This window comes from Cricetulus griseus, chromosome 3 (genome assembly GCF_003668045.3).
Source record: "Cricetulus griseus strain 17A/GY chromosome 3, alternate assembly CriGri-PICRH-1.0, whole genome shotgun sequence".
Classification (NCBI taxonomy): Eukaryota; Metazoa; Chordata; class Mammalia; order Rodentia; family Cricetidae; genus Cricetulus; species Cricetulus griseus.
Window position 1 is genome coordinate 195,956,635 of NC_048596.1, and position 70,805 is coordinate 196,027,439.

General features: G+C 46.2%; 2 protein-coding genes across 2 annotated transcripts in view; both read left to right on the forward strand.

Annotated features, from left to right (window-relative positions):
• Window positions 1–12,395: 12,395 nt before the first annotated feature.
• Hsbp1 (heat shock factor binding protein 1) lies at window positions 12,396–16,322 on the forward strand. Its single transcript, XM_027410772.2, has 4 exons — window positions 12,396–12,555; window positions 12,843–12,909; window positions 13,548–13,668; window positions 15,430–16,322. The coding sequence occupies exons 1-3, from the start codon at window positions 12,511–12,513 to the stop codon at window positions 13,664–13,666; spliced, it is 231 nt and encodes a 76-aa protein (XP_027266573.1). The 5' UTR covers window positions 12,396–12,510; the 3' UTR covers window positions 13,667–13,668; window positions 15,430–16,322.
• A 49,532-nt stretch (window positions 16,323–65,854) lies between these two features.
• The window catches only part of Mlycd (malonyl-CoA decarboxylase), a 15,008-nt gene continuing 10,057 nt past the window's right edge, over window positions 65,855–70,805 (forward strand). The window contains exon 1 of the mRNA XM_027410771.1: window positions 65,855–66,379. Within this exon, the coding sequence (XP_027266572.1) occupies window positions 65,855–66,379 (525 nt within the window). The remainder of the gene's footprint in view (window positions 66,380–70,805) is intronic.

Sequence of the window (70,805 nt, forward strand, 5' to 3'; positions counted from 1 at the left end):
CTGTTGCTTACAAAAGGTTTTAACCCCACACACACCTGCGCACACATGCTTTCTTATGCAATCTATGTTGGCCCTGAGCTCTTTGAGTTCACCTTCTGCCGGCAATAGAGTCATATGTTGTCTTTGTTGTAGTGAGATTAAGCGAATAGAGGTCCACATACTGCTCTTTGTTGCCATAGTCAATCTTTTTGGACCATATAGAATGCAGAGATTTTTTTTCATTAAAATAAATGGGTATCAGTGGTTAAAACTGCTGGGCAGTAACTCTCATCTGATTTCTATGTTGTGTCTAGTATGTCTGATGATTCTGGATTCACATTTTGGACCACTTGGGATCCCCTGACTATCTGTTAGGGTCTAGAAAGCTGGAAGAGGGCAGCTAAAGAGATGGCTCAGTGGTTAAAAGTGTTTGCTCCTCAACATGAGGACTTGTGTTCAGATCCCAGCAGCATGCCCAAACCAAGCATCCCCACAAAAGCCCCAGCTGTAGGTGGGGGAGGGAGGTGGATAGAGACAGGAAGATCACCAGGGCTTACTGGGTTCCAGCCTAGCCAAGACAGCCCCATGTTCAAGGAGAGACCCTGCCTCAAAGGAACATGTGGAGAATGACAGAGAACACCTGATGCTCTCTGCTATACTCCACTTGTGTGCCTACACACACACACACACACACACACACACACACACACACACACACACACACACAAACACGAAAGCCAAAAACTCCAGCATACACATTGTGCAACAGGCATGCCATGTCTAGCAACTTCACAGTTGACTGAAGACTTCCAGACCCGACCTCCACCCTTGACTGGATGAACACATGAAGCATAGTCATTCTATCTCCATAGATCTCCATAGTTCCTGGGCTTGGAGATCCTTGAATGTGACATAAAGGTTCTCCATGGGCACATGGCCTGGTACATGATGGTGGGGGGGGGGGATCTGAGCCTGCGAATTCACACTTTACAAGATGGCCTTCTTCTGAGCCTACCTAGTGTACCCCAATGCTCTGCCCTCCTCCTGCAAGGTGGGGGAAGGGGGAATGTTCACCCTTGAACATAGAACAAGAGAAGTCAAGTCCAGGGGCTGGTGGAATGGCTCAGCTGATAAAGCACTTGCCTCAAAAAGATAAGTTCTTGCATTCAGATCCTCAGAGGCCATATAGAAAGCCAAGCATGATAGTACATGCCTATAATTCCAGCAAAGGTGAGATGGGAGACAGAGACAAGTGGAGCCCTAGAAGCACACTAGCTAGGCTACTTTGTGAGGCAAAGGAGAGACCCTGTCTCAAACAAAAGGAGGAAGGGCACCTGATTTTCATGGTTGATACCAGAAAAGACTTTGACTCTTAGAAGAGAGTGGAATCTGATGATCCGGGAAGACTCAAACTATCATTTCAAACAGTCAGATAAATGGAGATAGGACAATTTTTAAACAAAATAAATGCATCACGTCTTACTCTGAAGAACAGGAAGAACATTGTGAGGGTCCTTCCTACTTTTTTTTATTTTGAGATAGGATCTCATATAGCCCAGCTGGCCTCATACTCTCTATGTAGCCAAGGATGACCTTGAACTTCTCCTTCTCCTGCCTCCACCTCTTGAGTGCTGGAATTCAAATGTGTGCCATCATTCCCAGTTTATGAAGTACTGGGGATGGAACCCAAGGCTTCATACATGCTAGGCAAGCATTCTCCCAACAGAGCTATGGTTCCTGCCTTCTCATCGAGTTTGTATAGTGTGTTTCAACACGAGGCAGCTCCCAAGTCAAGAGAAAGAAAGCTTAAAGGAGCCACAGCTCAGGTAAGTGACTGCTAGGACCATTCCCATTCTCCCCACTGCAACACAGCATTACAGCTCTCAACTTGGCAGCAACAGCAACCCAAAGTGGAGTGCCTATCCATCGACACCAATACTATGGTGTGGATATAAAATGTCCCTACATACTCATGTGTTGAATGCTTGGTCCCTGGTCGTTTAGTTTTTGTTGTTGTTGTTGTTGTTATTTGTTTGTTTGTTTTGTGGGGAGTGGCATTGTCCTGAAACATTAGAAAGTGTCTAAAATGGAGAAAGTAGGCCACTGAGGCCAAATATTTAGCAGGATCTTGTGCCTAGACACTTCCTATACCGTCTCTACTTCCTGCCATGCTATGAAATACTTAACTCTGCTCCACCACATCCTTCTCCTGCAGACAGATGCCTCAGCAACCACGAGCCAAGATAAATCCATCTTCAGGTTGTCTTTGTGGGATACTTTAATAGCTGTGTAGCAGTCACTAATACAAGCAACTTACGCTGAGGTGACAGTGTCCTGAACTGCAAGTTACCTTCCCCTATTCACCACCTCTTTCTGGCAGTACCATCTGCTACTAAGTTCCCAAGAAAGATTCTGCAAAGGAGTGTTAATGCTATGCTAAATTAATACTGGAACTTAGAAATTTCTCCCATACAAAACATTGTCCTTTCTTAAGTATCCCCAACCCTTTCTGGAATAAGCCATGGCTCATTAACACATACATAAGGGCTTCTACCAGGTGTTTTTAAGAGATTTATTTTGTCGTTGTTGTTTATATATATATTGTATGCCATGCATATGCAAGTGCTTGCAGAGGTCAGAAGAGGGTGGCAGATCCCCTGAAGCTAGAGTTACAGGCAGTCCTGTGCAAGCATCAGTCACTGAGCTATATTTCAAACCTCGGCTAGATTAATTCATTATATTAATTATCCAAAAGTCAATCCATATAGTCCTCCCAGATACCCATTCACTCCCAAACCAAGAGAGATAATGTGATGAGGGAAAAGGTACTGTGAGGTTCCCCAGAGCTTGGCCTGTGCCTGGCTACAATCCCAAGTCAAATAGGCCACATCTACAGGATCTCTGACCAGTCTCTTTAGGTACAGTTGCCGTATTCGTGGATGGGTCAATCACACCAAAAAGAAAGGCTGCCCTTTTGGTTGACTCCTAAGCCACCATCGACATCATCATCGAGAGATCTGGCTGTGCCTTTCAGAGATGGATCTTGTCTTATCCTCCCCCATTGGTAGATACTGTTATAATTTGAATGTAAAGTTCCCCCCACTAGCTCACATGTTTTAGCACTTGATCCATAACTAGTAGTGCTATTTGGGAAAGTTGTAGAGTCTGTAGCAAGCAGGTCACTGGAGGACATGGGTCACTAAGGGCATACCTTGAGGCCTTATAGCCCTGTTACGATAAATCTATCCACCAAAAGCTGCCTGAGCCCCACCGCCACGTGTGAGCTTTACGCCAGCCGCCCACCCGAGTTAGGCCCAAATGAATACACAGAAACTTGTATTAGGTTCAAAGCTGTTTGGCCAATGACTAGGATTCCTCATCTGTTAGCTCAGTCTTAATTATCATAAATCTATATATTTTAAAAGACTTATCGGACACCTTATTGGCATCCCTCCTTGCCGGTGGATCACATTGTGCTGCTGGAGGAGCAAGGGGAAAAAGAGGGACACTTCCTGTTTCTCCTTCTTTAAATATGAGTCTCCTTGCTATGTCACTTCCTGCCTAGATCACCACTTCTCTACTACATTTCCCAGAATCCTCTTTGACTCCTAGTCCCGTCTAATTTGCTGTCTCATTGTCCAAACAGTATTTTATTTAACAATCAATAAGATAAACATACACAGAAGTACTTCCCCCATCATAGCCCCAACCTACTTCCTGTTCACTATCTCCTCCCTGAGATAGTGCAACGTGGTCAGTTTCCTGCTCCTGCTACCATGCCATCCCTGACATAATGGACTGTGTCCCACAGGAATTGTGACTGTCCATGTGTCCCAGCATCATCTGAAAATCCAATGCCCTCTCAGAAATAAAGCCTTTTCTCCCTTAATCTGCTTTTGTTAGGGTGGGTAGATAGATAGATGATAGGTAGATAGATAGATAGATAGATAGATAGATAGATATAGACAGAGCATGGATATATAGATGATATATAGACAATAGCAAGAGTACTTCAGAGACATCCTTAGTGGGGGGAAAGAGACTAGGGTAATATTTTATAAGTGCCTCTGTGGCACTTATAAAGTGCCACACTTTTTAAAGATTTTTTTTTATTTTTTGAGTATGGGTGTTTTGCCTGCATGTATATCTGTGCACTATGTGAGTGCCTGGTATCCCCAGAGGACAGAAGAGGGCAACTAATTCCCTGGAGTTGGAGTTACAGACAGTTGTGAGCTGCCATGTGTGTGCTGGGAATTAAAACCTGGTCCTCTGGAAGAGCAGCCAGTGCGCTTAACCAATGAGTCCTCTCCCCACCTCCAACATTACATACATATCTTTGTATGGATATATGGATGACATTTCTAATTACATATGAAACCTATATAATATGTAATTATCATTGTAGCCTACACAACTCATGGGTTATTAAAGGCAGTATTATTCTATTACACAGATGAAGCCACTGAGACGCACAAGCCATCTCTAACTAGGTCATTTTTTTCCTTTTATTGAAAAAAGACTCTTTTCTCATACACTATATCCTGGTTACAGTTTCCCTTCCCTCTACTCCTCAAGTTCCTCTTCACCTTCCCTTCCTCCCCTCCAGATCCACTCCCTTTCTGTCTCTCATTAGAAAAGAACAGGTTTCTAAGATATAACAACAAAACATGATAAAATACAATACAATAAGATGAAACAAAGACTGTCATATCAAAGTTGGACATGGCAACCCAACAGAAGGAAAAGAGTCCCAGGAGCAGGCACAAGAGTCAGAGACCCACTCATTCTCAGTCAGGAGTCCCATAAAATACTTAGCTAATAGCTATGATAATACACAGAGGACCTAGTGAAGACCTATGTGGGCCCTGTGCTTGCTGCTTCCGTCTCTGTGAGCTCATATGCACCTTGCTTAGTTGATTCAGAAGACCTTGTTCTCCTGGTGTCCTCCATCCCCTCTGACTCTTACAGTCTTTCTGCCTCAACTGTGGGAGTCCCTGAGCTTGAGGGGAGGGATTTGATGGAGACCTCCAATTTAAATTCTCTTTCCGTGTAATGTCTTGCTGTGGGACTCTGCATCTGTTCCCATCTGCTGCCAGAGGAAGCTTCTCTGATGATGACTGGACAAGGCACTGATCTATGAGTATAGCAGAATATCATTAATAGTCATTTCATTGGAGTTTTTTTTTTTTTAGACCAGTAGTATTTGGTTTCACCCTGGTCTCTGGGATATCTAGTCTCTGGTTCTTAGTTATCCAAGCAGTGTCAGTTTCTTCTCAAATCAGACAATGGTTGGCCACTCCCACAAATTCTGTGCCACCATTGCCCTAGCACATCTTGCAGGCAGGACAGATTGTAGGCTGAGAGTTCTGTGGCTGGGTTGGTGTCCATATTTCTCTTTCTGTGGCCTGCAGAGTGCCTTCCCACACCAAAGAGACTAGAATGTAGGGGTGAAGGCTCCATGTGGCACCAGCTGGACTTCTCAATGTTCAGTGAGTCATGTGGATGTTGTCCTCAGCAATGGGGTTCTGCTATCATTTTGCAGAGAGTAACCCTTTGTCTTAGCGACCACCTGGGTTGTTTGGAGATTTCCATGGGACCCATGGGAAAGCAACCTAGTCCCTCTGTTGGAAGCATCTCCTGGCGATAAGAGACAGCCTGTTGAGACTCCATATCCCCATTACTAGGAACCCTCATCAGGATCACTTTCACATATTTCAGGAAGTTTCCACTGTGCTAGGTTTCTACCCCATCCTCCAAATGTCCTCAGACATCTCTCTCTCTCCACCCCATCTCCCCCATAGCTTCTTGCCTCTGACTCCTTCAGCAAATCCTACTGGTGTGCACTACCACAACTGGCTCCCTAACTGGGTCTTAGACCTGTTAAATGTGCTGTCCAAGTCCACCAAGGTACTTTTCTGCTAAACTTGAAGACACCTCCAGAAATGAGTTAGCATCTCCACAGGGCATATGAAGGCCATCATCCCTGCAATGACAGTGGCAGAGGAAGCTGCACTAAAGGAACCCAAACTTGCAAGTCTGGGGCTGCAGGAACTGTTTGCTGCCTCCTAGACAGTCTGTCTCCAGGAAACTGCTGGTTTGGGTAAATAAGAAGGAAGCTGATTTTCTTGCAGCCAGTCACTGAAATGTTAATTTGGAGAATTGCCTCAAATAAATGTAAGAAGCATAATCTAACACTTCAAACCAAAAGCAAAGAAATTTGAGCCAAACAGGACACTGCTGATCTTGCCTTCCTTCCTCAGAAAAGCAATTTTCTGCTCTTTTGCAAACAGCCACAAATCTGTGACCTCCTCCTGCCTCCAGGCCAGTCAAGATACCCAGTGCACAGGGCATGCTGCAAAGTCCAGAAAGTCTTGGCCTAGATAGGAACCTCCCAACCAAGAAGATAGGGTGATGCTTTCTAAATTAAATCTGCCACAGCTGGACAGTTTGTTCTCTAACCAGCTGGCCTCTGCTCCTCGGTGAGGCCTGTGCTGGGTGGGTGCATATGCCCTGCCCTAACCTCTTCTCTGCCAGCAAAGCAGCCTCCAGGGGCAAGATCATTCCCTGAAGATCAAACATCTGGTACCTTCAGGAATTCTACACTGTTTCTCTGAGCTTGTCCCCAAGAGGAAGCAAGCAGATGTTCTGGATCCAGCAACTGCCTGTGCTGTCCCTCTGCAGATTGCAAAAGCACTGCTATTCCAAAGGGTGTCCAGTCAAACCCCTAGGCTCCCTGTTTTTCTTAAAGTTAATGCCTATAGAGCTTCAAGATTCAGTCACTCTCTGCACACCTCTCACCACCTCACTCTGCATTACTGAGCAGCCAGCTGTAGTATCAGTTCCAAAGTCATTCAAACTATCATTTTAAGTGTTTCTGGGGGAAAGGTACTTGCCACCAAACCCAATCACCAGAACCCACCGGGTGGAACAAACTCCCCCAAGTTTTCCTCTGACCTCTACCCTCAAACTGTGGCTTGTGTATACACGTACATACGAATACACACACACACACACACACACACACACACACACACACACACACACACACGTAAATGTAATAAAGTAAAAATAAATTTATAATTTTAATTATATTCATTTTAAAAGACAACTACCACAAGAAAAACCAGTATCACTTAGGAGAGAAGTCAAAATAAATACAATGGAAGGCAAAACAGTAACAAACCAAAAAAGCAGGAAGATGGGACAGTTGACTTTAGTTGTGTACCAAGAAGTAAAGCCAGTGGGGAGATGCATGCCTATGATCTCAGCACTCAGAAAGCTGAGACAGGAGGGGCAGCTGAGTTTGCTATTGTTTTTGGTGTGGTGGTGGTGGTGGTGTTTTGTTCTGAGTTTGTCTCTTGTTTCAGCTAGATGGTTGGTTGACTGGTTGGCTGGCTGGCTGGCTGGCTAGCTGGCTGGCTGGTTGGCTGGTTGGTTGGTTGGTTGGCTGGTTGGATGGTTGGATGGTTGAATGGTTGGCTGATTGGCTGGCTGGTGACAGGATCACACTATAGCCCAGACTGGCTTTAACTTGCAATTCTCCTATAGCAGCCTCCCCATGCTGAGATAAGAGAAGTTCAACATCACATGCAGCTTGGATTTTCTGTTTGTCTGTCACTTTTGTTTGTTGAGATGAAGGTTAAGTGGAAAGGAGGGACAGAGGAAGCAAGTTTCTGGAGTAAGTGGCAGACACAGGGTGAAAGTCTCTACCCAAACTGTGCACGGCCTTGCATTCATACTTAGGAGCTGGTGATGGCAAAGAGGATGGGGCAGGGTTGTGATTGGGAGCCTTTATCGTCCACAGGTGATTTTTCTCCTTAGAACATAAGGTCATCCTCTGGGAGTAACAGGGGTGAAATAGCAGGTTGGGAAAGCCTGGGAAGGTTTGGAATGGCCAATGAAATAGAAAGAGCCACCCTAGGTATTAGGAAAATGAGCCTTCATGTCCTGTGTGTTGGTTACCTTTATCATTGCTATGACAAACTACCCAACAAAAGAAACTTAGGTGGAGGGGGGTTCTTTGGGCTTGCAGTTTGAGGGTACAGTCCAACATGGTGGGGAATGCATGGCAGCAAGAACAGGAGGCAGGCGGTCACGTGACATCCACAGTCAGGAAGCAGAAAGAGGTGAACACTAGTGTTTACTTCACTTTCTCCTTTTCACTTTTTTCTCCTAGTCCATGGGATGGGGCTGCCCAAGTCCAGAGAGGGTCTTTCTTTTTATTAAACCTCTCTGGAATGCCCTCAGAGATACATCAGAGGGCTAGCAAAACAGCTCAGCAGTTAAGAGAGCAAGTGCTCCTGCTGAAGAGCTGAGTTCAGTTCCCAACACTCACATCAGATACCTCGTAACCACCTGTACCTCCAGCTTCCCAGAGATCCAGCACCTCTGGCCTCCTTGGGCACCTACAGAAAGACAAGCACATACAGTTGAGGATTTGACACCATCTACTGGACTCCATAGGCATACACAAGGTGCCACAGATACACATTCATACAAATACTCATACCCATAAAATAAAATAAAAACTTAAACAAACATAATTTTTAAAAAGGGATTGGGAATATAACTCAGTGATACAGCACTTACTTGTTATATTCAGTGCTCTAGATTCAATCCCCATTACTGAAGGGGAAAAAAGCCATTTTGCACAGTAGGGTCCTCTTCTGTCTTTTGTGTAGATCCAAGAAAGGAGTGTCATGAATGGCCTAGCATGAACCAAAAGCCATCATAAAAGTGTTATAGCAAGCTCTTGTAAAACCCAAGTTATTCTGGACATGGAGAAGGGAATTACAACTTAAAATTAATCTAGGAAAAGCTTTAAAAATGCTAAAAGGAGGTAAGCCAACTTCAGCATGAACCGAAAGGTTAAAAATGAGATTGATCCAAACTTTGATGCCTTCAAAGCAAGGTCAGTTCCTGGCACCTTGCATATATGTGCAGCAGCTTCATTAACTGAACAAAATTCATCTGAGCTACGTGTCAGCCCCTACAAAGAGGGCATCAGCTCCGAGTGTAGAGAGGTTTGTGTGAGAAGCAGCTGCTTAACACACCAGAAAGTGCATCCGTCTTTCTCTGTAAATGTAAGAAAGAAAATTAAGCCATCACTCAGAGAGTCACATTTGCTGTTTAGATGAAGAAAACTTCAATGTGGGGGGAAGAAAAAACAAAAAACAGAAACCAACAACCACAGGTCTCCTACCAGAAAAAGGAAGGAAGGAAGAAAGGAGGAGGCAGGGGCTGGAGAGATGACCCTTCAGTTAAGAGCACCTCTGCTCTTGCAGAGGACCTCAGTCTGACTCCCAGCACCCATATGGGCTGTTCACAATTGCCTGTAACTCTAGCTCCAGGGGATCTGACACCCTCTTCTGGATTCTGAGAGCACCTGTGTTTGAGTGTGCAAGCATGCACATGCACACACAAGTGCACACACACTTGTTAATTTATTAATTAAAATAAAATAAACTTTAAAAAAAAAGAAGCAAACAGCTATCATCTTCCAGTCTGAGAACTAGTTCATAGATGACTTGAGCTTGCTCATGGTCAGAAGCTAGACCTCACTAGAAACCCCAGTGCAGACTTCTACACTGAACAGTTGGGTCTGAAGTCAGTAGCCAGAGGATGCAGTTGCCCTTGGCCACTGATGCCAGAGGTCAGAGGTTCGTAAGAACTCTTTATACAAGAACACAGTACAAACTAAAGTGATGGTCCACTACTAGTTATTGAGGGAGGATGGTATCCCCAGGCAACATTCATTGAAATCCTAACCCTCACCAGCTCAGAATGTGACATCATTTTGAAATAGAGTAGTTACAAATACAATAGTTAAGGATCTGTGAGTTTGAGGCCAGCCTGGTCTACAGAGTTCCAAGACAGCCAGTGTTACACAGAGCAATCCTGCCTTGAAAGACCAAAAAAGTTTTTTTAAAGGGAGGGGGTCCTTAATCTAAAATGACTGGTAGCTCCCAACATGGGCCTCTAGCCTCCACACTGTCTCACAGATGCATGTTACACCTTGTCACACATATATCCACATGTATACATACACACATGGATGTACACACACACACACACACACACACACACACACACACACACACACGTTTTGCATGCTTAACATGGGAAGGAAGTTCTGTGTGAATTGAGTAAGAGCATGAGGGAACTGATAAGGATGTAGTTAGATGCTAGCTGGGGAAGAAAATTGAGACACATATCTCCCTGGCCAAGCCTGATCCATCTTAGTTACCAATGTTAACAGGATGTACAGTCTTCCTCCAGCTAAACTCAAAATGGATTGACCTCACCCCCACTCCAAAATAAAGTCCTCTGAGAGCAGGCAAGTGAGTTGCTGGAATTGCTTAGCCCATTGTTGAAACACAGCCCCAGGGCCATCTACAGGTCTAACTCAACAGAAAGCAGAATTCTGGAAACTTTCTTAGATACTGATTCCTTTAGAGAACGGACTGCAGAAAAACACACAGTGAGTACACAACCTATGGAAGGTCACAGACTTGGTCCCTTTAGGAGCTGGACCTCAGCCAGGATCTAGTGGGACTTTGGAGTCCTCTGTTTCTCTTTAGTAAACTGTCTCCTGGCCCGTGACCATCCATATGTCTGTACAATTCAGGAACATGCAGAACTCTGGCTCCTCGTGATGGCTCTGCAGAAAGGATCAGCCACATCTCCTGTCCTGTCTAGTACCTTCCCTGTGAGGCTAAGCTCCCTATAACAGCCCCAAGGTAGGACCTTATATTCCAGTGAGTACCTTCACGGAATTTGCTAGACTCAGAGGCACCTGCAACACCACCTCTGACCCACACCCACCCTGGTCCATAAATGCAAAGAATCCCTTTGTTCTGTTCATTGTATCTCCTATCCCTGCTTCCTCCACTGAGTGGCTTGTATCACTAACAAAGATTTCACCTGAGAGCCATCTCAGCACATCTCTCTATGGAACCTGGGAAGTAGTATTTGAACCAGGGCCCTCCCAACTCAGAGCTGCCTGAGACACAAACGTCCCGGTTCACCCCTGACACTGCCCCCTCTTGTACACAAATGGAGACCTGCACCACTTAGCATTAGGCAGCCATATGGTTGAAAGAAGCCGGGTTAGTTTCCATCACAGTGTTAGACCCCCGGAAAACTCAGGTATCCGGGGTCCCAGGCCACGACCACGATCACCCCAATCACCAGGCGGATTCGAGAGCTTGCTGCAAACTGCATGAGGCTTTATTGTTTTAACGAGCTAACCCCGTGTTAGCTCCAGTCTTTCACCCACCCGCCATGGCGGATGGCTAGCAAAGACAGCTCCTAGGGGCTCCCGAGAGATCTTGTAAGGCAGCGTAAGGGGAGTGTCTAGGGGTACGCACAGGCTCAGGATTGGTGTGCCCTCCAGGCTTGGAGGGCTTGCCCTGTGTTGATTGGCCAACTGGTTGTTATGGCCCATAGGCCCTCCCAGGATGGTTGCTATGCTTTGTACGTCATTGCTGTGTGCTTGCCCGTAAAGTACACCCAGGGTCGTAAAGCACAGCACCACCAGCTAACTTCTGATTGGTTCCTTGTCACAAGGCAGGCGTCTGACCTCTAGTGACTAAGACAAGGTCATAGCGAGCACATATTACTGTCATGGCTGCCCAAATGGGGGGGGGGGGGGCGGTCCCTTCAACAGTAATACCTGGCAAACTGGGTATACTGTGTTATGTGCCAATCCAGGATGGGGGTGGTAGCCTGAGCTTTCTTGTTTTGTTTTGTTTCTACAGTGCTGGTCTCTTTGTGCTAGGCAAGTGTTTTGCCACTGAATACATTCCATTCCACCCTCTTTCTGCTTGTTAGGTCTTTGCTTTGTTTTGTTTTGTTTCTGAGACAGAGTCTCAGTAAGTTTTCTCAGTCACACCTTGAACTCAGGATCCCTCCCAAGTAAGTAGGATATCGGGCCTCACATACTTGTTGGCCCATGTCTTCAAGAATAGGTCTTGGTGAAGAGCAGACATCCAGTTAGTGCACTCTTACCAACTCTAAGGGATTTTTTAAAATTACATTTATTTATTTTGTAAATTATATGTATATGTGTATGTCACAGGACATGTGTGCTGGGCAGAGGTCAATTTGTGAAAGCTGGGGCTCTTCTTCCAACATGCAAGATCGAACTCCAGAATCAGATTTGGTGGCAAGCGCCTTCACCCGCAAGGCCTGACTACATCCACAGGGAAAAAAAAAAAAAAAAACGTTAATCCCCGTTAACCTTTGCCCACTTCCGGTTTTCTCTCCGCTTCCGCTCCCTGCCGCATTCAGGGTAGAGCTGGGGCGGGGATGGAGGCAGAGCTAAAACCGGGGAGGCGGAGCCTGTCCTCAGGACGCTCTGAAGTTTCCCAGGTCCTTCCGGTACGTGACGGGAACTACAACGCCCACAATGCCTCGCGGTCCCGTGACTGTGTTGTCGCGAGAACTGGTGGCTTGGGGGGCGTCTGCGCCAAGAAACCGAAGTGTAGGTGACGGTTCCGAGACATCGCCGCCAAGCTGGGCACCGGGGAGATGGCCGAGACGGACCCCAAGACCATGCAGGACATCACCTTGGTGGTAAGCGTCAGGCTCACCTGGGTTCCGACACTCCGCGGCCGCTCTCGGCCCTGGCGTGGGGTGTGGCCAGCGGCCTCGGCCCGCGCACCTGCGGGGCTCGCCCTCCTGCGGCCCCGGCACGGACCCTCACGACCTGACCCGCGGGAATACCAAACCCGACCTGGCAGGGCCTCGCTAAAGGTCTCGCCCACCTGCCGGGACTCCCCTACCCCCTGGCCTCCCCTTCCTCCCAGGAAAATGGTCTCGGAATAAGCTGGAATCGGCGGACTTGTTCTGGTTTCTCGTAGGTGGAGACGCTCTTGCAGCAGATGCAAGACAAGTTTCAGATCATGTCGGATCAGATCATTGGAAGGAATATCCTTTTGCTTCGGAGGCAGCTTCTTAATGGTGGGGATAAGCGGGAGGTTTGCAAACCGACTTCAGGTAGTCATTATTTTTAATTATGTATATTATGGGTGCGCGTGAGTGAGTGAAGAGACTAAAGGCATTGGATCCCCTGTAGCTGGAGTTACAGGTGGTTGTGAGCTGCCGGGTGTGGGTACTGGGAACCACACTCAGGCCCTCTGCAAGAGCCTCAAATGCTCATAACCCTGAGCTATCTCTCCAGCCGCACTTGGAAATTTCTTCACTGATCTTGGCTATACTGTGTTCCTGAGGACTGCGCCAAGAGCCAGAGACGTGGCCAAGCTACCCAAGTTCCCTGTTGGGGGTCCTCCAGAACACCAGTAAAGGAGCTAGGCTATGTCGGCTGGGAGTGCTCACTGAGCACTCTTCCTCTCTTTACCCATGGGATAGAGTCCTCTGGGATTAATGAATGAGGAAACCGGGGTTTAGGAAAGTAACTTACCTGGGTCCCCTGTACCTCTCAGACCGCCAGGCGGTCACTGTAGCCAGAAGAAAGGGAAAGCAGCTGCTGCTTAAGCCAGGTTTCAGGGGCCTGGAGGATGGGGACAGAGTGGGGTATTGGTGTGTGGGCTCCTTAACTGTGCCACTCGATGACATGAGCAGTCGCATTGACGATCTGGAGAAAAATATCGCTGACCTCATGACCCAGGCTGGTGTGGAAGAACTGGAAGGGGAAAACAAGATTGCTACTGCACAGAAAAGTTGAAGGTAAGGGAGGGCACCAGTTTGCTGACGCAAAGCACACAAAGTGGCCATCAGTGTAAGGTTGATGTCGTTGATAGATTTCACCTGTGTCTTTTCCCAGCCAGTATCTCTGCACCCCACCTAGAAAGTCCATGTTTTGAAACTGCTCATGCCAAACTAATTCCTTAGGTAGAATTTACATTTCCAAGTTTCATTACTTAAAACTGAATCACTGCTGGGCATGTCCAGGCTATACACATAATAATGTTCACACTTAAAGAAGAGTGAAATTGCTGATAAAAGACAGAAGTCATTTAAATATTTATATATGAGTGTTTTGCTTGCATATTCACCTCATGCAAACCTAATGCTATGGGAGACCAAAAGAAAGCATCATATCCCTTGGGACTGGAGTTACAGACAAGACCTGCCACCTTGCGGGTACTCGGAATCAAACCTAGGTCCTTTCCGAGAAGAAAAAGTGCTCTTAACCGCTGAGCCATCTATAGTCCTTTGATGTTTTAATTGTAAGTTATGACGGTCCTCACTCATATCCTGGGCCCTGCATAGGACACACCTGGAACTTGGACATGTCTCTGGCTGGTGAGCTGGCAACTGAAGACCACCAGGTGATGTCATTTCTGGGCATGTGTTTTGGTGCCCTACCCTGGCCACTGGAAGATTATTTCATTGTTTTCTTTTACAAACAGCAGAGAATTCAGGTCACTTACATAAATATCTATTATAAATTCTAGAGACGTTTGTGACTTTTATCATGGACTCGACTCCTTTACTCTAGACTGAGTTAAATTTCCACTGAATCATTTCAGATATCAGATGACAAGCACAAAACCATTTAATGTAGTGAATTTCTTTGTAGCTTCACTTGTGTTTGTGGAGGAAGGGCCCTCAGTTTTTATTTTTTTTATTTTGACATGCTATGAAACCCTGGCTGCCTGGCCTGGAACTTACTGTATAGACCAGGATGGCCTCAGGTTCATAGAGACCCACCTGCTTCTGCCTCTGCCTCCTAGATTCTGGGATTAAAGGTTATTTCTGGGCTTGGCCTTGAACCAGCTTTTCAGTGACTGAAATAGGTTGTTCTGAATTCCAGGAGACTAGATGGGGGTTGGGAGGGTCAAGATACATAAACAATACATTGGGTTGTTTAACTATGAGATGCGCATCAGTGCTTGGTATGTGCTGTGTCGTCTTCAGTCCTATTTAGAGAAGAGCTGCAAAGTGTCGAGTGGATCTTGGAAGCTCTAGGGGATTGTGCTATGTTGTGACAGAAAACCCCCATGAGTCAAGAACTGAAAGATTGTATGATTGAAGATGTTCAACTGACAGGGAAACACAAAGACAGGAATGAAAATAGGAAGTGGATTCAAAGAATTTTGAATAAAGATGTCCAAATAAGGGTCTGGAGAGATGGCTCAGGTGTTAAAAGCAACGTATGCCCTGTGGAAGACCCAAGTTCAGTTCCCAGCAGTCACATGAGACCTCACTCACCACTGTCTGCAATTCCACCTCCAGAGGATCCAACACCCTCTTCTGGCCTCCACAAGGACCTGCACTCACCTGTACATACCCACACACAGGGACACACATACACATAAGTTAACTTTTTATTTACAAAGGCACTTTAAAATTTATAAATTGCATTTTCTAGAATAGTATTCATGGAGAATTTAACAGATGACTAATTGGAAAATGTTCTTGGCTGTTCTGGGAGGGGCCTTGCCAAGCCTTCCTTGCTGCTGTTGATGGTTTTTTCTTTCACAGGTGCTGACATTCACACCGAGTCCAGAACATCTTTTTCCCAAGCCAAGAGAAAACCAACTGGCTTTCTGCAACTAACTACTATGTGTTGACAGGTTTATGAAGCGTGTATTCTTATCACAACAGCCTACATAGTCCATAGAGTGTCCCTCCCCTGCATCCCCAGTTTCTCAAACTTGGTATATTCACATCTTGGTCAGTTGTCTTAATTATTAAACACTAAAACTTTGGCGGTTTCTGCATAAAATTGTCAAACTTTTTAGTGATTTTTGAAGTCCTTTCCTGCTGTTCTTCTTGTGGTAGTTACTGTTTGATGACATGACAGAGTACTTCCCAGTTAGGTGACTAGTGACTCCTCCCCTTGGCAGAAGCCGTGATGTGAGATGTGTACGTTTAGGGTTCTTTCTTTCAGCACAAAGTGACTGTTGAACTGACACTAGAGTGTCAGAAATACTTTTCCAAATGCCGAGAACATTTAACAAGTGTCTGTCACAGAGTTTTGCATGAGATTCTAGTAGCATTGGTTGGGCCTACAGTGCTCATCTGGCAGGATGTCAGAACCCAGTGACCCTGGCCTCCCTTCGAGCTACTGTCTAAAAGGGAAGAGACCAAAAGACCCAAGTAAGTTCACTGCAGGTCACATGGCTGAGAAATGCCCAGTGGCTGGTAGGAGGCACTGGTTTTTAAGAAATACTATTTTACTTGAACTATTTCTTGCCTAAATTCTTGCACAGTGAGTTCTATTATTGATTAAAGACAGATAAACTCTACATTTGGAATTCCAGTGTCTGTAGGCTTAGCCTCCAGGCCACTTTTAATGACCTGGAAGGCAATCCATGTCACTGTCCCAACAAAGTGATTTCATACAATAAAAAACATGAATAATTGGAAAAGTTGAGAAATGGCGTGGTCTTTCCTAGAGGAAACCCTGATTGAGTAGGGCATTCTGTTTTCTCATTTGTGTTGCAGATGGCTAAGAACAACTTTGTCGTATTTCTGAATTCTGGGGCGGGATGGGACAACAAAGGCTCCTGAAAGTGTGTTGCCGAGCTTGCTCTCAAGCAGGAGTTCCTGTCATCAGACCAGTGAGTGGCACTACAGGTTGAGTCCCTCAAGATGCCACTCTGTTAGGCTGAGACAGACCAGCTGCAACTGCATGCAGGACTTTCTTGATCCTTAGAAATGGGAACTCCAGGTCTGCTTGTCATCAGGAGACAGTGGGATGGGATGGGTCAGGAAGGAGTTTGTGACCTAGGAATCGGCTTCTGAGACAGATCCCTGAACCAGAAATACCTCTTGTGATAAAAGTGCCAGGACCCCTGTTGCTAGGATGTCCTTGTGACTAGTATGTTTCTTATCTCAGTTTTCAGCTAAAAAAGGGGATCCCATGTTATGTTATCAACTGAAGCCTCTGAAAACCCAAGCACAGAAAGGAAGGGGTGGGTGTGGCATCCGTTAAATGAAAACATACATTCATAAACAATATTTGGAAATGTGGGTGTTGTTCTTTCCACACTGCATCCTGCTGGAATACCATGGGGATCCTAGGAAATCCCAGAAATCCTGACTGTACTGGTCTGTGACTGCATCGTCCCAGGTGTCTTCAATGTTGGATCACCTGGCCATTGCTTCAGGGGGTCTTCATCAAACCATGTTAGTCTGAAAGGAATCCACAGAGATTTTTCATTTTTTGTGGAAACAAAAGCAGAAATTATTTTCCCAAGTAAACTGTCCTTATATTTAAATTTAGAAGTCAAAGCAATTTTAAAACATATAAGTTGATTTAATCTAGCAGCATTTATAATCAAATATCTGTAAGCAGCTTTTGCTCTTTCCTTAGCATTGAACAACTCAAAGACAGCACAATAGCATACAGCATCCAGACTCTATTTTTTAACTTTCCGTTTTCTCTTTAAAACTTTTCATTTTCTTTTTTAAAACTGTATATTTTTTACTTTTATTTTCTTTTTAAAACTTTGCTTTTCGCTGGGCGTTGGTGGCACACACCTTTAATCCCAGCACTCGGGAGGCAGAGGCAGGCAGATCTCTGAGTTCGAGGCCAGCCTGGTCTCCAGAGCAAGTGCCAGGAGCCTTCCAAAGCTACACAGAGAAACCAAAAAAAAAAAAGCTTTGCTTTTCATTTTCTATTTTTCTATTACTTTTACTTTCCATAACAATTCCACTAACTGCAGTTTTCTTTTTAAGACAGTGCTTCTCTGTTTCCCGTCCAACTCTCTCAGGAGTTGACGCACCAATCCACCCTCATAAACCTTACTTGCTGGTGGCAGCCTTTTGAGGGTTATCCCTCAGGCTCCCCTTTCTTTTCTGATCTCGGTGGAATCTCCACTTGCGTCGTCCATGCCAAGACTAAGTCCGAGTATCAGAAGAAAGCCTGGAGATTTAGTTAACACAGAGATGTCCGGCGGCTTGTGCTGTGTGTCTTTCCATCTTCTACATCCCAGGGGGAGAGCAGCCTTATATACACTTACAGCACAATGGAAAAACCCCAGGTGTAAGAGCTCATGGAAGAAGAGCTCATGTTTTCCCAGGTGTAGTGGGGCAAGGCCAGGACTAGAAAACAGGATGCACCTGTGGTTATTGGCTCACAAGCAACTCACAGAGACCCCGTGAGGGCTGGGGCCCAACAGGTGAGTACTTGAGAAGGTGACCTGGGAAGACTTCCACAGAGGTGCTTGTCACTGGAGGATGCCCAGGAAGAAAGGTTATGGTCCTGTTGGGTTTCACACTAGGTTAGAGTCCTGTCTATTCACAGTGCAAACCAATCAGAACCTCCGAAAGCCCTGGACAGGGAAGTCAGACCTGATCCTCCCCTGCCTCCCATCTCACTGAACTATCCGCAGGTAAGTAGGCACAGGAAGACACCTGTATTAAGCTCAGTCTACAGGTGCCATAGGCTCCCTATGTAAATACAAAGCTGTTTCTCTAAGCTCGAAAGCAAAGCCTTGACCTTACATAAAACAGGCTTTGCAGCCTGTCCAGCCTTCACGTGAGACTGCACCTGCACGGAGAACAACAGTTAGGCATGTGACTGACCTCCACTGCAGCCCTCCTAGTCAGCCAGACTTCTGCCTTCCTGGCACCACCTGGCTCAACTGGAGAAACTCCTGCACTGGGGCTCCCTGTTCTCCAAGAAGCTGCCTCCAAATGTTGCAGGCAACCTCACTTTCTCAGCCTTGCTCATCAAACTCTTGTCAGTCAGCCCCAGTCCCTCACCCAGCCAGCCAGCATTCAGAAGGAGAGTTAACCCTTTGCTCCTGGGTCATTCACAGACCAATAGGCTACCAAGAAACAGCCCAGAGTCCCCTCAGCCTCATTTGGCCCCTAGTGTATGCACCCTGCTTTCCTTTTCCTTTTAACTAAATCATTTCCCAGTTTTGTTTTTCTATTTGGTCACATTAGGTCAGGTCAGTTTTCAGGGTCCTGGGGAACTAAAGATTGGATGGCCTCTGAGAGCCCTTTGAATTCCAGCCTTACCTAGGGTACTGAGCAATGGCATCCTCCAAGGCAGGCCGTCCCTTGGAAATGAATTTGATAGACATGTTTGCAAGTTACAGGCTGCCCACAAAGATAATTGTGTTCCACTCTTACTTTGTGCTTATGTATTTTTAATTGGACCAAACAAGCTAGAAGAATGTGTGTAGTATGTTGGTATATAGCCCCTAAAGTGACTTGGAAACAGCACTGATTATTATCCCTTGTCCAAAAAGTACTTGTGGGCAGGATTACTGTTTTGTATCTCGTGGGGGGAGGGGGCAGTGAAGGTGCTGTTGTGGGTGCAGAGGCATCAAACTCAGGTCTCTGGGCCTCTCTGGCAGGGACGTTTACCCACTGACCACCTGACCAACCTTCAAGGGCTTATTTAGGGATGCTTTGCTGTGCCTAGGGCTTCCTATGCACTGTTTGCTTTAATCCACATGATGACATTAGTTTTTTTTATGTGACCCATCTCCTTTGAAAAAACTAATCCAAGGGTCTGAGTTATATGAGGTCAATGCAATGTGTCACAACAGCTATCTGATCATACAGCATCCTCTCTGCTGTCCCTTGCCTCTGTGAGCTGAGATGTCAGTCTGTCCTCCAGAGCATCCCAGTCAGAACCCAGTCAGCCCCACAGCCAGAGTAGCTCTTGAAATTTAGATTCAAAAGGTCAGTTCTGCATTTTTTCAATTGAGCATGGTCTAAAATTAAGTAACAAACACACCAGACTTAAGTTGTGTAATTACTTAGGGGTCAAGCACTGACTGTACAGCACCCACCCACATCTGTCTTTTTTAGATTTTTTTTTTTTTACCATTTTGTGCATGTATGCAATGTATCGAGGTTATAGCACGCACATGCCCATATGCACTCGGGGGTTGGGGCACAAACACACACACACACACACACACACACACACACACACACACACACACACACACACTTTCCCCTCCTACTCTTTCCTAGCCCTCCAACATATCCTTCTTCACATCTTCTTTGTATAATGCATTAGCTCCAGCTACATAGGCATGGACAACCTACCAGTCCCCTACCAGCCACATCCCCAAAGAATGACTCCCCTTCCCCCAGCAGTCATCAGTGGCCAGTAACTGCTCAGTTCATGATGTGGAGCCACACGAACGCCATTCCCAGTATGCTAGATCTTATGCAGCTCACCATAGCTGCTGTGAGCCTATGAGTGCAAAGTCCTGTCAACGTCGGGAGGAGCATCCTACAGCACTAACACCCACCCTCTGACTCTTGAACCGTCTCTCCCCTTTCCTTGATGTTCTCATTGGTCGGTCTACTCAAGTGTGGTGGGGCAGCTTGCGCACCATTCTTGTCTCAACTTCCTAACCAGGGTGGCAGTGATGTCAGTTGTCTAGGGAGGTCAGGGGAATTTAAACTTTACTTGACCCTGCTTCTAAAATGGAATCTAGAAACAAGATGGCGGTACTTAGACCAAGTGCCTTTTGCTTGTTCCCAAGATTTGAACTCAGGGCCTCATGTTTGCATGGCAAGAGCCATCACCCCAGTGAAAGGTTCAGGCATTATGCTGGCCTGCCCCTGTTACCTGGTGGAACAGGCAGTACCCTGGTCAGCCCAAGGTTCCATGGGAACTAAGTCTGCACGCAAGTGCAGAGGACCCCTTTAAAAGACAGATCCCTGCCCACTTACTCTCTCTCTGTTTCCTCTCTGCTTCCTCACTGCTTCCTCTCTCCTCTCTCTCTCACCTATGTGCTCTCTCTGTGGCAACCAGCCATGGCAGTCAGCCATTATCCCTATTCCTTTCCTCTTCTTAGTCTCCCTACTCTTCCGGGCCTTATAATAAACTTATAGTCAACATGACTCATGTCTCAGCATTTCTCTTTTCTTCTTTTTAAACAAAAGAATAATACCCAGCCCAAGTATCCATATTGGACATCCACAAAGTCCCCCGGTTTACTATTTTTTTTATTAGTTCTAGTTAGGGAACAAGCTTGTTTCACATGTAAGTCCCTTCTCCCTCTCCCTCCTCTCACCCCCATCCCTCCTCCCCCACCCCCAGCCTACCCCCCACCCCATCCACCCACCACTCCCCAGGCAGGATAGGGCCCTCAACGGGGGCTCTGCAAAGTCCACCAAATCTTCCTGTGCTGGTCCTGGTCTTCCCCATGTGTCCAGGGCCAGAGTGTAACCGTTCATCCCACCCGTGGGATGGGCTCTCAAAGTCCCTTCTTGCACCAGGGAAAAAAAATAATCCACCTCAAGACACTCCCTGGAGTGCAGAAGCCTCCTTATTGACATCCATGTTCAGGGGTCTGGATCAGTCTTGTACTGGCCTCCCCGACAGCATCTGGGGTCGATGTGTTCTCCCTTGTTCAGGCCAATTGTTCCTGTGGGTTTCTCCAACCTGGTACAGACACCTTCACTCTTCATTCCTCCCTCTCTTCAACTAAATTCCCTATTTCAGCTCAGTGTATATCTGTGGATGTCTGTCTCTGCTTCCATCAGCCACTGGATGAAGGCTCTAGGATGGCATAAAGAGAAGTCATCAATCTCATTTTCCACCTTTGCCTGGATTGTCAGATCATGTCATCCTTGTAGGTCTCTGGAGATCTCCCTGGTTCCAGATCTCTTCTCGGACCTATAGTGGCTCCCTCTGATATGGTATCTCTCATCCTGCTCTCTCTCCTCTATTCTTCCCCCAACTCAATATTTCTGCCCCTCCATTTCCTCTCCTCTACTCCTCTTCTCTTGCTCTTATTGTAGCTCTGAGATACCACCTCACACCTGTCAGAATGGCTAAAATCAAAAATACCAAAGACAATGTATGCTGGAGAGAATGTGGAGAAAAAGGAACACTCCTCCATTGCTGGTGGGAGTGCGATCTTGTAAGACCACTCTGGAAATCAGTATGGCGGTGGCTCAGAAAAATGGGAATCAGTCTACCTCAAGATCCAGCCATTCCTCTCTTGGGTATATACCCAAATAGTGCATGTTCATACAACAAGGACATATGTTCAACCATGTTCATAGCAGCATTGTTTGTAATAGCCAGAACCTGGAAGCAACCTAGATGCCCCTCAACTGAAGAATGGATTGAGAAAATGTGGTACATTTATACAATGGAGTACTACTCAGCAGAAAAAAGCAATGGAATCTTGAAATTCGCAGGCAAATGGATGGAACTAGAAGAAACCATCCTGAGTGAGGTAACCCAGTTACAAAAAGACAAACATGGTATGTACTCACTCGTATATGAATTTTAGACATAGAGCAAAGGATTACCAGCCTATAATCCTCTTCACCATAGAAACTAGGAAACATGAAGGACTCTAAGGGATTGATGGTCCCCAGGAATGGAAGGGGCATGAACTCCTGAACTAATTGGGAGCATGAGGGTAGGGGGAGGGAGCTGCTACAGTTTACTATTTTTAATGTTATTTCCTCATCATAGAAGGGACAGTTCTCCCCACACCCACTCATGTTAATCACTCTGGCCCACAGTAGTCTGAGGTTATTGAAAAGAAACTGATTCTTAATTACCAGGAACAGCAGAACCCTGGGCTTGACCTCACTAGCCCTCTGAACCCAGAGTTTGTCCCAGCCCAAGGAGCTGAGGGCCAAGAAGCCTCACCCTGCTAAGATGAGAGTCACACCAATTCAATCTACCTCTTTATTAAAACACTCCACTAAAATACTTAAAAATAAAGCTGGGTGGTGGTTGCACACACCTTTAATCTGAACGCTCAGGAGACAAAGGCAGGTGGATCTCTGAGTACAAGGTCAGCCTGATCTACAGAGTAAGTTCCAAGACATCCAGGACTACACAGAAAAAACCATGTCTCCAAAACACACACACACACACACACACACACACACACACACACACACACACACACACATATTTTAACCCTTAAGCCACAAAAAAGACACCCAATCACATGAGGCTTCCTGAGTGTCAGTTGACTGAAAGGGTCTTTGAAGGGGAATGTCCTTCTGTATATATGTTTCTTTTATTGGTTGATGAATAAAACACTGGCCAATAGAGGCAGAAAGATAGGTGGGGCTAGGAGATGAGGAGAATTCTGGGAAAGGTAGGCAGAAAGGGCGCTAAGGGACACCAGGTAGAGTCTGGGAAAATAGGACATGCCAGGCATTCTCTGGTAAGATAAGGCCATGTAGAAATACATAGATTGGTAGTTATGTTTTAATAATTAAGAGAAAGCTAGCCAGTAAGAAGCCCTAGCCATCAGCCAACAGTTTTATAATTAATATAGCTTCTGTTTGCTTATTTGGGGCTGAGAAGGGTGGCAGGACCTGGCAGGACAAGAAAAACTCTAGCAACAGGTCTTAAAGAGTATGGGAAATATTTTACCAGAAAGATGAGTTATTGGTGAGATTAGTTGTTCAAAGCTAGCTGTTTGTCTGTTCATTGTCTTTATTGTCCTGGAAGTTTGTTCTTTTAATCCATGAATGCCTTTTTCCAGCTCAGCTACAACGATAGCTCTGTAACAAATAAATGTGTCTAAATGGGATTTCACTTGTGAAAGTAAAATTTCAATAGTAACAAATCTGTGGCAGTACCTCTTAAAAGAAATTATAGCAGGTTTAAGCTGTTCACCAGCCTTACAAGGCAGTAATGCTGCCAGTTTAGAAAGACAGAACAAGGTACAGGCACATCTCTGTTCACTGATCATGGGAGAACTAACCCTGTGGACCTCCTCTGGGAGAGCCTTCAGGGCTTCCACCCCAAATCAAGACGTTGGTTCTTGATTTGTAGTTTGGCTTGTTCTTTTTCTTTTTTTTTATTACAGTGAAAAATTAGAACCCTGTCAGCCACCAGTGGTGACAAAAAGTGGCTTAAACAGTGAGAATGTGTGGTGTGGTAGCCTTGGGAGTCTGGAGGTAGGTAATTCTGAGTGTTTGCTGGGTTAGTCCTGGCTGGCAGCCCATGCTGGTCTTGGTGTCTCCTCATGGTAACCCAGTGTCTCCAAGCACATCGGGGTTAACCCAAGCACCTTTCCCAAACCCCACCTTCCAGTCTACCTCAGGCACAGATGGAATTATGTGCATCATGGGCATCATACTGGTGCCCATGAGTGTGACCTTATGTAGAAACTTAATCCATGCAGACATTGCCACTTCCAAGTGAGCTCCTGTTAGAGGAGGCTCAGGACAGAGCTCAGGGAAGATCGTGTGACAGACAGCAGAGGCAGACAAGGAGTGCTGGCTACAAATCAAGGCTCACCAGCATCTGGGAAAGGCTGGAAGCAAGCTCTCCCTTAGATCATCCAAGAGGAACTGGACTAATTAATGGGCCCTTGACCTGAGGGACTACATCCCTGCAGTCTGAAGCCACCCAGATTGTGCTCAGGGGTTACCACAGCCAAGGACACAGAAACAGAAGTTAGAACTCTTCGCAGGTGCTCTCCCTACTCCCTACAGTTAGATGGGGCCACTGAGAGCACCAGCCATGAGGAATTACGCTGGTCTGTGAGCAGCTCAGGGACACCCAAGCTTGGCCCCAAGGACAGGTGTGTCAGGTATGTTTTCCTCCTTCAGTGTTGCTTGAATACAGCTCCCCTGTCCGGAAGGTGACAAGTGGGAGCTTGCAGATGGAAAGATACAGGCACCAAGCCTGTGGCCATATCTGCTCAGCAATCCAGCTGAATCCAAGTCAGTTCAGTGGTTGCTTCCCTTCGAGAAGTAGAAACACAGAAATAAAGGGGTCTGGGTCTTGCCACCAAGTTCATGGCAGCATTGCCACATCCCAAGGTTTCATACACACACACACACACACACACACACACACACACACACACACACACACACACACACCCGGCTTCCACCATCACTGAGTCCTAGCACGGTACCATTCCCTCTCTGTCCCTGAGCAACAGGACAGAATGGTCTTGCCTCCAGGCCCTGAAACCAGAAGTCAGAAGCCAGAAGCCAAGGTGTCCCTCTGAGGATCCTGGCAGCCATTCTGGGCCATTGTTGGCTTTACAGTCAGCTGCCTTTACAGTCAGGTGCATGCTTATCAGATGACCGGCCTTTTCATGTGGTTGTCTCTAGGGGATGTTCTCCTACATCTGCGTCTACATCAACCTCTTTGGGAAAGCAGGTGTTAGATTCAGTCCACCCAGGCCCCATGACCTCGACGAAGCTAATCATGTCTACAGAGACGTTATTTCAGTTCATTTTCATAGATACTAGGACTAAATGAGTAAGATTATCTTGGGGAGGGGGAGACTTCGACCTCAGCAATGTGCCTCTGTTTCCCCAACTCCCATGCCTGGTATTAGGCACAGAGAGAGGACCCCATAGGTCCTTCATTGTGAGTTTCTTCCTGGGTCCAGGAGACTGGTGGAAAGCTCCTGAGGAGGAGTGATAGGTTGACCACCTGTGATGTCCACGAAGACATCCGTCTGTCCCTGAGGTCTAAGAGGCATCAATAAAACCTCTGCAGGCCACCTATCTGTGGCCCAGAGCTGTGTCTACCCCCCTTTCTGCAAGGCCTTCCTTACAGATGGTCTCATCTTGGAAAATGCATTCATAGTCATTTCTTCATCTGCTCTGCCTTGGGACACATGCCATGACCCAGTCACAAACCAGGCCTCCCATTTGCTGGTGCAGCTAGCCCGCCTGCATGCACACCACCTGCTGACTCACCGACTCTGTCCCCAGGACACTGGCTTGGCATTTGACAGCCTGCTATTTAAAAAAGTTGTATCCCCAGTATATTAAGGGTTGATTTGGTTTGCAGAAATTAAGTTTTTTTTTTTCCTAAGCGAGAAAATGGAGAATTAAATTAGGTCTAAAATTCTGCAAGGCTTCTGACAACTTGTTTGCAGAAAGTAATTGCTCTGGAGCTGGCAACTTTAGTAATCAAAGAGAAGCTTAAGAAATATGGAAAATTGCAAGAGAAGGAAGGAAATAAAAATGTGAATTAAGAGTTCTTTTAAACACCCCCTCCCAACAGTTTATCATGAACGTTTTCAAACACAGCAACACTGGAAGATTTTTTTAATTTTATTTATTTTGGTTTTTGGGGTTTTTTGTTTTGTTTTGTTTTGTTTGTTTTGGTTTTTTTTTTTTTAAGACAGTCTCACTATGTAGCCCTGGCTGGCCTGGAACTCACAGAGATTCCCCTACCTCTGTTTCCTAAGTATTGGGTCTAAAGGCAGGCTACAACATGCCCTATGTGAAAGAATTTGGATTTTGCTTTTTTGTTCTGTTGTGTTGTTTTTGTTTGCAGTGAACAACTGTATACCCACATCCTGAATCCAGCAAACAATACCACTGTGTTAGCTCCATTATGTTTCATTTCCCTGCCATCTGAGTGAGCTGTTCTCATTCCATGACAATCAGATGTCAGGGTTCTTACAGAAAGCACAGAGCAGACTCGGTTTACAATCCAGGAGCAGAGCCCTTCACCTTCACCCAAGCCCAAATTTATATCTTGAACCTCTCACAGAGCCTTAAGAATGCTGTTCCTGGGGGCTGGAGAGATGGCTCAGTGGTTAAGAGCAGTGGCTGCTCTTCAAGAGGACCCGGGTTCTATTCCCAGCACCCACATGGCAGCTCACACCTGTCTGTAACTCCAGTTCCAGGGGATCTGGCATCCTTACACCAATGCACAAGAATGCTGTTCCTGGACCCTGGACTGTCCTTAACACCTCAGCTGACTATAACCTGAACCTTCCAGAATGAACTATCCCTTCTCAGCCATAAAAGAGCAGTAACCACCTCCTCTTGGGGTCCCTAGGTGTGGTATGGACTTTTCCTAGGAGGACAAATATCTCCAGACAAAAGCCCCAGATAGAGAATCGATGACAGACCAAAGAAATTCCATCCAAGTCCACCTTGGTTCAGTGAGTAGGACAGTGGCATCTGGGACAGTGATGCAGAGTGATAGGGAGGTGTTTGCTTTCTAAAGAGGGAAGAGGTCACATATGTGCGCGTGCGTGTGCGCGTGCGTGTGCCTGTGTGCATGTGCGTGTGCGTGTGCTCACGTGCACACACGTGGGTGGGGATGCATTGCACATGGATGAGAGACCGATGTCCCACCTTTATTTTTTTTTTGAGACAGGGACTCCTGCTTGAACCTGAAGCTCATCCCTTGACTAGGCTGTCTGGCTTACAGCCTAGATGGCATCCTGAACAGCTTGTCTCTCCTGTCACTGAAACTGCACACCTTCAGTAGTGCCACTCTGGGGTGGTTGTCTGACCATAGCTTTCTATCTATATATGTAGACACCAGAACATCACATGTTTGTGATATGAGTTCTGTGTCGCAGGCCACCTGCGTCTGAGATCCTTTGCCCCATGAATGTGCCTTCTCTCACTCTGGACTCCATATTTAACTCCTACAAATCCCTGTGAGGTGGGTCAGGAGCCAAGGGAGAGGGAATTTAGTTCAGGATGGTCACAGCCCTTGTCACCAGTCTGCTTTCAGCTGCCAGTTACAAGAACCCTACTTGGGCTCCATGAAGCAAAGAAGATGGTATGTGGCAGCTGAAGAGAGAGCTGGGGCAAGGGCAGGGGTCAAACTCAACAGGAACTGGCCATGGGCTCACCTGGCCTAAGTGTGATAACACCAGGCTTCCTCAGACAGGCTCCTGCAGAGCTCATAAAATCATCCTGAGGGTGCACACCATTGGCTGGTCTGGCACGGGGCACTTATCCATCTCTGAGCCAGTTGAAGTAGCCAGGAGGGATGGGGCACTCTGATTGATAGCCCCTAACCAGCCAGTGCTACTTCCAAACAGACCTCTAGCCAGAGGCTCACTGTGTACCAAAAGCTCAGTAAGGAGGGTTGGTCTAGTTGCCTGGTCCTTCTGGCTCTCTCCAGTCCTGCTCCCACTGATCACCCAGCCCTCTGTCCCTCCCAGCCGACTCTTAGACTACTGGTTATTGCCTGATTGTCTGAGCAGTTGTTCTGACCCAAACATGGAACCTGGAGAGGAATCCTGCTGCCAGCTTCGTGCCCTTCTTAGCCTGAGACTTCCAGCCAAATGCATGGCTCTGAAAAGTGGGAAACATTTATTGAACGCCCTCTGAATAGTGGGAACTGCATCAGGCTCTACATCAGTCCTGCTATGTTCTGCTTACTCACTGGAGCCACCTGGGAAACTCTTCCCCTCACTGATGCTTGAAGGCCCATAGCAGAAATCCTGTTTCTGGACCAGAGAGTCAGTATATTTCAGATGTCCTCTAGGGCAAGTGATGAACCAGCCTGCCTCCATCTTAGGTTTGAAAGCCATCTTATAGTAAAGACAAACTAGGCTCATTTTCTGTTTATGACTAAACCTGTTTCTCAAAGATTGAGTTATGCCCCACCTGTAACCTTAACTACTAATGGGTTCTGCAGTGCCTGCTCCAGGAATGGTAATCATGTCTTTGTTTCAAAAGTTATGACCATCTTGCAACCCTACCTTTGTTTCAAAGGGTTATTATAACCTGTTGTTATGGCTAACTTGTTATGACCAGTGTTATGTTCTACTTCTGTAACCTCACCTATTTGCCTGTCAAATCCCCCACTTGGGACCCCCCTACTCCTGAGCTATGAAAGCTCTTATCTTCCCCATGTCCAAGGCTGATTTCTTGAACCCCATCTCTAGTGGGAAAAGCCAATGTACAATAGTTTAAAAAGCTTGCTTTAATTAATTGTTTGCTTGCTTTCATTAATCTGACCATGATGATTTGATCAATGGTCTTTCTCCTCGAATCTCTGGGATTAACACAAGTCCAGGAAGCAAACAAGATACGGTATCCCATTGTTACAGAGCATCTTGTGGAGGCATAAATGAGGAGGTAGGAGGAGAAACAGCTCTAGAGCTACCAATGGGAACTCTCCACAATCCAGAGAGCCATAAAGTGCTAGGGGCAAAGGAGCTCTGGTGTGAACACCTAGTTCTGGAATTGTCAGCACTTGGAGGACTAGAGCAAAATGAAAATCGAGGATCTTTGTTTAAAAACAACTAAGAATTTCAAGATGGCAACAGCAGAGATTCAAACCCACCACTACCCTACAGGAGCCATCTCGACAGGGTTCTGTGCGCCTACCACCCTACTAGCCTGTTGCCAGGTTTTATTGCACATTTTACCACTCTAAGGCTCCAGACTCATTGTTGCAGTAGGCATGGAGCTGACTGATTGTGCAGTGTTCAGAGTAATGCTTGATTTCCCCGCTAAAGGGGGGAGAGGGACTGGAATGTCGTTGAATGACCATTGCCTGTGAGCAGACACCCCTCCCTTCTCCACCCACAATTTGGTGGCTGGGATGAAAATTGCCCCCAACATTTCAAGGAATCCCGTCTGCTTTGACGCGGCCCCTGACCTCCAACTGTGGCCAGCAGAGGGCAGCATTACACAGCTAAGGCAAAGTCCAAGACCCAGAACTGCTTTTCAAGAGGCACAGTAGGGAAGCTAGAATGGACAACTAATTCCCAAGCTGCAGTAAAGGAAGCCCCAAAGGATACTTTAAAGGCACGTATGTGACCTGCCTGTGGTTAACTAGACAGTATGAAGTGACCCCTTTCCCAAAGTCTGTAAAATGTCTTTCTTTTTCCAGGGTGGAGAAACTTCAAAGTAGTAAGTAGCTTTCCCAAGATGGAAAGAAACAAACAGTTGGCAGGTCCTTTCCCGTGAAGCATTTCATTTGATATTTGTGTCATCTTAGAGAGGTAAACATTTTTATAAATCCCTCTATATATAACTAGAAAAATATGGGCTGGGGAGATGACTCGGCGGTTAAGAGCCCTGGCTGCTCTTCCAGAGGACCAAGGTTCAATTCCCAGCACCCACATGACAGCTCACAACTGTCTGTTAATTCCAGCTCCAGGGGACTTGACACCTTCATACATGCATACATGCAAACAAAACATCAGTGCACATAAAATAATAAATCATTTTTTCAAAATAGAAGAATAAATAATGTCCGGAGATTAACTGGGCTTCCTTCCCCCCTCCCCCGAGGGGGTCTTCTGCCTGATACCCTATCCTTCAGCACCGCTATGCACTTGACTGATGTCTCTGCCTGGCTCTGACACAACAACACCAGGAGAGCTGTTCAGATCCCACAGACCTGCTTTCCTGTCCGTGAGCTCTCGCCTCTCAGATTCCTGAGGCTACATGTCTGTGACCATGATTGACAGATTTCTCCCTCACTTTTTTCAAACATTTGTTTCTGTGTTACCTTTGTGTAGATGTACATGCCACAGCATGCATGGGGAGGTCATGCATGCAGAAATGCAGAAATCCATTTTCTCCTTCCACCAGTCCTGGGCATCAAACTCATGTTTTCAGTCTTGACGGCAAGTGCTTTTACCCACTGAGCCATCTTGCCGGTCCTTCTCCCCTAGTATTTTCCATGCACTAAGGAGGTAACGTTTTGTTTCTGCTCCCTGAAGAGTCTTTGCTTATACAAGTTTGCCAGAGGTGGCAAAGCTGCTGAGGGGCCCAGGAGCACCCCTGCCAGCCACTCTGACCCCTCGGTCACTCCTACTCCTATTTCTGATGCCAGGTATGAGAATGTCAGCTACAAAGAAGTTTAAAAAAAAAAACTGATATTTTCCTCCTGGCGATTAAGCTTGATGATGCTGTGAGGTTTCTGAACCCATACCAAAAAAAAAAAAAAATCACCGGCCTGGCCTGCAGAGATGAGACCCTGACTCTCCTCATCTCTGTCTTTGAGAGCATTAATAAATAAAAATAATCTAAGACATAGATGCCACTAATTCTTTTTGAAAGTATCCAGTGAGGAGAAGCAGGTTGCAGGAGCTGTGGTCCCAAAGTCACAAAGGCCTTTCCAGAGGTCAACTACTTCCCCACTGTGATTTGAACTGGAGAATGCAAGCACACAGAGAGGTTAAGTGAGAAGCCACAAACCACACAGCTGCACCAAGCTCCTGGAGCCAAGGTTGTGGAGGAATTCTTACTCTGGCTTGTCCAATCACACCTCCTGGCTGGGCCACTCCTCCTGCTGGACCCCTCCTTCTGGTTGAGCCCCTCCTCCCTTCCTGACACGGGTGGTGTCTTTTAGCCTCTTGTTTTGTTTCATGAAGATCCACCTGCCTCTGCCTCTGGAGCTCTGGAAATAAAAGCAGGCACCACTCCGTCCGGTCTCTGAGCCTAACTTTTTACATTGGTTCTACATATGCAACTCATGAATGCACAGCAAGAACGTTTACCCTGAAGCATCTCTCCTACTCCAATAAGAGGGGCTTGAACCCAAGCCATATGATTCTAGAATTTATATCCTTGGACAACACATGGTACTGCTGTTTCTGGCTACCAGGCTGGGGCAAACGCTGCTTCTCCTGGGGATGGGCACAGAGAAGATGCAGAAATGTCCTGAGGCCATGACCAGGGCACTCTGTACCCTTGTCCCCTCTCATTCTCCCTCCTTCTCTTCCTGCTTTGTCTTTCAGCCTCCTCCCCATGAAGAAGCCCTTGCTAGAAGCCACAAACATTCAGATTTGCTTCTCTGTGCCCCTGTCACCATACTGCCCTTGACTGTCACTAACTCACTTCTGACTCTTTGACTCACAAAACAATGACTTTTGCAATGTCAGCCATAAATAGATTATGAGAAGAAAATCTTTTGTTTAAACAGAAATCCTAATTTCCTAGAGGTGGTGAATAAACACTGCTGGAGATCAGCAGCTGTGTTTGCATAGAGGGGGGCTTCAGTTCTTTCCAGAAGTCACAAAAGGCCACTCTAGTGTCCTTGTGAGGATCTCTTTATGCCAGAGACTCAGTCTCCCCAAACCAGTGTGTTTTCATGGGCAGGTCAGCCCCCGAAATCCCAGTCAGGTGGGGGACACCAAACTGAATCAAGTGACCTAAGACTTGCTGCGGAGATCCAGCGCAGCCGCGTCCTCCCGCCACCCTCCCAGTCTACTGCAAAGAGATGTGGCTTCCGGTAAAAGATGGGAAGAGGGTCAAGAGTCACTTTGCAGTAGAGAAAGGTGACCCCAAGCAGATGATCAAGGTCAACATTAGTGGGTGACAAGTCTCCTGCGCAGGTCATGATGTGTGTTAGGAAGGGACAACTGTCCAGCACCATTGAAGTCCCAGGTTCAATCTCCCGTAGTGAAAAACAGAAGAGTTGGCTGGGGTATCACATTGTCAGGACTCTAGCACAGCAGAACCAATAGAGTGAATGTATACAGAACAGTTTGTTAAATTAGCTGATACTGTATGGGCTGATTAGTCTAATAATGTCCATCTGCATCCTACAGAGGTTGAGAACTTGGTAGTTTGTCAGTCAATGAGGCTGGGTGCAGGAAGCAGGGTAGCAGGGATGAGATGCAGGACGCCTGCTGAGAGGGACTGTGGCCAGGACACAGCTGACCACTAAAGAAGTAGGGAGGGATGGCAGTAACACGTCCAGGTGGTATCACAAGGGATCGTGGCTTCTAGAATCCACATGGGAGAAGAATCCCAGGACTGGAGCCCAGAAGGAGGTGGAAGCCTGAGAAGCATGGACACTTCTCAGAGGGCAAGTGACAGGGTATGACCACCTTCTGAGAGAGTTTGGGCACTACTGAGGTTCAGAGCTGAGAAGGAAGATTTTCTCTACTATGGGCCCTAGACCAACACTCTTGAATTTTATGGACTCTAATTTCAACCCACCCCCAGTTTATTGTCCTCATCCTTGGGCTAGTGACAGCTGAGGACCACCTTCCAGGCATCACATGTAGGTTTCAGGAATGAGGGGACTGTACTTGGAGTTCCCCAGAGGACTTGTGTGCATACCCCAAGCCAATCTCTACATGGCACACAAGGCCACTCTAGTAGCGCACACTTCCCCAAGACATCGGTGGGTTGGTGAAAGAACACTTTCCCTTGCTTCCCAACGTTTCCACAGTGTCTGACATCCAGAGCCTGGCAGGACTGGAGGCCAGCCTTTGCTGGCTCCTGCAGCTGAGGGCCCTGCAGGGTCCAGGCTTAGCCATGTACATGCCTTGGGCTGTGGGGAAACATTGAGAGACCTGGATGAATTGGATGCATATTCAATAAGGAGAACTAATTGGACTTCAGGGTGGATTAGCAAACTTGTGTGGACATTAGTTCTTCATATGGGGAAGTGTTACATGGTTGTTCTCCCACAGCCATCTTCCAATGAGCATACCCCAAATCTGCCACAGAAGACACTATTCTCCTAGAAGTGTGGGCCTTAAAAGAGGGAGCCCAACATTCCCTATCAAGAGTATAATAAGAAATCACAGAAGATTAAGGACCAGACTGGGAAGATGGCTCAGTGGGTAAAGTGCTTGCCATGCTAGTATGAGAGTTCAAATCCCCAGCAGCCAAATAAAAAGCCAGGTGATAACGAATACACCTGTAACCCCCCTTACTTTGAAAACATGAAGGACCACACTAGAAATCAAGGAGAGGCCCAGGATCCCTGAGATTCACTGGTCAGACAGCCTAGCCAAATTAGGGAGTTCTGGGTTAGGTGAGAGGCCCTGTCCCAAAACAATAAGCTGGGGAACAACAGAAGGAGACACTTGACAGTAGGCCCTGACCACAAATGCATGAACATACATGGGTATACATACATCTGTGCATACACGAATGCGCATACACACACACACACACACACACACACACACACACACACACACACACACACACACACAAAGACCTAATTTATCAGGATCTAGTTTGTTTTTGAGACAGTCCCATTATGCAGCCCCAAACACACAATCCTCCTGCCTCAGCCTCCTGAGAGTTACTATTACAGATGTGAGTCATCACACCCAGTTTCCCAGAAACATTTGCTCTCCTTGCTATAAATTTAATAACCAGCATTCCAATCCTAAGAATTTAGAATCAATTCAGCCCAATTTGGCTGAATTTTTCTTTTTAAAGCAAAAGAAAACAAACACTGTTTACAATCAATCTCATCTTTAATAAAATTATGCCTCTTAGGATTTTGATATGATGAGAATTAAAATACCAACATCTAGGAAGACATAAAAGGGGCCTTTATTAAACCAACTCCCATCAAAAGCCTACTTCTGACTTCCTGGGGCTTTCTGTTTGCATTCCCTGTGGAGTGGCTGCTGTCAGGAACAGCTCTGAGATAATAAAGCTGGCCATTCTCAACATAGATGCCACCATTCTGTCCTGTCAAGATGTCACTACGTTTACTCTGCTCAGAAAGGAAGTTAGCTTTCCAGTGTGTGTGATTACCTGAAAAGGAAGCCTATGAGAGACAAACCATGGAGTCACTGCTCATCCAGGCTCTCTGAGAGTGGCCAGAGAGAGTTACATTTCTCATTGAACCTTTCACTTCATTTGAATGCAACTTAGCACTCAATCTATACAAACTATTGAAGAGCACAAAGACGTTTTTCCAATGCAAATCACTCTGCAGCTGCGATGTGTCCTCTAAGGTGACCACTTTGAACATATGAAGGACCACCCTAGAAATCAAAGACATTCAAGTTCACACTGACTCAAATCTAATAGATTTGGAGGTTCTGATATTGTGTTTGCCCTTCAGATTGTTTTAAAAAAAATTCATTAATTGATAATATGAGGTCTTAGACAAGGGGTGGATACTGATAATCTATTAATGAGATGCAGATTAGGTCAGCCTTATTGGTTGACCTCCTGTCAGGAGCTGTTGACATCTTTAGAATATACACACTCTTTGTCACAACTATTTCATATCTGGAGATTAAACTACAAGAAGACTTAGCTCATACCAAGAGATGGTAACAAACATTGGTTACGAGTGGAGAAAACCAAAAACAACCCAGAGCCTATCAAGATTTAAACAAACATGGCTGGTGCTGAAGAGATGAGACAATGGTTAAGAGTGCTTGCTCTTCTTGCAGAGAACCTGAGTTGAGTTCCCAGAACCCATGCTGAGCAGCTCACAACTGCCTGTAACTCCAGGTCTAGGGGATCTGATGCCCTCTTCTAGACTCCTTGAGTACCTGTACTCATGTGCACATATGCATAATTACAAATAAATCTTTTAAAGAATTAAATAAATAGAGTTGGGAGATACCTAAGTGGGTAAAGCACTTACCACACAGTTTGAGGACCTGAGTTCAAATCCCCAGAACCCATGTAAAAGCCAGATGTAGAATGTGAGTATTTATAATCTCAGCAGTCCTACAGGGAGATGGGTGGTGGAGACAGGAGAATTCCCAGGAGCTTATGGACCAGCTGCCCTGGCATATTCAGCAGGAAAACAACAAAGGACCCCGTCTCAAACAGAGTGAAAAGTGAGGACTGACACCCAAGACTGTCCTCCAGTATTTACATGTGCACTGTGGCATGCTCATGGAAGCAAGAGTTTATACACACACATACACACAGACACACAGACACACAGAGAGAGAGAGAGAGAGAGAGAGAGAGAGAGATTTAAATAAACAGAAGGGCTTGTATGTTCCTGAAACATGAACAAGGTCTCCCAAAGTGGTGGTGATTACCAGGACAGGGTTAAGGGAATGAGAGTAGTAAGAAAGGGATTTCAGTTCCTGATGGATGGGCCTGTAGCCAGTGTTCTGTATGTGTGTTCATGAAAGTAAGAGTCCAGAGACGAACTGGAGGTGTGGAATCTATTCAATGCTTGCTCAACAGCTGAATTAAATGACTGAATTGATGCATACTGTTAACATCTTATCCTTTTGGTATCTACTGTTCTATTTCATGTATGGAATTTTGAAATTTTCATTTATCTATTTGTATGTGAGAGGAGGGCATGTGCGTGCCGTGGTGCGCAAAGGACAACTTGTGGGAGTCAGTTCTTTCCTTCCATTAAGTGGGTGTGGATCAAACCAAAGTAGTTGGACTTGGTGGCAAGCACCTTTATCTGCTGAGCCATCTTGATAGCCATGAATAGTGTGGTTATTTGAATAGGAATGGCCCCCATAGACTCATGTGTGTGAATGCTTGGCTCAAAGGGATTGGCACTATTAGGAAGTGTGGCCTTGTTGAAGTGGGTGTGGCCTTGTTGAAGTGGGTGTGGCCTTATTGGAGGAAATGAGCCACTGTAGGGGCCAGCTTTGAGGTCTCATATGAGGTCTCAAACTATCCTCAGTATGATACACAGTGTAGTACACAAAATGTAGAACTCTCAGCTCCTTCTGCAGTGCCATGTCTGCCTGCATGCTGCCATGCTTCTCACCAGGATGACAGTGGACTAAACTTCTGAACTGTAAGCCAGCCCAATTAAAAATTTTACTTTATAAGAGTTGCCATGGTCATGATGTCTCTTCACAGAATCAGAACCCTAACTAAAACAAATGGTTTTAAGCAATAACACTTGTTTTCAAAGTCTGTGAGTGACCACCCCACAACAGGGAGATAGCCATCGTTACAAAGCCACATCTTCTCTTTTCTGCTTGAGTTGCCAAAAAAGCAAAAGCAAAACCAAACCAGGGTCTCATGCAGCCCAGGCTAGGCTTGAATCTGCTGCCTAGCCAAGGATGACTTTGAACTTCTGATCACTTTGTCTCCTAAGTACTGAGATTGCAGGCAGGCACCACCACCCCTAGTTTATACAGTGCTAGAGGTGGAGTCCAGGGCTGTGTGTATACTAGAGAAGCACTCTACAACTGAACTGCATCCCCAGTACTCTTCATGTGTGTGTGTGTGTGTGTGTGTGTGTGTGTGTGTGTGTGTGTGTGTGTGTCTTTCTCTGTCTCTCTCTCTGTCTGTGTGTCTTTCTGTGTGTGTGTCTGTCTGTCTGTCTCTCTGTGTATCTGTCTGTCTGTGTGTCTCTGTGTATGTGTTCCCATGTATGCTCAGATGCATGTACACATGTACATGTGGAAGCCAGAGGTCAACATCAGACATTGTTCCCCAGGCATCATCCCAGGCATCATCCACATTGTTTTTTTGAGTCAGAGTCTCTCACTGTCCTGGAATTTACCTGAAAGACCCCCGGAGACTCAGGCCCCCAGGATCTCAGCCCAGGACCGCGGCCACCCCAATCACCATGCAGAGGCGGAAACTTGATACAAACAGCAAGAGACTTTATTGTAGTTGTTTAAAGAGCTAACCCCATGTTAGCTCGGGTCTTTCATCCACTCACCATGGCAGATGGCTAGCAAAGACACCTCGAACTGCCTGCCGAGCAATCTTGTAGGGCAGCGTAAGGGGAGTGCCTAGGGGTACGCACAGGCTCAGGATTGATGTGCCTCCAGGCTTGGAGGGTTTGCCCTGTGTTGATTGGTCAACTGGTTGTTATGGCCCATAGGCCCTCCCAGGGTGGTTGCTATGCTCTGCATGTCATTGCTGTGCACTTGTCTGTAAAGCACACCCAGAGCCCTAAAGCATAGCACCACCAGCTAACTTCTGATTGGTTCCTTGCCACGAGGCAGGCATCTGACCTCCTAGTGACCAAGACAAGGTCAGGCAAGTACATGTTCGGCTGTTAAGGCTGCCGAAATGACGAGCTGGTCCCATCATACCAACTACACTAGACTGGCTTCCCATTGAACTCCAGGGTCCTCCTGTCTTTCCTCCCCAAACCTCTGGCTCTTCAGGGATAGATCAATGCCACAGAGTAGGACACTTCACTTACAACAACCATGAACTTTTCATCTCTAATTTCATAGATTGTTAGAGGTTAGGCAACTCTGTATCCAGTATTAGCTACTTTTCTTATTGCTATAAACCAAATATCAGACAAGGAGCAGCTTCATGGAAGAATTTGTTTCAGCTGACAGTTTGAGAGTACAGCCGGTGTGGTGTGGCCCGCATGATGGTAAAATGAACTGCTGAGAGTCTTTATCTCACCTATTGAGGGAACAGGAAACAGGTGGGACTGGCAGAACTAGACTACAAACCTCCAGGCCCACACTCAATGACTCACTTCCTGTGACTGGGCTCCTCCTCCAAAAGATTCCACATCCTCCCAAAACAAGGCCACCAGCTGGTGGTTTTGAATGGGGACGGGGAGGGGTTCAAGTGGACAGGGAGATGAATGACTAGGGGACAAAGAGTTTATTAGAAGAGTGATTAATTTTATGGACAGACTAGCAGAGGGGCAACAGCATGGAGTGACTGCAAGGAGAGTTCAGGCTCCAGCACCAGGTCTCTGAAGAAAATCAGAGCTCATGTGGATGGGGGAGGGGGAAAGCCCCTTCTTACAGTTAGTTCTCTGAGGGTGAGGAAGGTATCCCAACAAAAGCCTGCAGCCAGGCTGTCTGATTCCTAAGCCAGGGGTAGGGAAGTGAGTGGGGAGCAGAATGTGTAGCCCCAGTACCCCCCTTTGATGAAAATTCACTTCTCGGGTGAAAGATACTGATATTGGTTTGTCTATTAGCTAAAGACTCACACTAAAGTGGCTCGATGGGTACCTGTCCTGGTCAGTGTCCTTCAAATGCTGCAGCCTGAGCAGAAGCTGGATCCTGGCATCATACTCACACACATTAGCCTATGGATGACATTCTACATTCAAAACATAAACTGTCTTTTCCATGGCTAGCAAGAGAACAGCCAAGTTTCAGATACAGGTCCCCAGACTGCTGTAAGAACTAAAACACCCATTACTACATTTTGGGAAATTACACCCAAACTCGCAATATTACTTATTGCTAAGGTTGGTAGTTCCTCCCTCCTGGACAGTGGATAATCATGGATTCAGAACCCTCCAGATAATTTGAACTCTGTGAAATTCTTTTCATTTATCTTTATCGTGTCTGGCAGAAATCTTAATTTTCCAGTTGTGTTAAGCTCATCTCATTCCTGAGGCAAAAAAAAAAAAAAAAGGAAAATCTTCAAAGCCATTGACTGGTATGCCCGTCTTCTCCGATTGCAGCTTAACATGGAGCTTAGAAGAGAAAGCAGGTTAATTAACTCACATGTCACAACTGTGGTCGTCTCATTTGTTTTACTCCTCCAGACTTTCAGTCTTGTAAATCCAGCCAATAGTTAAACTGGTGGATTTATATATACAGCACAAACTGTTTGTTAATCAGCCTCTGTAAAGTGAAAGGTTTTTGGATTTTAGTGATTTCCTGAGGCAGGAAGGGAAGAAAAAAAAAATAGAAAGTAAAACTAAGTGGTCAGTTTTCTCACATTTCAAACCAGAGGTCAAAATGTACAATCCAGAGGAAAAATACAGTTTAATAAGAAAAGTTGGTGGTTTCCATTTTGATGGTTTTCAATCATCTTTTTTTCTTAATTCTAAATGGACAGAGAACTTATTTCTGACCCATGGGTGTGTTTGCATTTGTCTTGGGTATTTGTCTCTGAGTGTGTGTGTGTGTGTGTGTGTGTGTGTGTGTGTGCATGGATGCAGGCACAGGTGCAAGTGTCACGATACTCATGTGGACACAGAGAACAACTTATTCAGTTAGTTCTCTTCATCCACCATGTGGTCCCAGGGATTGAACTCAGATAGTCAGGCTTGGTGGCAAGCTCCTTTTTCAACCAAGCCTTCTTTCGGGTCTATGACTCAAAAGGTCAGCAATTCTGTTAGCTCAACTTGTTAAGCCCAAACTCTTGAGACTGAGGATCTCTGAATCTAAAGAACTTGTGGACAGGTGCCAGACAGGTGCCAGCCGGACAAGGGACCTGGTCCTGGCTTAAGTTCCAAAATCTTCCAGTAGAGCTAGACAGCAGCTGGGAAGTAACCCCCTGCGGAGTGCTGTCTGACCTTGCCTATGGGTGGAGCCTTCACCTGCCTGGACTTTTGAGAACAAGATGACACAGCAGACTCCTCAAGTACATCAGCAAGCACCCTGCAGAGAGCACTTCTGAGACCCAAGAGGCTGGCTTGCCAGTTTCCTAGAGGGGCTGGATCAATATGAGATAGGAAATAGATAGATAGATAGATAGATAGATAGATAGATAGATAGATAGATAGATAGATGATAGATAGTAGATAGACAGAAAGACAGATAGATTTGTACAAGGGAAACTACTAGATTATCTTAAACAATGGACCCTCGGTAATCTTACAGTTGCCATATATAGACTAGAGATCCAGTCTGGTAGCTTCTCTGTCCTATCTGGTAGCCTCAGAACAAGAAGGATGGATGATGCCACCCCACTTCAGCCTGAAAATCTTTGGTAACTTCCTGCCAAGTCATGAGAGTGATTCTGGGTTAAAAGACAAAAAAACTGGAGTCCTAAGCACAAATGATAGTTGCCAACAGCAGAGGCTTCCCATACTAGCTGGCTTTCCCTTCCATTTATCCTCCACCTAGAACCCCAGATTATTGGACAGAACCACTGCACAACTCCAGGGCAGGTCTTCCCCACTCTGCTCTCTCCACATGTCGGTCATCTCTGGAAGTACTAACACAAATGTACCAAAAGTGTGCTTTGTCAATCTCCCAGGTATCTTCCAATCCAGTCAAGGTGACAGTTGAGATCAACATCCCTGGCAAAGCCAGGTATAACTTCCCCATCCCAGTTCATGGAACATGGCATGCTGCGTCTCTTCCTGACCTGCAGCACAGCATGTAAGATCAAAAGCAAATAGAACCACAAGTTGGTGCTTGAGAATCTTGTCTAGTGCTGGCTTCCGGAAAGTGTATCTAAGAATAACATGAAACTTGGACAGCATGAAAGAAAAAGCTGATGCCTTTGACGAGAAAATTAAGCTGCCCTGACTGGAAGTGGGCACTATAAACAAATCAAATGACATGACAAACTGGCAAGCACTATGTATCTCCAAAGGGATGATTGATTTCTTTAATATCAGAAGAGCTTCTATGAATTGATAGGGCTCAGGACATGAAACCCAAAAATAAGATCATAGAAGTCCAGGCCCACTGGAATCAGCCTCTCCCAGGATGGCCTCCAACCTAGTGTTAAACCCAAAGGTGGAATATGAAAGACCACTGGCCCAAATCATCAAAGCCAAATTAATTCAAGCAAGCTTTTTTTTTTATTGTTTTCATGGCCTGCTTCCCCCTAAGGTGGGGTTTGAGAGGTTAGCATTGGATATGAGGAAGACAAGGTTTTTATAGCTAAGGGGTTTCCAAATGGGGAATTTTGCAGGCAAAATAGGGAGGGTTACAGGAGCAATACATAAGGATAACAAGTTAGTCATAACAGCCTCCTGAAGCATAGACATGATTGCAAGGTGGTTATAACAACGGGTCATCATAACAACCCTTTTGAAACAAAGATAAGGTTGTAACATGGTTATAACCTTTTTGAAACAAAGGCATGGTTGCTGTTTCCTGGAGTAGGCAGTCCAGAACCAACTGTAGTTAAGATTACAGGTGGGGCATAGCCCACTCCTTTGTAGACGGAGGTTTAATCATAAACAGAAACAAACCTGGTTTGTCTGCGATATAAGATAGCTTTTAAGCATTAGATGGAAGCAAGCAGTTTCTTCACTAGTTATGCTGAGGAACTGCAAACACAGAAACTGCAAAGTTACCCATTTTAGGTAACTAAAAAAAAAAAATGTACCTCTGTAGAGGAATCTGCATTTGGACCCTGTACATGCTCTGTTAAAAGACATTGCAGCTGACTCTTGTCCTATGAGCTTCCGTCTCAGGAGGCCTTCTCCACACTCCTCTCTCATTATTTCAGATGTTAGTGACATTCAAGGCTAAGACAGGAACTGTGTCTTGGATGACTCATTTCTCTGTGTCATCACCCATGGATGTGGGAGGGATATGGTCACCTGACAGCAGGAGATACAATTTGACATCTCTCTGGCTGTGTGGGTGGAGGCATTTTCCTCAGAGATTCCCACTCAGGTGGAGCCAGGTTGTTGTCTTCCACTGCAAAAAAGAATCCCAGGGCTGGCCCAGAGGAAGCAAAGTGAGCATTTATTTAAAAAAAAAAAAAAAAGCGCACATGGTGAGAGAGTCACGTGTATGCGTCAGGGGGAGCACTCACTAGTCACTCTTCTTGTTGCTGTGACAAAAACAGCATTTGTCTCCAAAGACAGAGTGAGGCTGGCTAGCACCCTGGAGCAGCACCCGGCACAGAGGTCCATTGCAAATAGCTGTTGGACTCGAACCTCAACTGTGATGTGTCATTGTGTTAATGAAACTGTTCAACCCATTTTCCAGTGTTTCATGAAATGGAAAGAGAATCATTTTTTAACTTTTCCTTCTTCAATTATTAAAGTTTTTCAGCAATTTTTCTCATTTGGTGACAAATGACCACAAAACAAATCCTTTGACTTGTCACCTTTTGTCTAATGAGTTGTTCTACAATGGCTGGCAAAATGTCCCCATAGACACCTGCATCTGTCATCACCAGTTGTATTGATCTGTAGCATTTTTTCAGAAATATTTTTTCATGACTCTAAAATATTATTTTGTAAGACAAAATGGTAATATTTAAGGGTTGAGTATTAGAAAGCAGTTTGCTTTAATAGTCTCCCCACCTCTCTCTCTCTTTCTCTCTCTCTCTCTCTCTCTCTCTCTCTCTCTCTCTCTCTCACACACACACACACACACACACACACACACACACACTCTCACACACACTCACACAGGTAAAGACATACACTACAGACAGGCATACACACATGGGGTATTCCCACCTTCTGCATCTGATTGTCACTTTCTCCTTTCCTGTGGGCCCTGTCTGGCCTTCTCAGAGCCCATCTGAGGAGTGGTTGCATGAGTTAGCTTTGGTCCTGGCTAGCTGAAGCAACTGACACTCAGCCATGGTCCCCTCCTTCCATTTCTGCCTGCCAACCCCTCTTAGAGATCAGGTCAAGAGTGGAGGTGAATCTCTATGGTAGCTAGCAGCCAAAGGAAATCGCCCCTCTGCCATGAAGATGGGGAGTCCCACTGGCCATCACCCTGTAAAATGCCACCAGGGTAACTTCAGAGGGCTCATTTAGGACCCTGGAGGTCCTATAACTGACTGGGCTTCCCCTGAACCCTCTTACACCCTGAAAGTGCCTCTGTGTGCCTAACTGCCCCAGATGGTCCATGACCAGTTAGTTAGCTTAGGCATTTCCAGCAGCCCTCTCTACCTGGGAATAAGGATTCAGCAAGGCTTAATCAGTGTGCTGGAGGACCATCTGCCTCTAGAACCCTCCCCTCCTCTGCCCACCCTGGACCCAGCGTTGCTGGGGAACTTTGCCTCTGGCTGCAATGGACTTGTCAAGTGAGCAGTACCTATCAAGGTCAAAGGGAGGGAAGTTAGTGACTGGAGTGTTACCCTACACCTGCCAGGTCCTCCCCAGTGTCCCAGCTGCTAGCCTGCTGCCCTCTCTTGCAAGTCCAGCAGGCTGAGGACTCCTGGCTCTGTTGGAGTATGTTCTTCCTAAGTTTTATATGCCCTGCTCTTATGTCTCAGGCTCCTGATAGAGCATCCATGTTTCCTGCCAGGAGTCTGCACAGGTTTCGTGACTTCTTGGTGTCACCACAGCTCCCCCTGGTGTGGCCAAGGCAGCAAACCCCACCCTCGGATTCCCTCCTATTTCCCGGAGGAGACCCTCCCATAAAAGACCCAGAAGGACCCTCTGGGACAGCCCCTCCCAACTGTTCCATGCCTCTCCCCATCAAGTTCTGAAGTCAGCAGAGACCCTCTCCAGAGAGCACTTGGCTGGACAGCATCTGGCTACAACATACAGTAATGTGCCTCTCCCTCAGATACATCACTCTAACCTGACAGAAAATTGCTATAATATACTTATTTTGAATCAGAAAACTGTCAGAATAAATCTACATTGTCTGCTAGGAATGACAGCCACCTCTTAGGCAGGACCTTTGTGAAGTACACAGCCTGAACTCCAGTGCTTTCCCAGATAAATCATTTGTGTGTTCTTCCCTTCTCTACACTCACAACTAAACCCTAAGCGTTTGGGGACACACCTAGGGAGGAACTCTGGGGTCAAACGGCTAAAGCCAGTGTCTGGTTAGAAAGACAGAGTACCCACTCTCTCCACTTCCAGCGTGACACATACCTGGTTTAGCTTAGGAGTCAAGCTGCCTCAAGGAAGACGTTCTAAAGGGGAACGGACAAGTTTACCTAGATAGCCTCGAATGTGTTCTCACCTTCACACAGGTGGACCAGTTCATTACCACAGACCCCAGAGGCCTGAGAACTCATTCTTTCCCCTGTATTTTAAAAGACAGGATCTAAGATAGCCAAAGTTGTCCTCAAACTCATTATTTAGCCAGGGGTTTGACCTTGAGCTTCTGCTCTTCCTGTCTCCACTTCCCAAGCGATGAGATAGATGATAGGTGTGCACCACCACATCTGGCTTATGCAGTGCTGGGGGTGCAACCAGGGCCTTATGTATGCTAGGTGAGCCACACCCCAAGCCCTTTCCACATTTGATGGTATAGAAACTGAGCTGCCTCCTGGCTCAGGAGCCCCTTCTAGTGAAACCCTGTATTGTGAGGCTCTTCCCACCTTCAACAGCTCACAGGCAAGAGTCTAGGAGCTTTGGAGACTGGAGACCTATTTTACAGCATCTCCTTCACCCTAATTAAAAAAAAAAAGCTGCTGTGACAGGCACTTTGGTCACCTGGGTCCTCAGGTTCTGAGCTTGGACATCAGTTGTCACTTGGAGACATTTTTTTACATTGCGGTTTATAGCTAAGGCTGGATCCAAGATGCTTTTGTCAGAACCTCATCAGCTTCTGCAGTGAGCATTAACAAGAAACACCAATGGCAGTGAGCACATGCAGCAAAGGTTAACAGCCTTCTCAGCCCAGGGGATCCGGCTCCATCTCCCTCCGGCTCCTCCTCCGAGGGTGCCCGAGCTAATGGTTGGCTTTTTTCTTTTTTTTTTTCTTTTTGCTAATCAGAAGAAAAATTGATTACCAAAATTATAATTAAGAGCTGGGAAAATATGCAACAATTCAGCTGCTTCGTTTAACACGTATTTCAGGTTAATTGCGTGATTTCGCTAATGAAGATATTTGCATGAGTATTTTCGGTGGCTATATTCAACTCATTGTGTTGTGAAGACTCAGTGAGGCATCTGACTTCACTGGTGTTGGATTTAGAACAGGAAAAAAAAAAGAGGGGGCCAGAAAAGGATGCTGGTGAGACACCTGAGAGGCTGCCTCAAGAAGGCTGCTGTGTAGCCGAGGGTGACCTTGAACTCCTAAAGTTTCATTACAGGCCCACTCTGAGATTATAAGAGTGCATTGCCACTCCCATGTCAGACAGTGCTAGGATTAAACCCAGGGCCTCCCACCTAACACATACTCTGCCAACTGAGCTACAGGCTCTGCCTTGTTTACTGGTTGTTCTTGAGACGGGGTCTCAATGTAGCCCAGGCTTGCTTGAATGTGAGATTCTCCTGCTTCAGCCTTTGAGTTAAGCATGGAGGTTAGCAATGGATGTTGAACAAGCAGCCCCACTGCAGAAGTGGGCAGGTTAGGGGTGATGACCTTCAGAAGAAGTGTAAGAAAGCCCAGAGTGTCCAGAAGATATGGCCAGACTGTGACCAGTTTTTTGTTTGTTTATTTGTTTGTTTGTTTGGTTGGTTGGTTGGTTTGATTTTCAAGACAGGGTTTCTCTGTGTGACCCAGGCTGTCCTGGAACTCACTCTGTAGACCAGGTTGGCCTTGAACTCAGAGATCTACCTACCTCTACCTCCCAAGAGCTGGGATTAAAGGCCACCCCCAAGGCTGGAGTTTTAATTCCATGGTTACATATGGCCTCCAGCCAGGGAGCTCATTAAGAGAAGGTAAGAGAACAGCATTTGGGCAGAGAAAGGAGGACATTCCTGGAACACTGCTGTGGGTTCCTGACCTGAGCTGCCTGTCCAGTTTCTTCCTCCTGTTATCATCACTTCTGTCCCCCAGTGAGGACTCCACCTTTATGCGTAGGCTCTTATACTTTTTTTATAAAGATTTTATTTATTTATTATGTATACAGTCTTCTGCCTGCACGCCAGCAGAGGGCACCAGATCTCATAACGGATGGTTGTGAGCCACCATGTGGTTGCCGGAAATTGAACTCAGGACCTCTGGAAGAACAATCAGTGCTCTTAACCCCTGAGCCATCTCGCCAGCCCGGCTCTTACACTTTTAATACATGCTCCTGCATCTGTAAACAAGTGGAAGGGCTTCTCCTTTCTATAATACTGTCATTAAGAATGCATGGGTCCACAGCTTGCTTTTCTGGCTCCATGTTGCTTAGGAAATGCACCCAACAGCCTAGACTTGGTTCTGACCTATTCAGTTTACTACACACGGCACACTCTACTGGATCTTAGTAGGCTGGTACATTAACTCTTCTCCCACAGGTGGACATGTATGCCAGTCATGCTACACCCACAGCCAAGAAGTAGAGAGCAGTAAATGCATACTGCTTTCAACTCATGGTCTCCATTTGCACAGTCCAGGACCCCAGCCAGGGAATGTTACCACCCCCAGTGGGTGGGTCTTCCCACCTCAATACAGTACTGAAGATAATCCCTCATGGGCCTGCTCAAAGGCTAGCTCATCAAGCTGGCAATGGATTAAGCATCACAGCACAGCTGTTCTTCTGGTTATCCCATCCAACACAGGCTCTCTTTTAAGTAAAAGTTGGTAGGATATTCTGGGGAATATCCCCATGGGGATGCCCAGTATAATCCCTCTGGAATTATAATTTAGAATGTAGCAATGTATTTCTAAGAAGCCTATTGGTCAGCCAGGCAGTAGTGATGCACACCTTTAATCCCAGCACTGGGGAAGCAGAGGCAAGTAGATCTCCGTGAGTTCAAGGCCAGCCTGGACACAGAGAAACCCTGTCTCGGGGGAAAAAAAAAAAAAAAAACAGCATCCCACTAGTCCCAAGCATGGAGGAAGGAAAGGAAGCACCTGCAATGGAATCCCCCTTTAAAATAGGGGACTGTTTTTCACTTCTTGGGCAAGAACTCCACCATCAGTAATCAAAGACAAGATCTAGTCCTTTGCTATGCCAGAGAATTAGAACACAAGATAGAGAACTTCTTACCATTTGCAAATTCCACCCTGTGTATAGTGATCCAGAAGAAGAGCTAATGGCTGGGGATCTAAGACACAAAGAAGATGCAAGTTATCAATGCCACCCCCAGGTCAGGAAGCCCCTGCTCCACCCAGAGAGCTATGACAATATGTGTCATAGATGCAAGGCCCCTCCCACCAACCTACCAACATAATTAATGACCATAATAATTAATGCTGGTAGAAAGCCAGCACGAGCCTGGGACTATAGTCTGTTAAATTAGAGAGTCCTGTGGTGGTTTGGATAGGAATGGCCCCCACAGACTCATGTGTTTGAATGCTTGGTCCATAAGAAGTGGCGATACTAGGGGGTGTGGCCTTGTTGGAGTAGGTGTGGATTTGTTGGAGGAAGTAAGTATGTCACTGTGAGGGCTGACTTTGAGGACTTAGATGCTCAAGCTAGGCCCAGTGTCACTTTCACTTCTGCTGCCTGCAGATCAAGATGCAAAACTATCAGCTCCTTCTCTAGCACCATGTCTGCCTGGATGTCACCATGTTTCCCTGACATGACAATAATGAACTAAACCTCTAAAGCTATAAGCCAGACCCAATTAAATGTTTTCCTTTATAAGAGTTGCCATGGTCACTGTGTCTCTTCACAGCAACTGAATCCCTAAGACAAGACCCAATTCCCAATTTCCACCTTCTTTGTTTTTAAGGGAAGGGAGGAGGATGCAATTCTAGGAAATTACTGGGAAGGCAGAGCCAGGATCTCCACAGCAAGCTGGCTATCGAGACTGGCCGTATTGGTGAGTTCTCCTTTGACTGAGAGACTCTGCTTCAATGAGTATGGTGGAAGAGCAATGGAGGAGGACTCAACATCAACCTTGGGTCTCCACCTGCACATATAGAAGCGTGTGTGCACGCACACGAGCACACACACACACACACACACACACACACACACACACAGAGTTATCTGGTTGGGGAGGTCACTTTCTTGCTATTCTATTTTATTCCAGATCCTCTTAAAGCCTCCTTGTTTTCATGGCATTGAGATGCTTGCAGAATTGGAATACCAATAATGGGGAAAATGGGACGTCGGTAACAGTGTGGTTTGTAAGTGAAATGTACAATAGGTCTCTCTGGTAGGCCTGTCCCCTCCCTGCTTCTGGACCCTGTACCTTACTTCATATAACCAGTGGATGAAGTCACTTTACCACTTCTAAGTCCCTCTGGAAAGACTATATCTCCCACACATACTGTTCACATGAACTTTTCTTAAGCTAGGTCTCGTGGAAGAGGGAGATGAGGCACAATGAAGACCAAGCTGCCCTATTCTGTGTGCCCTGTAACCCCAACAGCCATCTGTGAAGGTGGAACACTCCCCACGTAATCCAAGGCATCTTCAGAGGCTTCCCAAACACAGAACATGCTCACCCACATCCTCAGGCGGGCGAGTGTAGAGGTGATCAGTGAAAATGTCAAAGCATTCACGGGGTGGCAGGCACTATGTAGTGAGACAACAAGAAAGGAGGCTGGGAAGTGGAGAGGAGAGGCCTCAGAAAGGTGTTAGCAGAGTCAGGTGGGAAGGCAGAGTGAAGTAGGCAGGGAAGACAGCATTGCAAGGTCTGGGCAAGCAGGATCGGCAGACATTCTGTCATAACTTGCTGGTTAATTTATTCTCATGTCTTATCTTCATGTTGGACTGAACCCTTTCTGAGAGTCAAGGGTATATCTTAGTTCATCTCTCTAGGCTTCCAGCACCTAGAAACCCAACACACTTGAAAATCCTTAGTGCTAGTTGGTCAGGAATGACTAGAAAAACCTGCCACACACTAGGAGCTCTTGGGAGCCCTGCTCCACACAACACTGCTTCTCATTTATCATCTATCAATCTATCTATCTATTTATTATTTGTTATGTGTGAGAGTGTTTGTGTGTGTGTGTGTGTGTGTGTGTGTGTGTGTGTGTGTGTGTGTGTGTAACTGTGTGCATGTGGAAACTGTAAGACAATTCCTAAAAGTCAGTTCTCTGAGTTCGAAGGTCTGCCTACTGCTTCTCCATGTTAATGACTCCTTCCCTTTTGTTCGAACTCTGGGTCCCCTTTTGTAAAACACAAGAAGCCATTTCTGAACACTTCATTAGAACTTCAGGGCCCAGCAGTGCAGGAAGTACCCCAAAGCCTGTGTGCTCAGGGCTTAGCATGTGGACAATCTCCATGTCTCTCTGCTGCTGCTGGGAATCGAACCCAGAACCTTGAGCATGCTAAGCACATGCTCTACCATTGAGCTCCACCCCAACCCAAAAAAATCCATAATGACTCTAATACACATCAGCACACTCAACAGACCCAGTTCCACTTTGAAACTGACCCAACAAAGTGACATGGAGGGAAGAAGAGGGTGACAACAGGTAGCCAAGACAAGTCTGCTCAGTTGGGCCTTCACCTTCTGTGTCTTGCTTTCCATAAGTGAAGCAACTGGTTAAATGGGGTGCAGGAAGAACTACTGAAGGTGGGGGAAAGTGTCCTGGGGTTCTCTGTGCACCCCCACATTGCAATGTTCACTGTCACAGGCCTCTTGCCACCCGCATCTGTGACTATCATTGCAGATGTGGTATCTGCATTTACGTGACAGCACCCAGGTTTAGCTGCTTTGGAGTCAACTAACAAATTTGTAGCTATTAAGCAACACAAATCACTCTGGTGGGTTTTAAATTCTGTAAGTGCAAGGGCTTCCCTGTTAAGAGCAAGACTACAACCCAGAGCAATTAGTGTCTAATAGTATGTTAGTGGGGAGATGCGAAGATATACAGGTCCCAGATTCTACCTAGGTGAGAAAGAAGTGTGTTGGAATGCTGTCACTGGTCTATTTTATTCATGACGGCCTAGTTTGCAAAATTAGGGGGAAAAAATAAACAACTCCTGGTGTGCCTTCCAAAGACAGTTGACTCCTAGAGTTCTGATTTTTACCACTGCTTGTCCTGCTTGGTTGCTGATGACAGCTAGTTGTGAGATGATGATGAGGGACTGGGCATGGGAAGGCTGCTAGACTGTGGGGAATGGCCAGACAACTGTCTTAGGAAAGCTCCTGGTGGGGGCGGGGTGCACCTATGCCAGTGAAGTCTGCACACTCTGCAGCTGAGACTAGCAAGCTCTGAGGCACGATCCTATAAGGCATCAGCTAAATCCAGAAAGGCTGCTGCAATCAAGGGTAACGAGGGCTGTCTTCTGCCCTGAACCTTTCTCTTCTGGAGCAGCCACCTAAGGGCAGGGCTTCTCCCAGCCGAATGACTGGGGGAGGTACCTTAGGTAGATTTTGAAATCATCACCTCTGAGGCAGGGCCCACAAACACTAGGAGGAATCCCTGATTCACTGTTTGACCAAGTTGGTCTTTGATGTCATCATTTCATTGGTGTCTTGTGGGCTCCCATGCTGGGCTGAGTTGACCTGCGTGTTCTCTCCCTAGAACAAGTCTGTCGCACAACAAAACCCTGGGATGGAGTCTCCTAGGTCTGGCCTGGATTCTTAGTCCATCCTCCAGGCAGCTGAGGCCAGGAGGGTAGAATAGGCTGATTGGCTGGGCCTGGGACATATGCTCATCTCTGGCTCAGAGGATTGCTACAGGTTGTATCCATTACTTTGTTGTTGCTGTGTTAAAATACCAAAACCAAAAAGCAACTGGAGAAACGAAGAGTTTATTTTAGCGTATAGTTCCAGAGGGCTAGAGTCCATCATGGCAGTAGGCAGAGAAGGCATAGTGGCAGGAGCAGGAAGCTGGCTAATCACATCTTCATCCACATACAGGAAGCAGAGAGTGAATGAAAGTGGGTGAGGCTATAACCAGTGACATAATTCCCCCAGCTCTACCTCCTAAAGGTTCCATAACCTCCCCAAACTGTGCCAGCAACTGGAGACCATGTGTTTAATTGTATGAGTCTCTGAGAGACATTTCTCACTCAAACCACAACAGCTGAACAAAGAACTCCATGTGCCAGAGGTGAAGGTGTGACTTCACCAAATTCAGTGAAGGGGCTAAGCTGTCACACATTAACCCCACATGTCAACCAAGTGTCCATCTCCACACACCTGACATTATGTCAGAATGTGTTAGTGAGTGAGCATCAGTTCTTTCATAATCAACAGGACTTGTATAAAGTAAACACCCAGGACACGACAAATGCCCTCGGAGTTGTCTGCAGTATATAAACACTGGCAATATTCAGGGCAGTGCTTTACAGGGCTCTATTTAAGTGTTGAAAATGTGGGAAAGCCACTCCTAAGTAAAGGACAAAGGAGACAGGTGTCATTGGTGGATGCTGGAGCTTCCTGCTGTGGGGAAACTGGGTGAAGAATGTGGGGGGGGGGATGGAAAGTGCATTTTTCTTGCCAGCGTTGCTACTGGAAAAGACCCAGGAAGCATCAAATGCCTGGAAAAGCAGGAGTGGAAGAGCCACAGTGCGTGGGAGTTCTTCTACACAACTCCTCGAGTGTGCTGGGCTTTTTCTTTTTACAGAAGAAAACATGTCATAGCTAATAGTATTTGCTAGACTTTGTTTCAGTCAAGAAATATGCAAAAGACCCACTTTGTGAGCCATTAAGTGAAATGTATCTGAGGGAATATGTATTCTCAATACTACATTACCTCTTTAATAAGAATAGGATCGCAGAAACGTTGCCCAAGTTAACTAGTGGTAGACTAAAATATCAAGCTCAAAGAGAGAGAGAGGGGGGGAGGGAGAGAGAGAGTGTGTGTGTGTGTGAGCGTCTCACATGGTGGATAAAAAGGGGCAGGTTGTTTAATAAATGGTATTAGATCACCTAACCAAGACTTGCTTCCTGCCTAACCACCTTACAGAAAAGTGACCGCCAATGAATCTGAAACAACAGAGAGATGCTAATAAAAGGAGCAGGGTGATACCTTCGTGCTCTACAGAAATTCTTAAAAATACTTTTTTTTCCAAAGCATAAACTGAAAGGCAAGAGGACAAGTACTGAATCAATGTGGCACCTCACAAGGAAAGCTTTTGTTTAGAATGTAGTACCTGGGGCCAGAGATGGCTCAGTGATGAAGAGCACTGGCTGCTCTTCCAGAGGACCTGGGTTCAATGCCCTGTACCCACTGATAACCTAAGCTCAAAGGTAGATGACACCCTCTTCTGGCCTCGGAGGTTACTGCATACATATATACACACATTAATTTTAAGCAAACCATTAGAAGGGCAACAGAATAGAAGACTGACAACTGTCTGAAAGGGCCATGTCTCCAGTGCCTAAACATTCACTTTTCACTGGAAATGGATGTGCACCATCATGCTGAGTGTCTGCAATGACTTCACATTTCCAGAGCTGATTCATCCTGCATGACTGGCACTTTGTACCTCTAACCAAAGTCCTCATTCCTCTCTGCCCAGCCCCTGCCAATCACTATTCTATTCCCTGTGTCTGTGTATATGGTTTCTTTAGATCCACATGTCAGTGAGTTTAGACAGTGTTTGTCTTTTTGTGTCTGGATTATTTAACCTAGCATAATGTTTTCCCACATTAATGCAAATGAAAAGCTTTTCTTTTTAAGGCTAAATACTATTCCACTGGGTGGATGTGCATACCACAGTGTATTTATCCAATGATGATGAAAAAAAACTGAGTTGATTCCCTGTCTTGGCTGTTGTGAATAATCTCCCAGTAGACTCAGGAGTAGATATCACCCTGGTACATTGATTTTGATCCAACTAGATGGAGAACATTGCTGAGTCACAAAGGTAGTCATGATTTTCCTTGATGGCTGCACAAATGCATTTTTACCAACACTTTTCAAGAGTTCTCTTTTCTCCACATCTTCACCAACCTGGCAGTTTTGTTTCTTTTTTTTTTAATTGTGGCAATTCTAACAAATGGGACATGATACCTTACTGTTTTAACATGAGGGTGTGTGGGCATGTGTGCATGTGCACCTATGTGTGCCATGCTCGTGGAGGCCAGAAAGAGGCATTTCATTCCTTGGAGCTGGAGTTCCCGATGGTTGTGAGCCACCAAGTGGGTGCTGAAAACTGAACTCAGGTCTTCCACAAGAGCAGGCAGTGCTCTTAACCACTGAGCCATCTCTATGGCATGATGACTTTTATTTTTGTGCTGAGGGTTGCATCCAGTGTCTGCTAAACAAGGCAAGTGTTCTATCACTGAACCATCTCCGACCCACGATGGATCTTTGGACCCATCTATGGCCCAAGATCTTTTACTATTATTTTTCAACAAGATCTCTAAGTTGCCCAGGCTGGCTTTGAACTCACTATAGCCCAGGAAGCCCTTGAACTTGCAGTTCTTCTGCCTCAGTATCCCAACTGGCTGAGCTCACAAACCTGCACTCATGTGGTGTGGTCTTACTTATTTTTGTTTACTGCCTGTATTTTTGGTAAAAAGAACCAAAACAAATTTTAAAAATATCAAGAGCAAAATCAACGTGTTGTCCCCTTATGCTTCCATCTAATAGTTTTGTGGATTCAGATTGAACATTTAAGTTTTTGATCCATTGTGAATTTATTTTTGTGAGGCAAGGGTCCAATTTCATTCTACTGTGTGAAATATCAAGTTTTGTCAACATCACTTCTTAAAGAGACTGTCCTGTAGTCCCGGGCACTCTCTACTCTATTCCTTTGGTCTGTGTGTCTCTTTCAATGCCTTTGCTGTACTGTATACTTACTGTAGCTTTTTATTATGGGGTAGGGGAAGGCACCAGTGTAATGGTGCATGTGTGAGGTCAGCGAACAACTATGTCGAATCAGTTCTCCTCTTCCACCTTTATGTGGGTTTCACATAGTAAACTCAGGTCTCCAGGATTTTGCAGGAAGTGCCATTGAACCATCTCACCAACCCTAACTCTGAAAATTTTGAAATGATGAAATACAGTTCTTTCAATTTTGTTTTACTTACTCAAAACTGCTTTGACTTTTCATGGTATATTATTTCCATATAGATTTTAGGGCTCCTTTATTTCTACAAAGAATGTCTTTGGGATTTCAGTACAGATTGCATTGATCTGTGAATCACTTTGGGTCTGATGGGAATTTTAACAGTATTATGTCCAATACACATACACATAACATCTCTCCAATTATCTGTGTCCTTTGCAACGGCCTTTATTGGCATTTTCTAATTTTTTATTGTGCAAGACTTCCACCTCTTTAGTCAAATTTATTCCTAAGAATTTGATTCTTTTGTTGCAATTGTAAATGGGACTATTTTCTTAATTTCCTTTCTGGAACATTCATTGCCTATATAAAGGAACCATACTTTTTTGTATATTGACTTGTAGCCTGCAACTTCATTGTATATATTAATTATGACAATTTTTGTTAAGCAAGAGTGTGTATGTGTGCATATATTTGTGTGTGTGTGTTATACAAATCATGTTGTCTGCAAATGTCCTTGTTTCATATCTATTGCTATGACAAAAACCCTGACAATAAAGCAGCTTGAGAAGGAAATGGTTATTTGACTTACAATTCCAGGTCACCGGATACCATTACTGCAGGGAAGTCAAGGCAAGAACAGAAAGCAAAAGCAGAGAGAATAAGGTTGGGCAGTGGTGGTACACACCTTCAATTCCAGCACTCAGGAGGTAGAGGCAGGTGGATCTCTATGAGTTCAAGGTCAGTCTGGTCTACATAGCAAGGTCCAGGACAGTCAGGAAACAGAAAGACTTGGTCTTTTTTTTTTTTTTAAGATAAGTAAAATTTAAAAAGCAGAGAAAATAAATGCATGCATCTTTGCTTACTTGCTCTCAGTTAGTTAGCTTTATACTGCCTATAGAATGGTGCTGCCCACAGTGGGCTGGGCCTTCCTACTTCAATCAGCAGTCAGACATAGACATGACTACAGGCCAACCTGATCTAGATGATCCCTCCCCAAGACTCTTGCCAGGAGAATCTACATTCGTCACGTTGATAGTTAAAGTTAAATGGCACCAGCGCTACAGAGATGGATAAGTAGTTAAGGGTACTTGCTGTTCTTGCATAGCACCCAGGTTCGGTTCCCAGCACCCACATGGTGGCTTACAACCATCTGTAACTCCAATCTCAGGGGTCTTCTTCAGGCACCAGGCATGCACATGATGCAAGTACATACATGCAAGCAAAACACCCATACACACAAAATAAAAAGTAATTTTTTAAATAAAAATTGGTGTTTTTGAGGCAGAGTCTCTCTATTACACAGCTTTGTCTGTTCTGGAACTCAATATATAGTTCTCAGCTATGTATCTGTGAGGCCTCAAACTCACAGAGACCTGCTGCCTCTGCTTCCCAGGTGCTGGGATCGAAGGTATATACTACTGTGGGTGGGTGTTTCTTTCCCATCTCCCAGTTCCCAAATTACTGGCATGGGGTCTTAATATTAATTGTAAATGCTCAGCCAAATAGCTCAAGCTTATTACTAGTTAACTCTTACACTTAAATTAACCCATATTTCTTATCTATGCTTTGCCATGGCTTATTTCCTCATATTCTACACATCTTGCTTCCTCAGCATCTGTTGTCTCATCTGACTCCCCACTTCTTCCCATCATATTCAGTTTGGCTTTCTCACCTAATTTTATCCTCTTCAGCTATTGGCCAGTCAGCTTCTTTATTAAACCAATCACAGTGACATTTATTCACACAGTGTTAGGGAATATGCCACCCACTACCACTCCTAGCTAATTTTAATTATTTAAAAAACAAAGCAATTATTTTCATAGCAAACAAGAATAGCTCTACTTTTTCCATTCCATTTTGGATAACTTTTGTTTCCTTTTCTTGACTTTGGATGAGACTTCAAGTTCTATATTGAACAGAGTGACAAGAACGGGTACCCTTGCTTAGTACTACCTAGATCCTAGAGAAAAATTCTTGATTTTCCCATTGTTTAGGTTTTAGCTATGAATTTTTCATGCACAGTCCTTCCTGTGTTCAGGTAAACTCATTTTAACTGTTTTATGGAGAGCTGTTATCATGGATTCATGCTGAGTTCTGTGACATGCCATCTCTGAAACTGCTGAGACAGCCATATGCCATCCCTGATTCTATTGATAAGATATTGCATGTTGATTTTCAGGGTGTTGAGCCATCCTTGCATTCCAGATGTAAATCCAGCCTGGCCATCATGTGTGATCCCTTAATGTACTATTGAATTCAGCATGCAAGCATTCTATTGAAACTGTTTGCCTCTGTGTTCCTGGGAAACACTGGCCTCTACTTTTCTTTCCTGCAGTGTTCTCTGACTTTGCTATCAGGATGGTGTTGGCTTATAAAGTGAGTTTGGAAGTATTCCCGATTTTAGTTTGGGGAAAAATTCAAGAAGGACTGATGTTAATCTCCAATTGTTGGGTAAAATTCACCCAGGAGACCATCTAGTCTATGGTAAAACACATACAGACCACTAAAAGGGTTTCTTGGGGACTGAAGATATCCCAGTGGGTAAGTGTTCTTGGTCTACAAGCATTTGAATTTGAATTCCCCAGCATCCACATAAAAAGCCAGGTGTGGTTGAATATGATTGTAATCCTACTTCTGCAAGGTGAAGATGAATCCCAAGAGCTCACTGGCTAGCTAGCCCAGCCCAGATAGCAGGGTTCCAGTCCAATGATAGGCCCTGTCTCATAACAGTATGGTGAAAAACAATAATAGACAACATCTCACATCTTGCTGTGGCTTCCACATGTGCACAACACACATACATAGACACACACACAGAGACACACAACACAGACATACACACACAGACACACAGAGGCACACGCACAACACACACGGAGACACACAACACAGACATACACACACAGACACACAGAGGCACACGCACATCACAGAGAGAGACACACCACAACCAGAGACACACAACATACACTTGAACGAGCGCGCGCGCGCGCGCACACACACACACACACACACACACACACACACACACACTGAGGAGCTTCTGGACCTAAAGTTCAGCCATTACATATGTTATCTCTTATCTATCCTTCTGCCTATTAGCTTTAATTTTCAGCTTGCTACTGCCAGGTCCAAAGGAAACTCCATTTCCCCAAATTCCAAACAGCAGTCCAAATATACAGAAATGGCCTCAACCTGGGCTTTGGAGGATTGCTGGTGGCCAGATAAAAGTCAGCATTCCTCTGAAACTTGTGAAGCTGCTTCCCCTCTACCAAAAAGAGCTATTTCTCTTATTGCTGACAGAAGGGACAAATGGCTACCACTTGGTGCCTATTTGCATACCAAAGCCCATGCTGACCTCCAGGCTCCCTCAGTGTCACAAGTATCTCTTACACTTTCCAAAGTTCATGCTAGCATCCTAGCCTGAAGGAACATGGCACCCACCATTCCTGGCTTCATCAGAAGTGCCAAGCCTGACCAGGGACATAAACAAACAAACAAAAAGCAACCAGCAAGAGAGTATGGCGGGCCATGTGCAAAATAATCCACCCAAGGCCCTTAGAGACAAAGATCTTGGTGATATAGCCACACTGTGCTTGCGTGTCTCTCCAACTCCTCAGGATATGAACAAAACCAGGCAGCCTCCTACCCTATGTTAAACTCCCTCCAGCTCATGGGTTTCCCTTCCCCCAGCTACTCAGTCTCCTTATAATCCTGCTGTTTCTGTTATGACTGTGCTGGCTCTCTTGCTCTCACTCTTGCTCTCCCCCGGGGCCCCCTCTCTTTCTCTCACCTACAATAAAACCTTAACCATACCATAGAACAGTCATGTCACCAGTTTATGACAGATACAGCCTAGATTTGCCTGGGAAGAGAGCCTCAAAAAGTTCTCTATCTGTGGCTGGCCTTGTGGGGAAGTCAGAGAGGGGTTAGTTTGACTGTTACTTGATGTGGGAAGAGCCAGGCAGCTGTGGCACCATTCCCTAGGCACCGGGTTATGAATAATGAAACCAAGCTGAACACAAGCAAGCCAGTAAGCATGCATAGACACATTCTCTTCTTTCTGCTGTTGTCTGTGGATGTGCTATGACCAGCTGCTTCAAACCCCTGCTACTGCTGACTCCCCACAGTGAACTGTAACTAGAACTGTGAGCTAAAATAAACCCCCAGTTTCCCTCCTACTTGCTTTTTGTCAGTGTATTTCATCACAGTAACAGAAATGAAACTAAACAATTCCTTAACCTCCATTTTGTAGGTACTAAGACAAGGGTGTTTTCTACTGAGCTAGTGAGGATGCAAGCCAAGATTTCATCTCAGCACTTTTATCCCACTGAATCTGATCCAGTTTTGCGGTTTGAATCTGAAACACCCCAGGAAGGCAAGAAGGTTGGAGGCTTGGCTGCCAGGTGATGAACTTTGGAGCACAATTGGGCCTTCAGGGCTCTGACTTCATCAGCATTTAAATACCCTAATGGGCTCTACAGGGTTTTGCCATGTTCCTGAGACATGCAACTTTCAGGATGGAGTCCTCCCCCAAGGGACAGTCTTCTCTAGGGTGGCCTCTTCAACTCCCTGCTCAGGGATCCTTTTCCTGGCAGTGTTTTCTTTTCATGTGGCAATACCCCCCTCTGCTGGAGCTTGTGGATTTTGCTACAAAATTGTATTAAGCAAAAATATAACATGGGCTCTTAAGCACTCTTATATGTAAGAATATGCCAGAATTGTGTTAGGTTTTTGTTTGTTTGGTTTTGTTGTATTGTTAACAAATGTATGTGTCCCGTGATATCTGCTAGATGTTGTTTGGCACTATCGGGACACTATCTGAACACTGCCACCGTCTTCTTGAGACCATCTGTGTCCTCTTGCAAAGGATCAAAACAACTGGGCTTATTGACCATTGACACTTCCTAGAAATCGGGGGGGGGGGCACAGGATGGCCATGGGACCCTCACCTGAGTATCCAGACATTCCTCCCAACCAGTTGTATGTGACAACCAGAGTTTGAACTCCTGGTCCTGGGTGGAAGGGGAAAGCCACACATGAAATAAATAAAGCGATACTTTTAGTATTTTTAAAAATTCATCACTTTATTTATTTCATGTGTCTGTCTGTGCAGATATTGAATTGCATGGTGTGTGAGCCACCACACTCATGTGGAGGTCAGAGGACAATTTGCGGGAGCTTTCTCCCTCCACTCAGAGCCAGGAGTTCAAACTCTGGTTGGCAGGTTGGCAGAAAATGCTTTTACCTGATGAGCCCTCTCGCCAGGCCAGTTCTTCCATTTTTAAGCACCATTCTTACGTTTCCTCTGAGAACGCTCCATTGTTCAGAGTCTTTTTCCTTAGGCCTATCACCTTCCATGTACTAGGGAAAGTCAGTTCTAGATATGTCACGGATGCTGAAAACTGTGTTTTAACAACAAAGTTTTGTTTAAAAATATTGTACTATATACCTAGTGGTTTTCCAATGGAGACAGGATTTCTCTGTGTAGCCCTGGCTGTCCTGGAACTTACTCTGTAGACCAGGCTGGCCTTGAACTCAGAGATCCACCTGCCTCTGCCTCCCGAGTGCTGGGACCAAAGGTGATTGAGATTGTCACCACTGCCCAGCTTGTTACATTTTTTTTTTAACTTTTATTGATTCTTTGTGGATCTCACACCATGTATCCCAATCCCACTCATCTCCTTGTCCCCTCGCTTCTGCCCTCTACCCATGCAACCTCCTCTGTCCCCAAAACAAAACAAAATTTAAAAGAAAAACCAAACAAACAAAAAAGGAGAAGAATGTCATTGTGGAAGCTGTAGTGTAACCCATTGAGTCACAGTTTACCCTTTAGTCCATTCATCTTCACTGGTAAGTGTTCATTGCTACGAGTCATTGGTTTGAGGCCTCTTGTTTCTGCTACACTACCGATAATGGGCTCTTTCTAGGGCTCCTCTTAGATGTCTTGTTCTTGTCCTATGTGGTAGAGATCCTGCAGTTTTGGATTTTGAGGTTCAACCCCTTTACGTGATGCGGTAGGTGTTGGGGTGGCTAACTCTTCACCTTGGTTCTGGGTCTGGGTGGTAGCTGGGTTGGTCAGCCCACCAGCTTTCCCTCATCATCAGTACTGCCCAGTACTGCCCTGACTAGCTCGCCCAATGCAGCCTGCAAGAGGTGGGGCCAGTTCTGTTCTCAGGTTCTCCGATCCATCTTACTCACACTCCCACCACCAGAGCCAACAGGGTTCTGCTGTTTTGCCGAGGTGAGGTGCAAGACTGATTGCTATGGGGGAATATGATGACGTTGGGGGCAGGGGAGGGGGAGTCAACTCTCCTGTTCTCATGCTCCCATGGCTGGCTCACCTGTGCACCTGGCAACCGGGTTAGCTCTAGTGTGCTGTCCAGGTTTGTGCAGCGCCAGATGTATGGGTCCTATGATCCCCTCACCCCAGTGCTAACACCAGCCACGGACATCATTACAGACCCTAGTTGCAGCAGAATCATGACCCAGACATGGCCCCAGTGGCAACACAGGACACCCAGATCAGCATGGTCCTGGTGGCAGCATAGGACACCCAGATCAGCATGGCTCTGGTGGCAGCATGTATCAGCCACCTCCAGCAAGGCCTGCAGGATTGTGTGTTTCTCACTTAGAGACAGTGCTCCATTTTTATTTCATTTTAAACCACTGAAAGTTTCAGGCATCTGAGTTTTAGTGTGTTGTTTTGTTTAGTTTAGTTTAGTTCAGTCTGAGGTTGGCATACGACTGTCCCCTTTCTCCCAAGAGACACAGTTATTTCCCCCCCGTAACGTGCAAGGCTCTGTAACCATGAACCTGAGGCAAGACAGCTACTTAGGAAATAGAGTGAGTGTGGGAAGGGAAAGCCCCACCCACTCCTGGTTATGATTTCTGTCTCACTGGTTCATACCCAGGAATTTCAACATAACTGACCAGATCATCTATAAAAAGAACTACAGCCCCTTCTTCCATTTCTGGGAAACTTCACACAAGATTGCTCTGATGGCTAATGACCCGGGCCTTCAACCCAGTTTCCTCATGACCCCTGTGTAATGGGTGTTAGCTCTCTCTCATGCTTTCCTCTCTAGAGTAAGTTTGTATCCTATGCCTAGAAGCTCATCTTCAAGTGCAGAACTCTGAGGATAAGAAACCGTTTGCACCTGCTCATAGCTTGTCTGACATCTAAGCTCAGCTCTGAGTCACAGAGAGAGCTACAACTGAGGCACTCAGGTGCATTGAGAGGGCTTTCCTCACAAGCTCCTAGTCAGGAACTGAGAGGGCTCGCCTCATGTGCTCCTTGTCTCTCTGCCTCATCAATAAACTTGCTAACTGCTTCTCTCTGACTGGGTCTGAAATTCTTTTCTGGGGTGAATGTTAAGGATCACCAAGGCTGAAAGTTATCCTCAGGCTACACTGACAGCAAAATTGAATTCCATTTCCTACTGCTAGTAACAAACCCTCCTTCACTACGCCCCACCCCACCCCAGAAGTCAATGACTAAATGCATCATCTTTGGTACCCAGCTGGGGAATAAGGAAGATATTCCCTTATGGCCCCAAGGAGGAAAACTCTGGAAGCCTCACTTCTGAGAGTAGAATAAAAAAGATCTCTAGAGTCACAGGACAAGAGTCAAATGTAAGCCTTGTTTCTGACTCACACATTTGCCTTGGTAAGTCAACTGCCCCATCAGGTCTTCACTTTATCCACTGGCTGATGTAGCAGATATGGGGACTAAAGCATGAACTATCCTGGTGGTGGATATGGCATCTGTTATAACCCACCTCCTTGTGTTTTCCTCGGCAGTGCAGCACAAAAACAACCCAAGTCTCACTATACAGACAAATGCTCATTTCAGCATGGAAAGCCCCCGTGTGGAAGCAGTTCAGGCTGGAGGGAGGCAGGCCTGCATTCAAGTCCTAACATACCAGCCCAGTCTCAGAGCAGTCTAGGGATTCTGACTGCGATCTACCAGCTGAGAGCATTCAAGTCCTTCCCTGTATCTCTCTGGGCTTCTACTCCACCATCATGTGGGAATGACATTTCTCACTGTATACGGTTATTGTGACATTAAATGTGCAAGAACCGCAGAAGGCGCACATCCTAAAGTGACCGAGTGAGTCGTGTATGTAAGTATGGAAAGTGCCCAGCTGCTTTGTGCACTGGTCTCCTCTAGTCTGCTGGGGAGGCCATAAGTTACTAACCCTCTAGCATCCACAGATCTTCTAGGGATGCTGTCCCAGTGAGACCCAGGGAGGAATCCTCTTGCATCCACCTCCTCAGGTCTAAGCCTCATCTTTGAAGCCCACTTGTCCACCCCATCCTCCCATCCAAGATTCATTCCCCTCCCTGTTTTAAAGTCTTTTTCAAAACTGACAGTCAAATTCTCTATGCTTAGGAGGCATCATGATGCAAGGAGATACAGAAGATGGGCAGGATACAGCAGAACATAGAAGCCAGATCTGCGTGTTAGACTACAGTGCCTGGTTGTTGAGCAAGTGAACAGCAAGTATGCATAATGGATAAGAGGAAAACCCACACTCAGCAGGTGGAGCAGATAATTTGCTTCAGGGAGCAAGCCAACAAGTGTTGCAGTGAGATGTGACAGGAGCCAAGGAGCAGTGGGCCAGACAGACTAGAAATTGGTGACATTTGGATATGGCAGTGGAGGGCAGGAGTTATGAGGGATGTATCAGAGCTAGAAGAATAGCCTGGATAGCTCTCTTTGTTCCTATTCCATAACCAGTGTCTGCTCTCTACTTAAATGTCATCTCCTCAGATAGGCCTTTCCAGGCTATCCTATCCCTGATGGCAAACTCTTCCAAAATAGCAGGTCCTTGTGTGCACAGGCCAGCCTGAGGTGCTGTGAAATCAAAGAGAGATGCAGGCAGATGAAGGACTGGAGAGCAGTTTTGTTTTTTTGTTTTGTTTTTGCCAACTTACTAATAAATGTATTAGTTTCGGGAGACAGCAAAACCAACTGGATCCCACTACATGGTTTAGAAAGAGATTCACATATATGGTTTAGAATGAAGTGACTTGACCCTGGCTGGGATGTAGAGGTTAATCTTAAGTTCTTATCAAAGAGTCAAGCACAGGTTGGAGCCTGGATCTGGTTTGTAAGGCCCCATGCATCCTTCTCCAGATTTGATCTATAGTTTGAGGTAAAACCATACATGGAAAATGGACTGTGGTTTTTCTAGGACAGTCATGACAGTCTGGATTCAAGATGACTGGGGTCATATCAAGCTGAAGCATTCTGCTTCCTTTTTGTAGTTATTTTAATGTGTCTCCCCCTTAGACTGTAAACTGAATGAGAACAGGGGCAGGACTATCTTAAATGCCAGCGTAGTGTGGGGCCTGCAACACACCAGGCAGATGAGAGACATTTTGTTGACTGAATGAATGAATAAAAATGAAATGTGGTCCAACAAGGAGGCTTGTGGCGTCTGCACCAGGACTAAGTCCAAGTATCAGGGGAAAGCCTGGAGATTTAATTAAAAGCAGAGACATCTGGCCGCTTGTGCTATGTGTGTCTGTCAAATTTTATTCATCTTTCTTATTCCAGGGGGAGAGCAGCCTTATATACACTTACAGCACAGAGGGAAAACCCCAGGTGTAAAAGCTCATGGAAGAAGAGCTCATGTTTTCCCAGGTGTAGAGGGGCGAGGTCGGGGCTGTAAGCCAGGACTAGAAAACAGGATGCACCTGTGGTTATTGCCTGACAAGCAACTCAGAGACCCCATGGGGGCTGGGGCCCAACATCTCCCCCTTCCTTATATATAAATTAGTGCCTGTGTTAGGTGACCAGGACATTGACGACAATCTTACCCATCAATGGAGAAATCATCCAGGCTGCATGGCCCTCCTGTCTTAGGTTGGTTGGCATCCCCTTGGTCGTACCCATCATTGGCTGCCTAATTTTTCTGTAGGCTCAACCATGGTTGAGCTGAAGGATTCTCTGTGGTCATCAAGTGATAAATTGAACCTGGTTTGTCTAGCGCCAAGGTGTCAAGGCGCCTTAGCCAAATGAAGTATATGATAACAAGTCCTATGGCTACAAGGCCCAGAAATAAGGACCCAGCCCATTCTAATCCCATAAGGAGGATCTCTCCAGAGAACAGAGGAACCTGGGTCTCATTTATCCTAATAGTTTGATTGGCCAATTGATGAGTATAATTTGTTGACTAAGATTTAAACTTCCTACCTGGACTAAGTTATTTATGGAGCTCTGAGTGCTAAGAGGCTCTGTTACTTCCCCTGCCAGTTTATCCACCATGCTGGCTGTAGTTACAGACTGTGAGATGGTAATCCCAAATACAGTGGCTGCTGTAGCAGCAATAGCTGCAATCACCCCCATTTAAATGAAAACATACATTCATAAACAATATTTGGGAATGTGGGCGTTGTTCTTTCCAAACTGCTTCCTGCTGATTGGTGTTGCTGAAATACCATGGGGACCCTAAGAAAACCCAGAAATCCTGGCTGGAGTGGTCTGCAAGACTGCCTTGTCCCAGTTGTTTTAAATGCTGGATCACCTGGGACACTGCTTCAGAGGGTCTTGCTTCATCAAACCATGTTAGTCTGAAAGGAACCCACAGCTTTTCATTTTCTGTGGAAACAAAAGCAGAAATCCTTTTCCCAAGCAGCCTGTCCTTATATTTAAATTTAGAAGTCAAAGTATTTTTGAAAATATATAAGTTGATTTAATCCAGAAACATTTATAATCAAATATGTTAGCAGCTTTTGCTCTTTCCTAAGCAACTGAACAATTCAAAGATAGCACAATAGCATTGTAAGACCCTAAGTCTTTCAGCATACAGCATCCAGACCCTGTATTTTTTACTTTTCATTTTCTTTTTAAAACCGCTTCTCTTTCCAATCCAGCTCTCTCAGGACTTGAGGTACCCATCCAGTACCTTTACCAATCCAGCTCTCTCAAGAGTTGAGGTAACCACTTTCCAGTACCTTCACCAATCCACTTTCATAAACCTTACTTGCTGGCCAGCAGTCCAAAGGCAATCTCTCAGGGTCCCCTTTCTTTCCCAATCTTGGTGGAACCGCCTGTCCAACTTTGTCTTTCTTATTCCAGGGGGAGAACAGCTTTATATACACTTAAAGCGCACAGTGGAAAAGCCACAGGTGTAAGAGCTCATGGAAGAAGAGCTAGTGTTTTCCCAGGTGTAGTGGGGCGAGGCTGGGGCTGTAAGCCAGGACTAGAAAACAGGATGCACCTGTAGTTATTGGCTGACAAGCAACTTACAGACACCCCATGGGGGGCTGGGCCAACAGAGACTGGTAGGGAAAAGATTTGTAGGATATCCATTTGTGGCATGGCCACAAGCTCTCTAGGGTGCCATAGGAGGCATGGGCTGGGTCTCTGGCAGTCCTCTTTGGGTGGGACCCTTGATAAAAGCCGGAGAGTACCTAGCAAGGGTCAAACAAAATGTCTTGCCAGAGGATTACCCTGAGCACTTCGTACGTACATGTACCTATTTTCGTGTACACATGTGGGGGTGCACAAATGTACACACGTGGTTGTGGAAGCCAGAGGATGCCTCAGGTGTTAGGCGCTAATCACTTCATTTTTTGTTTGTTTTGGTATGGCTTTGGAGATAGGGTCTCTGGCTGGCTTGGATTCGCCATGTAAACTGGATTGGCAGCCCAGCCAGCCCCAGGGATCCTCCTGTCTCCACCTCTCCAATGCTGGAGTTAAATCGTTTTCCCACGGGTTCTAGACTTGAACTCAAGTCCAAAGCTTTACCAACTGAGCTATGCCCAGCCCCAGGAATTTGAATTCCTCAGCTCCTACCCAAGCTGGATCTGAACAACAGCCCAGTCCCTACAGGAGCTGAGATGACAAGCACTCAGATCAAGAGAAGCGCGTGCGTAGTGGGGAAAGAGGCAAGGGGCTGAGAGGGTGACTCTCAGGACAAGTGTCAGGATGCAGGCCAGAGGGGGGAGGTGAGTCAGGTGCCCTGAGGCTACTCCCAACCCAGGGACCTTTAGCTGCACTTGGCAACCAGCCTGAGGGATCTCCTTCGTCCCGCCCCATAGCTCCGCCTCCTGATTGGCCGATCCTCCGTCCGTCGTCCCGCCTCAGCCAATAGGACCGGCGAGACACCGGATCCGGAACAGGAAGTGAGGAAGAGTCCGGCGTCGTCCCTGTTAGCAGCTGTCGCGGGCTATCATGAGAGCCCTTGGGCCAGGTCTCAAGGCTCGGTGCCTGTTCCCACCCCGGTACCCGCCGCGGCCGCCGGGGCCTCGGGCGCCTAGGCTGTGCAGCGGGCTCATGGCTGGCGCCATGGACGAGCTGCTGCGGCGAGCCGTGCCACCCACGCCGGCCTATGAGCTGCGTGAGAAGACGCCGGCGCCCGCCGAGGGGCAGTGCGCCGACTTCGTGAGCTTCTACGGCGGTTTGGCCGAGACTGCCCAGCGCGCCGAGCTGCTCGGCCGCTTAGCGCAGGGCTTCGGCGTGGACCACGGCCAGGTGGCGGAGCAGAGCGCCGGAGTGCTGCAGCTGCGCCAGCAGTCGCGCGAGGTGGCCGTACTGCTGCAGGCAGAGGACCGGCTACGCTATGCGCTCGTGCCGCGCTACCGCGGCCTCTTCCACCACATCAGCAAGCTGGACGGCGGCGTGCGCTTCCTGGTGCAACTGCGCGCCGATCTGCTGGAGGCGCAGGCCCTGAAGCTGGTGGAGGGGCCACACGTCCGGGTAAGGCCCCGCCCGGGCCCCCGCGACTCCCGGGCCCCTGCCACCACCCCGGGGCGCTGCCCCTTCCTCCCCGCTTCCCAGGTCCTTATCCATACCCATGCAGCCCTCCAGCCCCACCTGGCCAGCCCCGGATACACAGTGCTCACTGCGTGGTATGTAGCACCTGACTATAAGGTGCGGTACCCGTTGCGCTTACTCTAAAGTAGTTCTGGTTTTAACTGCGCTGTACCTGTACAAGGGTGGAGCACGGCCTTGGGCAGAGTTTGAGCGCCTACCGCGACCGTGCCATTGCCCTAACAGGTTACATGAAATGCACAAAAATGGTCAGAAGTGAAGGTCATCACCGTCTAAGACTCCGAAGCCTCCAGCATTCTTTCTGTGGTGCGACCCCGGATAGGAGATTTGACTCCCGAGCTCAGCCCTAGACGCAGTGATTTTTTTTTTTTTTTTGGTTTTTCGAGACAGGGTTTCTCTGTGGCTTTGGAGACTGTCCTGGAACTAGCTCTTGTAGACCAGGCTGGTCTCGAACTCACAGTGATCCGCCTGCCTCTGCCTCCCGAGTGCTGGGATTAAAGGCGTGCGCCACCAATGCCCAGCAAGACGAAGTGATTCTAAGTTTACATTTTAGTACTTGAACTAGTCAGCCGCTCACCCAGAGAGCTCACATAGCTCACAAATAATGGATGTTTACATAGTTGTGACCCACAAGATTGTCTAGGGTTGCTTCCAGCCCTTTACCATTAATATTCTATAGAGGGTAGCACTGGCATGACCCTGAGTTTGAGCACAGTGACACCAACATTTCAGAAGTTCCTGGCATTCAAAGCTTCATCTACTGTTTCAAAGCCAAACACCGGAGTGTTTCTGTCTTGATTCGCTTGAGAACTCTAGAACAGGCACGGCAGTTTTTACTTCCAGTCCCTCGTTTTGGAGTCATGTATCTCCTTTACACTGAAGGGCATATACCCTGAGGTGATGAGTTGCCCCAAACCTCAGAGCAAATACATATGTCTCTGATACATGTCCCCAAGCCAGGTTCCTTTGCATTGCCCAGCACTATGCTATGTGAGGGTTAACCCTAGAATTTGTTCTCATTTTGGTTGCTTAATCTTGGGTATTAATATGAGTGATAACGATGCATATGACCAGGTTTTTTCAAGATAGCTGGTTCATTTCTGAGGCTAAGTGTTATCCAGGGCTGTAAGCTTTCATCCATAGAGTCCCAGACTGAGAACCTCAGATGTTCATTGGGTATTGCAGAATCTGTCTTAGTTTCTGTGATACCTTGTTCCAGGCTCTGCCACAATCTGAGTGGGTGAACTTTTGTATTCCATGCTCTGTGGCATTTGAAATGTCCCCACAGCTATATGATCAGTTCTTTGAAAACTGGAACCTTGCCTTAAGTCTCCTGCATAGTAAAATGATGGCTGAGTCCTGGATATAGGCTCCAGAGAGGCAGACATTAATCCGCTGTTTGTTTTTGAGGTCAGACTGCTCCATGCTTGACCCCAGGGTTCAGAACTAGAAAGACGGTCAGGAAGGGCCTGAAAGACTCCCACCTAGAGATAAGGCAAGAACAGCAGCCCTCAAATAGCTTCTAATGCCCCCATCCAATTCCAAATTCTCTTGATTCTTGGAGTTCCTTTACCAGCCTAGCTCATCCTGGCCACTGACACTGTAACATTGAGACTGACTTTGGGGAGGAGCTTGCATCTGTTAATGAGAAGCAAGCCACGCTTAGACATTTTACATACAAGTCCTCTTGTTTTTTAGCCTTGGCTGTCTTCCACGTAAGGGAGACTCTGGTAGCCAGCCAGCAGTCATGGATGAGGCTTAGAGGTATTTTTCAGCAAAGAAGGAATAGCCACAGCCTGACCTTTGCCCTTCCATATGGTGCACACTTTGGAGGCCCCTGAGTGTTTTTCCATCTAGATCATAGACTAATTGCCCTGTTTAACTGTACACAATTAAGCTGATGAATTACTTTCTCCTTTACACGGTTCTATAACATTTTATCAGTTAAGTCATTTTGAGAATAGAGATTTTATTCCTCTCCCCAGCATTTGTTAGTCAGGATTTGGCATTGTCACCTGTCACCCAAAGAACTGGAGTGTGGGTATGTACACGCATGAGCCAGAGGTCCACCTTGAGTGTCATTCTCAGAAGCTGTCCCCCTTGGTTTTTGAGACAGGGTCTCTCACTGAGACTTGGGACTCACCAGTTAGATTAGATGGACTGTTTAGTAAATCCCAGAAATGCTCCTTTCCTACCTTCCCAGTGCCTGCTAACAAAGTGCACCACTATACTGCTTTTTTTTTTTAATGTGTACCAATGTTTTGCATGCATGTATGTATGTGTACCATGTACATACAGTGTCTGCAGAGGCCAGAAGAGGGCATCAGATCCCCTGGAACTGAAGTTCAGCCAGTTGCAAGATGCCATGTGGATGCTGGGAACAAACCCAGATCCTCTGCAAGGTCAGTTAGATCTCTTAACCTTTGAGCCGTCTCTCCAAGCACACGCGCGCGCGCGCGCACACACACACACACACACACACACACACACACACACACACACCACTTTTAAAACACTAGTGCTAGGGATCAAATTCAGGAAAGCTCTTAATTGACTGAGTTCTCGCCTCAGTCCTGCACAGTCTCTTTTTAAGAATAGTCTACGTTTAAAGAAGTTTTAGGATCACAGCAAACCTGAGTGCAAGGTACAGACCCCCCCCCCACCTCCCACCCAGTCTCCTCTGCACTGCACAGGCACAGCGCCTCCATTGTCGCCACACCCAGAGAGTTGCACTGTTGTCTGTGAGTCTGGTGTGCAGGTAACCTGTGCTCACGAGGCCACTCAGGTAAGGGCAAAACTACCAGTTTGGCTCACAAGGCTTTAGAACTGACTGCAGACCAACTAGGCATCTGCCTGCCTGCCTGCCTCCCAAGTACTGGGATTAAAGGTGTGCCACCACCACCTGACTCCCAGGGCTTTCTTAAATGCAGAGTTTTATTAGTAAGTGTCCCAGTTTGCTTTCCTTTTCTTTTATAACATTCTGACCAAAGCAACGTGAGGAGAAAAATGTTTATTTGGCTTCCAGGTTACAGTCAATCATGGAGGGATGCCAAGGCAGAAACCTGGAGCTGATAACTGAAGCAGAGACCATGGAGGGATGCTGCTTACTGGCTTGCTCAACCACTTTTGTTGTACTGCCCAGGCTCAGCCTGCCCAGAGGTAGCACAGCTCACAGTAGGCTGGGTGCTCCCAATCAGTTGACATTGATAGTGTCAATTATCAATCAAGAAAATGCCTCCCACAGGTAGTCTGATGGAGACAGCTCCTCAGGGGAGTTTCCCTCTTCCAGAGTGTGTCAAGTTGACAACTGAAGCTAGCTAGGACAGGAGTGTACTCACTGCTGAATGTCCTGCAGTCTTAGAACTACTTGTTAACAGGCTTGCAGCTTGCCTGACCCATGTGACCTTTGTATTTTCTAGACACTTAGTTACAGACAAAAAGTTACTCTGAGCTTGCTTCCAAGGTCTCCCATCATGTGGGTTCAGGTCTCTGTGTGTTGAACCTTGGGTGGTGGTGTCACTTTAGAATAAGTGGCAAATGGCAACCCCTAATGCCAATTCTGTGTTTCCCAGGACAGAGTAGAAGCTCTGCTTGAGGAGATAAACGTGTTCTTGTCACCTTTCTTGCCACATGTGGCATGGTCTAGATTATGTAGCTAATCCTTAACTCCCGTGGAATTCTAGAGCTATCCATTAAGGTGAGGTGTTAGCTCTAGCCCAGCTACATAGTAAGAAGCCAAGCTGGGCTACATAAGCCCATTTCAAAACACCAGAATGTTAACCCACAGAAAAGAGAATATGAATGGATTATTCAGTGTGGGGACCAACACAAAATCCTAAAAGCAGTGTTACCATGCCAGGAAAGACTCCCCTTGGTTACAAGTTAAACAGTGTTGTTTGAAAACAACAACAACAACAACAAAAGCTGCTGAGTTCAAAGGCTCTTTGCTGTGTTTGACTTGATGGCCTTTCTAGAGATGGGCACCCAGGGCTTTGAGCTTAAAGAGGCACCAGTTCAGATCAGAGCCAGTTGGCCTTGCCCTCCTGTGTTCAGTTTGTCTCTAATAAACCCTTAGATGACCAGGGAGCATGTGAGAGGTAATAGTCAATGTCAGCCAGACAGTGCTCCCTCACAGCATCTGAGTCCTCACCAGAGGACAATGGCCCAGCTTCTGGTCCATCCTTGCATGGTGGCCCCTGCCTCAAGCTTTGTCTGTGGGTGTATGGGAGGGTGCCCAGGAAGTACCCACTGGGTGGAGTTGGCAGGCTTTGGGTTCCTCTCCACAGACTTACAGCAGCCCATGTGGTTATCAATTACATTCTTTTATTTATTTATTTTTTTGTTTATTGGG

Excerpts from the sequence above, each read along its gene's own strand:
- Hsbp1 (XM_027410772.2), top strand. The coding sequence starts at position 12,511 with ATGGCCGAGACGGACCCCAAGACCATGCAGGACATCACCTTGGTG. Across the intron at positions 12,556-12,842 it reads TGCAGGACATCACCTTGGTG|GTGGAGACGCTCTTGCAGCA; the intron begins GTAAGCGTCAGG and ends GGTTTCTCGTAG. Across the intron at positions 12,910-13,547 it reads GGATCAGATCATTGGAAGGA|TCGATGACATGAGCAGTCGC; the intron begins ATATCCTTTTGC and ends TAACTGTGCCAC.